The sequence below is a fragment of the Dipteris shenzhenensis genome, chromosome 10, assembly GCF_047967505.1.
Source record: "Dipteris shenzhenensis isolate YYH24624 ecotype China chromosome 10, Dip_SZ_1.0, whole genome shotgun sequence".
Classification (NCBI taxonomy): domain Eukaryota; kingdom Viridiplantae; phylum Streptophyta; class Polypodiopsida; order Gleicheniales; family Dipteridaceae; genus Dipteris; species Dipteris shenzhenensis.
Window position 1 is genome coordinate 55,139,372 of NC_141605.1, and position 72,089 is coordinate 55,211,460.

Here is a 72,089-nt window from a genome sequence, read left to right on the forward strand (position 1 = left end):
CAAGTAATCCTGAATGGACTAGGAGAAGGAAATGAGAATCTAGTCAAGAGTATTGCCATCCAACAACAAATTCCAACACTGGAAGAACTTTAGTCAGTTCTACTTGGTGAAGAACTCAGGACTCAGGCCATTCAAGCACGTAAAGGTCATTCTAATGATTAGGCATTCACAGCTTCAGACAGAAGCAGAGGCAAAGGCAGAAACAGAGGTAGATCATATCAGAAAAGTGGTCATCATCAACAAAATCAAAGTCAAAATCAGCATTAGCAACATCCTCAGCAACATCAAAATCAGCAAAGAGGAAATCATTCCAATCGAGGAAGATTCCAAGGACGAGGGAATGCATCCACCAATGTGTCAAACATTCAGTGCAACTATTGTCACAAGTTTGGACACTATGAAAGAGATTGCCGCAAGAAGCAATACGACCAAGGCGATCAATCCAGCAGTAATCGAGGGAATTCCTGAGGAAGAGGAAATCATCGTGGTAGACATTCTAGTCACAGTCATTTTGCAAATGAACATGGAAATATGTTTCTTGCAAGCGAGGAATTGCATCAGACTGATATAATGCACCTAGACACTAATTTCAATCCCAAAGAGGATTTCAGCTATCAAGTCGACAAGTGGAACAGGATCCTTGGTACATCGACAGTGGTGCATCATCTCATATGACAAATCATCAAGAATGGTTCACAGAAATGAAGCCATTAGAAGGACAGAAAAATGTCATCTACACAGCAGATAATACACCGAATCCAGTTCAAGGGACAGGTGTTATCCCTATGAACAACTTCACAAGTACAAAAGGATTAGTCAAAGATGTGCTCTATGTTCCAAAGCTCAGCAATAACCTTTTGTCAGTAGGACAAATGATGGAACACAATTACAAAGTCATCTTCGACGGTGATGAATGCACTATCAGAGACAAATCTAAAAGATGTCAGCTAGTAGCAAAAGGTGTCAAGGAAGGACGCTTATACAGGATGCTAGCTATAGTACCAGATAAGCATGCCATGTCAGCTCAAATGCAATAGATGCCACTATCTACAAAATGGCACAAGAGATATGGTCATGTCAACTTCAAGTACTTGTTAGATATCAGGAATCAGAATATGGCAATTGGGATTCCGAAGCTACAGTTTCTTGGAAAAGTTTGCGAAGCATGCTGTTTCGGCAAACAAAAGCGAACCAATTTTGTTAGAAGTACCTCTCGTGCACGAGGTATTCTTGATTTGATTCATACAGATGTATGGGGTTATGCCCAGACCCGCAGCATCAATGGTTCACTTTACTACTTGACCTTCATCGACGACTACAATAGATATTGTTGGGTCTACTTTCTGAAAGAGAAATCTGAAGTGTTTTCTAGATTTCAAGAATTCAAAGCCATGGTAGAAAACCAGACAGGCAGAAAGATCAAGGTCATGAGATCAGACAGAGGAGGTGAATACATGTCTTCAGCATTCATGAACTTTTGCAAAAATCACGGCATTCGAAGACAATTCACGTGTGCAGATACTCCTTAGCAGAATGCAAGAGCTGAAAGGAAGAATGGGACTTTAGCAGACAGTACTAGAGCAATGCTTAGTTGAAAGCATCTTCCGAATCAGTATTGGGCAGAAGCAATAGCTACAGCTAACTATTTGCTTAATCGGCTTCCTACCGAACCGATACAAGGTATGACTCCTTATGAAGCATTCACTAGACACAAGCCATGCATTGGGCATCTCCGCATATTTGGTTGCATAGCATATGCCCACATACATGATGATCATCGCAGAAAATTGGATGCGAAGTCACGCAAATGCATCATGGTTGGCTACAATGAAGAAAGCAAAGCATACAAATTGTATGATCCCATCAACCACAAAGTCATTATCTCTAGAGATGTAATCTTTGATGAGGAATTAGAATGGAAAACCTCACCTACACAGGAGATAGAAGCATCGACTTCACAGTCATCTACAGAACAGGTTGATGAAGAAGAGCAAGAATTGCCAGCAACACCCCAAGCAGCGCCACAGCAGCTCAGACGGTCTACTAGGGGAAGCAGACCACCAGCCATATTGACATATGCTCAGAAAGGCAAAGCAATTCAGGTGGAAACCACCAACTATGCTCTTATGACTACCATCATGGCTACAGAAGAGCCAGTGTACTTCGAAGATGTAGTAGACAAGCCAGAATGGCAAACTGCTATGAATGAAGAAATGGATGCTTTGTATAAAAATAACACTTGGGATTTATGCGACCTTCCACTAGGAAAGAAGGCCATAGCAAACAAATGGGTATACAAAGTGAAGTACAATCCAGATGGCAGTATTCAAAGATACAAAGCCAGATTAGTTGCAAAAGGATTTGCACAACAATATGGTCAAGACTATGATGAGACTTATGCTCTAGTAGCAAAGATTGATTCCATACGGTTCTTGATATCAATAGCGACACTCAGTAAAGGGAATGTGTAGTAAATGGAATGTGTATCAGCTTGATGTCAAGAATGCATTTCTCAATGGTTATCTAGACGAGGAAGTCTACATGCAACAACCGGCAGGTTATGTTAAACCAGGAAAGGAGAACAAGGTTTGCCATCTCAAGAAAAGTCTCTACGGCTTAAAGCAAGCACCCAGAAGTTGGTACATCAGAATTGACAAGTATTTTGCTGATCTGGGATACATGAAGTCCAATGCAGATCATACTCTCTACTACAAAGTTCAAGGGGAAGACATTACTATTGCACTTTTGTATGTAGATGATCTGATTGTGACAGGAAGCAAGGATAGCTTCATCAAAAAATTGAAACAAGACTTATCTGTAGAGTTCGACATGAAAGATCTTGGACTTATGCACTATTGTCTTGGAATTGAGTTCTGGAGAGATTCAGATAGCACATTCATGAGTCAGCTCAAGTATGTTGATAGTCTCCTGAAGAAGTTTCATATGGCAGATTGCAAGATTGCAGCCACTCCCATGGAACAGAGTTTGAAACTTACTAAAGATTCAAAAAAGCCTATAGTCAATGACAGATACTACAGGCAGCTCATTGGATCTCTTATATATCTGACAATCACACGGCCAGATATTTGTTATGCAGTAAGCTCACTAGCACAGTTTATGGCAAATCCAAAACAGTCTCACTGGAATGCAGCCAAAAGAGTCTTGAGATACATCAGAGGTACAAGACAGTTTGGGATAGAATACAGAGGAAGTCATCCACGGTTGCATGGATACTGTGACAGTGACTATGCCGGAGATCATGAGACCAGGAGATCGACACACGGATATGCATTTTTCCTTGGTCAAGGTGCTATATCATGGTTGTCAAACAAACAGCCAACTGTTTCTTTCTTCGACTGAAGCAGAATATAGAGCACTCACTACAGGTGCATGTGAGGCTATATGGCTCAGAAGACTATTGTCAGAAACAGATTACTTTGATGAGTCAAAGCCAACAACAATATACTGTGATAATCAATCGGCTCAAGCATTGGCCAAAAATCCAGTATATCACTCCAGGACAAAGCACATTGATGTCAGAGAGCACTTCATCAGAGAAAGAGTGTTACTTGGTGACATCACACTGCAGCATTGTGATAGCAAAGAAAATGTTGCAGACATCTTTACCAAACCACTCGGTAAAGAGCTATTCGAGAAACACCGACTAGCTCTTGGTTTGACGCAGAGGAAGGACATTCCCATTAAAGGGGTGTGATGGAATGTAATGCTCAGTCCTTCTTCGATTCCCCAGAATCATCATCTTGAGGGAAGGCCTACTTCATGATGTTGATCTTGAGGGAAGGTGTTGAGAGTTCACGCTCAACATCATGTGATCATGTGTGCATAGCACCATCACGTGATCATATGTGCATAGCACTAACCTTATAGAGTGCTATAAAGGAAAGGGTTAGATCCCCTAACCCTAACCCTAAAAGGGTTTGTATATATTCTATTTTTTCAACTAAATCTAGTGTACAGTTAGTCATTTGTGGTGTGCTCTCTAGCTGTGCCCTCTCTCCTCATCTCCACTCTTCTCCTCTCCCCTCTTCATATTTTGTCACGTCTGGGAGAGCTTTAGGTTAAGGAAATGTTCTCTCCCATTTCCTGCCCCCTTTCGCTCCCTCTCCCTCCCTTCTCTCCCTCCACCTCAGGGCCCTCTCCCTTCAACTCCCTCTCTGCCCTCTCCCTCCCTCCCGCTTAGCCCCCTCCTTTCCTCCCTTTTGCCTCATCTCCCTCCACTCTGTCTCTTGCTCTCCACCTTACCCTCCCCCTCTCCCTCTGCTCATGGGCTCTCCTCTCTCTCTCTCTCGTCTCCCTCTCCCTCCTCCTCAAATGCTACATTTGGGTGGCATGAAGGTTCTGGAGTGCAAAGGTTCTTGAATTCTTAATTAACCCCTTTTGACCTTACGCTAATTTTATCCTCCGCGTGACTACTAATACAAAAAATGATTTTTTGTATCATAGGGCACCTATACAGGGGGGTGTGTGTGTGTGTGTGTGAACAACTTTGCTTCCTCTTCCAACCAACACTAGGATTAACCACTTCAACACATTCAACTCCTTAACACTAGTTTGGAAAAATGTCCTAGGACACTTTTATGTCTTGTCAATTTAGCAACCTCCTAGAATTCTTCAAAAGCATCGATAAGGTTTTTTGGGGTTTTGCTTATTTTCCATAATAACTTATATGCTAAAAAAAACTTGGAATTATTATGGAGTGGAACTTGCACCTATTACTTTTGGTTCTACCTAAAGTTTTAAGTCAACCTAACACCAAGATTTCAAGCAGTTTTCTCCAGTTTTAGATAAAATGGCTACACTTCTTACTTAGAATGAGTTTTCTTAGAGTTTGAAGTCCTAGAGTCTAAGGATAATTATTACACATATGTTTATATTTCCTTGGAGCTAGATAATTATATTCATTATGATCTATGGCCTTAAATGTAATTTCAGTGAATGCTGATGGAAAGGAAAAATTGATCTTTTACAAATTCTTTGACATGTTTAACAAGTTCCAAACTCACCCATACTTAGTATATGTCTTCAATATGATATTATGGAGTAGCATGAGGTTTTGGGGGACCTAATGTCATGAAGAACACCAAATTCAAATCGTATATTGATTTTTCTTGTGCTGTAATTCACACTAAATTCAAGATATAAGGGTTAAGGATATCATAAGAACCTTCATATATTTAAAATTATACTTATAGAGTTCCTCTAATCATGAATGAGTGACACCAATTAAAAAAATTCATATGCTGAACACTTATATATGTGATAATTCAAAACTATAAAAGTGAGATTCAATGCAAAACTTGTTTGGTAGTTGATATTAGAAGCACTTAATCTCTTTTTGTTTTAGACTTTATTGTGATGTGGTGACTTTCCCTTATGAGATAATATTGTTATAGTTAAGATATGATGCTTTGTGGCTATTATGTGTAGTATAAAAAGATGTTTATTTATGAAATGCGACTTATAATGCAACCTGCTAAGCTAACCACTCTTGTTAATTGATAAATTAATCTTGCCAAAATGATTTTTAAACAAAGTTTTGTCACTCTTAGGCATTTGATATACTTATAAACACTTTGTAAATAATGCTAGCTGCTTGAAATCAATGTTATTTTTAGGCATACTAGATAAATTTTCAAATCTAAGTGCTATTTGGGTGAAAGACTGTTACCAGATATTTGTGAGAATTTTGTAATCACATGTAATAGTTTTTTGTGCTCTTTATATTTTTAGATACTAGTCCTATGAATCTACCTTAAGCTCAAGAGAGGAAATCACCAAAAAACACATCTACAACAAGTTGTGATTTTTTTGCCAAAACCTCAAAAGGACACTTTTATGTCCTGTTATGCTACCAAACTAGTGACCACTCAAACCCCTCCATCTAATACACACCTTCAATGCCCTACATGAATAGTTTCATCGTCACATGTCACATCCATTCTCATTCTCTCACTTCCAATAGCCATAACATATTTCTTTTTTAACTATTCTCCTCATCTATGGAATGATGGTGGTGTTGTCAAACTCCTTCTTTGCCATCTCTCAAAGTCAAAGGGATTAGATGCTATTAATATAATCTAAAAGCCATAAATAATGGTTTTTTACTCTACTTTGGGTCTATGGAATGGTGGTGATGTTCAACTATTTATCTATCTATCTACCTATTGATTTATTGATCTATCCATCCATCCATCCATCTATTCATCCTTCTATCTATCTATCTATCCATCTAATTAATGATCCATCTATCAATTTACCTATCGATCAATCGACCCCATCCAACCCATTTCTCTCAATCCATTGTCATTCTCTCAACCATCCTAGATACAAATCTATTTGCCAAAAAATAATTGCCTTTTTTACAATTCTACTTATCATAAAATAATTGCTTTTTAAAACCATGCTTGGTGTCTATGGAATGGTGATGGTGTGCATTTAGTGAGATATGGCGCAAGGACCATGGGAGAAGTAATATAAAATAAGTGGAGATGGATATTATATTGGATTATTCCCTCCATGTAGGATAGGCCCATGTGGGGGGGGGGGTATAAAAAGTCCAAGAATGCAAGTTAAATAATGGGAAAGTAGGATGAGGTGGCAAGATTCCTTGTGCCAGTCCTCTTAGATGTTTGAACATATTATAAAATTGGGAAGAGACCAAGGGAGTATCTTAGACTTGGGATATGGGTGTTGATATATGTGGAAAAATGAGGCCAAGGGTTGTCGCACACAATTGAGAGTGTGTAACCGCCTAGCCCACATGGGAGACTTTTCCACGCACACCATGCATGTGGGAGGATGCATTTATTGGGAGAGACCCCCTCTCTTGGCTATAAAAGGAGGGGGCTATTTCTTGATGGAGCACGCTCATTCTTGTATAGCCACCTAGCTAGTACTTTGATTTCTTCCCCCCATCTTTCCTTTCAAATAAAGCATGACCCTCCTCCCTTGATGTCTCTATCTCTACATTCCACCTCCCATCATGTACATGCTCCTCTTCCCCCTCTCCCTTCCCCCTTGTGGCATAGTCCCTCTCTTCATTCCCACCCCTCTTAATCCTTTTTCTCAACCCATGTTAATGCTTCTCCTCTCACGTTCCCTTTTCCTATATGGCCCTCAAGCGTTGCCATGCCTAGCGTCTAGCCTCTTGTCTCGAATTTTTTTCTAGTTAATAGAACTGGTGTGGCTGCTGTTGGGATCGAAATCTCCACGGCTAGTGGTGTAAAATTCGTTACTCCTATGGTTGGGTGTAGTTTTGTAGCACCTTCCATGTGCAGTCCTTTGCTTCTACGCCTCCAATTTGCGTATCTCCTGCTCGCAGTTCTCCATCTCTGTGGCTACAGAACTTCTCAGTTTCTGTGCCTTTAGCCTGCGGTTCCTGCGCATCTTTTGGGTTCTTGCACCTTTAGCCTACGGTTCCTGCGCATCTTTTGGGTTCGTGCGCCTTCAGCCTGCAGTTCCTGCGCATCTTCTGGGTTCCTGCATAGCGCCACACGTCTTTTGGTCGATCATGCCTGCAAAACAACTCCTGTGCATTTGCAACACCCGCACGCCCCCTGGTTGCAGATAGCGCATCTGCGCATCGCGGACAGATTGCGAATTGGGATTGTTTTCTGAGTTCTTGTATCTTCTGGTGCATCTGTGCATCGCAGACAGGATCGCGACTGTTTTCCTGGGTTCCTGCGTCTTCTGGCGAACCTGCGCATCACAGACAGACTTTTCGGGCTCCTGCAAAAGATCTCGCACCCCTATCCTCTTCTTCTTCTTCTCTTTCTCTTCTCCTCTCCTCTCCTCTCTTTTTATTAAGGAGTGGGAATTGAACCCAAGACCTCCCCATTCACAAAAGAAAGACTTACCAATGGGCCAGCAAATAGGAAGTGATGAAAGTGTAATGATATTGCTTATATGGTGAAATCTCATGAACTGTAACTCTCTAACCGTAGGGAGTTTCCTCTTGTTGTAAAAAGCAAAAGTACTTCATTTCATGTGCTCTATTCATATATGATACTAGATTGTAGATTTTGAACTTTTTCAAGTTCACTCCTTGGACGCATGCCACATGAGGAGGGTGGATATTTATGTCACTTCTCGACGAGTTCAAGGATTTGCTGCTTGGTCCTCCGCTCATTATGGCTACCAATTGGTGAGATCTCTTTCTTGATCTTCATGTCGATCTTTAATAACTGATTGTACAATGCATTGTTTAAGGAGACGATGGGTGGGATGATACACCATGGATGATTCAAGGTGAAGAACTAGTGATACACTGGGAGGACTTTGATTTCAATTCTACTCATTGTGCGGTGATCGAGCTACTTGCTGCATTGGAGGTAATTAAAAGGGTGACATTCTTTGAAGGGTGGGATGCTCCCCAAGCTTGGGGGGAGATTTGGCGCATCTGCTTATTAATTCCTATGGATAAGCTCATCTTGAATGATTTCTTCTCAATCTCATTACAAAGGTTTCTAGGGCTCGTTGGTAATGTTTCGACCAAGGAATCCCTTTGTACCTAATCAACCTTTTGTGCCTCATTTTGAGCTTCAAGTTGTAATTCTTTTTGGTCTAAAGATAAACTATCAACAAAGGATTGCAAGTTTATTTGGTGCTGAACGTCTTGCTCAAGTATTGAATTCTCCCCACCCTCTCCTTCTACCTATCTTGGACTAGCGAGAAACTTGGGATGTCTAGATTTTAGTCTTGGTGTGATGACATCTTGGCTCCTCCAATTTGATGGTGCATACAAACCTTCGACCAAGGCTGCTGGAGTGGGTGTGAAGCTCACTTCACTAGGAGGTGAGGTGTATTGTTATAGCAATTCTGCACCAACAAGTACTTGCAACCAAGCTGAGTACTCGGCACTCATTTTTGGGCTACAAAAGGTGCAAGAACATTGCATCAAGTAACTTGAGGTGCAAGGAGATTCTCAACTCGTGTGTGAACAAGTTAGTGGAAGGTGCGGAGCAAAGGCTTGGTTACACGACATCAAAAAGCATTGGAACTTTGCCAACAATTTGAAGAGGTAAAAATTCAGCATATCCTTTGAGCTCAAAATCTAGTTGCTGATTTCTTGGCATGTGAAGCTTGTACTTCAATCACGCATGAAACGAGCGGAAGCATTGCCCCAACAAAGGCGCAAGCCACGAATGAGTGTTATCATTTGTAAGGAATGCAAAGGTTGTGGTCATCATGAAACTAAGTGTTGGGCATATTTGATACGAGTTTACCAACTTCGGAAGATCATCAGAAAGGTCCTCAAGGACATTGCTCAAAAGAAGGATGCCAGACCGCACACCCCTTGAAGAAATAGCATGGTGACTACAAGAATTGGAAGAAGCTGAAGGTGATGTGCAAGCTCTCCAACTGTTGACATTTGTCATGGCATTCTTGTTTGCCTTGATGAACAACCTCATGCAGCACCGTGTCTCTAAACCTCGCTTGTAAAGATGGATGCGATATCATGAGGGTTAGACGTTTTAAGATTGTCTACGAGCTATTCTATGTTGAAGATTCTTCTCGTGTAGTATTTCACAATACACCAGTCACACCCTACCCTGCCTATGTGTGCTTTGTGGATGTATCTTCACCTGATTTTCAGTTCAAGCTACCTCTTTCCATTGTTTGCCCATAGATAAGCCTCATTTCATCTCTCTCTTTTCCATTTTCCAAGCATGGCTTGTTGAGAGTTATGGTGCCATGAGCACATAATTAAAGGCTAAGGTATGGTATAGGAAAGAATTAAAGTGGCCACCCTAGGATCTGGACTACATGATGTGGAGATGTGGATTGAGGATATCCACAAGGAGAGATGTGGATGAGAAGATCCCACAAGTGTTGACTATTCAAAGGGCACTCTCTATATAAGATGCCTATCATGTATTGTTGATATAACACATTTGAATAGATTGAGAGTTTCATACTTCTTGTCTCTCTCCCCATGGCTTTCCGTATTTGGTTTGATCCTCCGTGATCTTTATGCTCATTAAGTGATAGATTAGGCTAGTACAATCCGCACTTTGTCATGGTATCAGAGCAGGTTTAGCTATGTCTAAGTCTAGATTAGTTTTAGTTCTTCAAAGTCTTGAGAGATTTTCGTTAAAAGATTTGTCTTCTCCTTAGAAAGAGGTTTAGGTCCATTTTTGTTTGAGTGTCTATTTGGTGAGAGTATTCTAGTCGGAGAAGAGACATTGTACTCCCAAGATGCAACTTCCACAACCAAGTAATACATGATCTCTACAACAACTTGTTGCTGTGAGAAGCAAAGCTCGTTCACGAACGTTCATGCAAGCGACCTCGAGGCATCACCTTCGATGATGTCTTTGGTCTCCGTTGCCATCTCTGTCCCGAATTGATCCATGGCTTCTCCAAGGTTTCTAAACCTTAGAAAAAGCCACGTGGGAGGATAAGACTATACCATGGTTCATTACTATGATTAGCCCATGTAACTCAGGTTAAGTCCAATCGCCATAGCTTAACCAAGGTCAGCTTCATCCAACCATGAGTTAGGAAGGTAAATCAAGAAACAAACACGTGGCACGTAAGACCCAAGTCTAGTCAACTCAACCTACCATGGTTAGGGTTAAGGTTAGCTAAATGCCACATAAGCATGCACAGTCCGCAGTGCCACCCAAGCACAAAAGCCCTGCCAAGCACAGTTTGTAAGCAGCATATGAACTCTTGTGCCACATCATCAAGGCCCCCTCTTCACAAAAACTTCGACAAGGCGTAACTTGCAATCCGGGAGGAATTTGCACACGCTCCAAAAAGGAAAAGTGATTGTCTTTTCAAGCTCTACACGCCTATTAGATCAGAATCATTGTATGCAATTAGACACTACCATTGAAGCAAAACGAAGCTCGTGGTAAGACCTTTGCAACAAATGGAAAAGCGATGCATGAATGCAAAAGGCATGCCAAAAGCACAAGTGCATGAGATGACCATAGCACAAAACATGGCATCCACACATAAAGCATCAAGGCACATGGAAGAACAAAACATCATGCATCAAGCTATGTCAAGCAAAGAAGTGAACGCCATTGACATGAAGCATTGAAAAGTAAAATCCTTTCCACCTTTAGCCCATATGTTTGTAAATAAAGCCTGACCACCTGAGAGTAGCTATGAAAGCACCCAGGGGAGGTATTGACATGTAAAAGCCACACTTGACCACCTTAAGTAGCAATGCAAGCACTAAGGGGAGGTGATGGAATGTAACTCACATCTGACCACCTTGCAGTATCCAAAGGATCATGGCACCAAGGGGAGGTGTTGAGAGTTGTGGTGCCATGAGCACATAATTAAAGGCTAAGGTATGGTATAAGAAAGAATTAAAGTAGCCACCCTAGGATGTGGACTACATGATGTGGAGATGTGGATTGAGGATATCCATAAGGAGAGATGTGGATGAGAAGATCCCACAAGTGTTGACTATTCAAAGGGCACTCTCTATATAAGATGCCTATCATGTATTGTTGATATAACACATTTGAATAGATTGAGTGTTTCATACTTCTTGTCTCTCTCCCCATGGCTTTCCATATTTGGTTTGACCCTCCGTGATCTTTATGCTCATTAAGTGATAGATTAGGCTAGTACAATCCGCACTTTGTCATAGCTGACATTCCCGTGTTTTGTGGATGGGTTGAAGAAAATCCAAATGAGTATCTTGTGGCCTTCAAGTGCCGTTGTGTTTCTCTCAACTTTCTTACTGAAGATAGATGGCTGTTGGTTCTTCCCACATTTCCAGAGGGTTTGGCTCAAGTGTGGTATGAGAAGCAGGCTGAAGACGTTCACCAAAGCTGGCCAAGGTTGATAGTAGCGATGATTGAGTATTTTGGCAAAGAAGAGGAGTTGGAGAATGTGTACTTGCAGGTGGCAAACTTGAAGCAGTCAGAAGGTGAGACGGCGCATTGATATGTGGATCGAGCGGCCGTGCTCCTGGACTGTTTAATTGCCACGCAGGAGGACAATGCCGGATTTCGAGTTGGAATGACTCAGCATGTGCTGGCTACCTTGTAGCAGGAGCAAGTGATGAATTCTGCCTCAAGCTTAAATGGGAGAATCCAGAAACTATGGTGCTAGCATGAGATTGCTCAAAAGTTTGATAAAGTTCAGTCTGACCCCGCTTCAAAGAAGACGATTGTCCCTCCGCAACCCCCTCAATTCTTGCAACAACAACCTGGGGGGTTCAACTCAGGGGTATACGCCCACCCCTCATCAGGGATGTATCCACTGCCTCCACCTCAAATGTATGGTCCTCCCTTAGATGCTTACCCTCAACAAGGAGTATATCCTCAACCTCCTCCTAGAAGATTTTCCCAGCCTCGCCCATGAGCCCCCCTCCTTCCTACTCCCCCGGCCCCTCTTGCTAAAGAACTCGGAGTCAATGACCTAGCCAAGGCCCTGAATGATCTTCGGCTTGAGATGGTGGGCATCAGAAATCAAGCCGATCGCCCTCCAAGAGAACGTGCCAATGTTGTGTGCTATGAGTGCGGTACCACCTTGGACCCCTCTCTAAACCGTGGACCGCAAACCGTGGACCGGGCCGCCCTAGGAAGAAGGTGTCCTTCTTAGAGCCCTCAGATGCTAAGATGGTAGACCCACCAATAGAGAAGACTAAAAGATCTCACAGGAGTAAGTGGTTGCCCTCGGATTTTCCTATTGGCTCAGGGCAAGAGGAGTATTCGGTCGTTCAGGACCTTGCTCATCGGTCTTTGAGCATCACGCTCCCTCAACTAATAGCATTAAGCCCTAAGGTGAGACGTGAGCTACAGCAAGGGCTCTCAACAAGGAGGAGCAAGAAAAAGGGAAAGGTATGAGAGGTCTCTTCTATCTTTGAAGAAATTGATCGGCACCCACATACAATAGATGTCATCATAGATAATTGCTGTGTCAAAAGTGTGTGTGTCGATGGGGGAGCTGCATGTAATATCATGGTGCCCCGAATCATGAAGAAATTGAATTTGAAATGCACAAGGCGTTCCTCCACTCGAATCAAGGTAGCAGATGGTTAACGACTCGCCACCTTAAGAGTCATTGAGGATTTTCCCATCACTGTCAATGGGTTGACCACCACTGTCAATTTCTATGTGGTGGATATCGAAGATATAGGCAGGAGTTACCCAGCCATACTCGGGAGACCATGGTTGAGAAAGAGTGATGCAGTCAGCTATTGGAAGACAGGACACATGTCATTGGGTGCTTCTAAGGAGAAGATCCCACTGCAACCAGGTGCCATTGAACCAGAAGAAGAAGAGAAGTAAGACAGTGATACTCTCTCATCCTTGGTGTTTGAATCAATGGAAGAATCAGACGGGGGGGAGGAGTTCTCAGAGGAGGAAGTTTACATGATGGGGGTGTCTCTGACCCTGCCACCTACAGAAAAGGTAATAGCTAGTCCTCAACAGCTTGAATCTATGCTTTCACCAGACCTCATGCCAAGTGAGAAAGATGAGTTCCTAGAAATGTTCAAAGATTTCCCTGACCTCTTCGTAACTAGCTATTGCCACCTTCGCCATGTGACTGCCATAGAGCACAAGATAGAGCTGAAGCCTGATGCAAAGCCTGTGGCTCAGAAGTATCGGAGATTAGGGCCCCTACAGATCGATGCTTTGTGCTCAGAGTTGCAAAAACTTATAGAAGCTGGGTTTATTGTTTCGGTTCACAATACTAAATGGGTTTCACCAATGGTAGTCACCCCAAAGAAAAACAACAAGTGGTGGGTCTACATCGACTATAAGAAACTCAATGCGGCCACCAAAAGGGACCATCCTCCTCTTCCCTTTTAAGACCTCATTCTTGAGAAGGTAAGTGGTCATGAGATGTATACTTTTTGTGATGGTTACTCCAGGTTTTATCAAATCAAAATTGCTGAGGAGGATGTGCTTAAAACCACATTTGCCACACCTTGGGGGACGTTTGCATTCAAAGTAATGCCATTTGGCCTCACCAATGCTCCTGCTACCTTTCAAAGATTTATGCAGATGGTGTTTGCTCCATATTTGGGGGCTTTCTTGGAGGTGTTTTTAGATGACTTTTGTATATTCTTGGCACGAAAGGAGCACGTCATGAAGGTTAGGTTGGCCTTCCAAAGGGTCAATGATGCGAATGGCAGCCTCAACCCTGATAAATGCACCATTGGAGCCACTCAAGGGAGGTTATTGGGACATATTGTCTCATTCGAGGGTGTCAAGCTTGACCTCGAGAAGGTAGAAGCTATCCTCAAGCTCTCCCTACCAACAACCAAACGTCAGGTACGCTCATTTGTTAATCTAGCAGGATACTATCGCCGCTTCATTGATCAATATGCTGATTTGATGCGACCCATGACTATGCTATTAAAAGATGGAGTTGATTTCTCTTGGGATGAGGATTGTGATCATGGGTTTGTACAAAATCAAGCGTGCTCTGGCTTCAGAACCCATTCTATGCAATCCTGATTGGTCAAAGAGTTTCTATATCAATCTTGGGTTTGGTGAGCATACTCTGGCAGGTATTCTTCTCCAACAAGGGGAGGATTGGTTCATGTATCCCGTTCAATTTGCTTCTCGACAATTGCTCAAAACTGAATGACGCTACTCTGAGGCTGACAAGCATGCTTTGTCTTTGGTATTCTGCATTGAGAAATTTAAGCATTATGTTGCTGGAAAGTCCTTCATTATAATCTGTAGCAATGGTCGTGCAAAGTAGGTTCTTCAATCACCAAATCCCATGGGCCGGTTGGCCAAATGATTGGCAGTTTTACAAGAATATGATTTTTCTTTCAAAATTGTAAAAGGGGGTTGTTCCAACTTGAAGAATGCTTTGATTGATTTAGAGGAGTGCCTCAATGTAACCCTTGTAGCGGCCATAGAAGTTGGGGATCCATGGTATGGTGGAATCTATAGGTTTCTGACCGCTTTCTCCTTTCCTCTAGAAAGTACTAGCTATGAGAGAAAGAAAATCCGTAGAGATAGTAGGCGCTACACTCTCTTTGATGGGGTGTTATACCGTCAAGGCCTGGATGGGGTACTAAGATGGGCCATTGATGCAAATGAAGTACCTAAGGTATTGAAGCATTATCATGATGGATTTGTGGAGGCCACTATGCCGATGACTATACAGCTAAGAAGATTTTACATGCTAGGTACTATTGGCCAACCTTGTTCAAGGATGTCACTATGTATTGCAAAACTTGTGAACCATGCCAATTCTTTGGTAGGAAGGATTTGCATCCTGGGCAACATCACCCAGTGATGCCCATCCATGATGCCCATCCATCCGTTTCAGAAGTGGGGAATAGATTTTGCTAGGCCCCTACCCATGACTGCTCACAAAAAGAAGTATCTTTTGGTAGCCACTCAGTATGTTACTAAGTGGGCTGAAGCTATCGCCCTCCCCACTGCAAATGGTAAGGCAGTTTCAAATTTCATATTTGAACGTATCTGCACAAGGTTTGGGACACCCATGGAAATAGTATCTGACCATGGGAGTCCATTCTTAAATGAAGCAGTGGAGTTGCTCATGGATCGCATGGGTATTGATCATCACACTTCTAGCATCTATTATCCAGCATCCATGGGACAAACGGAGAGGACCAATGGCCTCCTTTGTAAATCCATGGGAAAAATGGCCACAGGGAATAGGAGCTAGTGGGATCAGAAGGTCATTGAAGCTGTGTGGGTTTACAACATCACTCATAAAACATCTACAGGTCACACTCCTTTTGAGTTGGTGTATGGTACTGAGGTAGTTTTACCACTAGAGATAGAGATTTCGGCCTTGAGATTAGCACGAGAACAGAGGATGACAGAAGATGAACATGTAGAGGCCAGGTTGGTACAACTTGAGAAGCTAGATGAAACCCAACGCCTTGCACTCCATCAAACAGAGATCCAAAAGAACCGACAAAAGGCCCGCATGGATGCTAAGATTCACAAGGGATGGGAAAGACACTTTGCTGAGGGGGATGTTGTGCTATGCTTTGATAATAGATTGGACCACCAGATGGATAAAAAGTTCCTTCCACTGTGGATCGGTCCATACACAGTCATCAAGGAACGTAGCAATGGGTCTGTACAAGTACAGGAGCTGCATGAGCCAAATGGCAAGAAGGTGATCAACAAGCATTATCTCAAGCCCTTCTTTGTGCGTGATGGTCCCAGGCATGGAAATGCTGTGCATTCCCTGCCTGGGGGGGAGCTGTTATGGATAAATTTGACCAAAGTAAAAGGCATAAATATGTGTGTGTGCTTGTATGTGTGGCAATAGTATAATAAAATATGGTGTGCATAAGGCCCAAGGTTGAGGTGGCAGGGCACATAATTTGGAAATGTGAAATTTTTATGAAGGTGTCCCATAAAGTTTTTACATTGGTGTTGGCATTGGGACCTTGGGGAATAGAGGGAATCAGAGGTGTTGCATTAGGATCTTGGGGAATGGAATTGATGCAAGGAACCATGAGGAGAGACTTCCTTTATTTCACTACATAATTAGCAATGCCAAGATAATATACCTTAGTCCTAGTGTCTAGAATCCCAGCGGAGCTCTTTATTGGGAGAGCTTTCATATTTCTGTAGTCTTGCAAAATTTTTCTGGAGAAGGCTCTAAAAATCCCTCAGCGATAGAAAAATCACTATTTTCTTCTATCTTTTATTCATGGAGGGATCATAATAAATCTATGGAGATCCAAATTTGGATCATCCCCTACTTGCCCTCTCTACCATTCTACCAAGGAGTCTATTTGACATTGTTTATGGTATTGTAGATAGGCAAAGTTTTTGGAAGGGGATTGCTAAACTTTAGAGTACTTTTGTTCCCTCTCCCTTCTTCATGACCTAGGGCTCAATGGCTTGGCTCTTTCTTTCAAAGCCTTAGATCTTTTATAAGATGTATGGCACCTCTAGAAATCTTTTAGTTCAATGTAATTTAGTTGGGTCTTGATCTTTGGATGATATTCCCCCTTCTCCTTATAGAGTTACACAAGTCTTGGTGGATACTTTTTGGGAGACCTTAGTGAGCATTTTAGCACATTGGCATATATGGAGAGCTAGATGCAAAGAGTCACTTGATGGCTCCTAGGTCCCCCCATTTCACACTTTGACAAGTATTAGACACACATTGTACACACTTTTATGGCCATTTGGTTGAGCATGTAGGGGTCTACTTGGTTAGGCTCGTACTATGGTCTTTTTTCCTAATTAATAGAAGCCTTTTTCATTTCAAAAAAAGATCCATCTCCTTGAATTTTTATCTTTTTATCATTTTCCATCATTAGAACTAGAATTTGTGGAGGGTGTTCTATGCACTACACATTTTTGCAAACTGTTGTAAAATGTTGATTGCATCATAGGAAGATTTTGGTGTGATTAGTGAAGGGGTTGTTCATAGATGGGGGGTATATCTACCACTCCTCTAGTGTTTGACAAAGCACATGATGAATTATGAATTCAACAATGCAAGATATATTTTGTTATGTAACATGGGTACTGGTTTGAAGGCTACATAAAAATTTTCGTAAGGTAACATCTTTTTTAAAAAGAAAAAAGGGTTTATTTGTGTAATTAAAAAAAAATCATGGATTTTTCATAATTCATGTGTGTGAAGTAATAAGGGCCTCCCCTACATTAGATATTTTACAATATAGGAGAGATATTTATTACTTCGTAGGAGTAAATTATGAAAATGCATGAATTTTGCATGTTTTTCTCTTTGGACTATAAATAAAAGCCTTTTTTTAGAAAAGTTGTTATTTTAAGTAATTTTTTGTGGAACCTTCAAATACGTACCAATATTACATACCAAAATATTTTTTGCATTATTAAACTCATCACGTTCTTTATTAGATGCTAGAGGAGTTGTACAAAAACCCCTCATCTATGAACATGCTATGAACAATCCCTTAATCAATCACACCAAGGCCTTCCTGTGATGTAATCAATATCTTTCACTAGCTCACCAAAATGTGTGGGCTTAGAGCACCTTCCTCAAATTCTAGTTTTGAGATTGCAAAATGGCAAAAACATGAAAAGTCATGAAACAATCCTCACAAATTGAGACTTAGTTCAAGTTATAAACAAAACAAAACCATACTCCAAGCTTTATTGTTTAGATTATAGAGCTCTCCAAAACAAATAATTTTTACTACAAGATTTACATAAAGAATTCAAGTTGCAAACATCTATATCCTCATATAGCATTAAGAATTTAACATAGAGAATTCAAGTTGGCAACATCTATAGCCTTAGAGTCTCTTTCCTCTCACAAAAGATTACATAGGCAAATACAACCTTAGATACAAATTATCACTCAAATAGTTCTCTACAGTAGTACATTCTCATGCACAAGCACTGTGGTACAACAATTGTAATGTACTTGGTATGGGCTTCAAATTTCAATGGTTCTCCTTCCAGCTAACAACTTGGACTATTTGCATCCATTAACTCATAAATGCATGAATATTTGGGATTTTAGTACCAACTCCATCCTCTAAATTACCCATAAGCTTCTCTTAAGTGCTCAAGATGCAAAACCTGGTGGCTATAAACCAATATAATTTTAACAAGAACAATAATCACACTGGACTCTTTCTCCACATTGCTATCACTCAAAATCACTGCTAGAGGGGGTTTCCCATGTAGATAATCATGGACATGAAGTGGTACAATAGCCTACATTTCCTCAAATCCACTATTCTAACATTTTCCTAAGCTGCCATCGAGAGCTTTAAGCACAAGAGCTCATTGTATTAAGGAGATATGCTTTCAATTGCCACCTCGCAATGATTACTATCCATGTCCTTGTGCTGGACCCATGCAAGAACAAGCAGGTGCATATTGAGTGGATATAATACCATGAGTAAGTTGCTGGGTAAGCCTTCATAATTATAATTTGTAGTGCACCATTTTTGGGGGTGGACTTTTTCTCCACTCCAGACCACCTCATGATTCTCTCTCCTATTGATGCAACTAAAGATAACCAAAAATCTACTAAGTAATAATATGTATGCAAGGAACAAGACATTGATGCACCAAAAAATGATGAAAAGGAGAGAATAAGTGATGGTAGCAAGCAACAAGTGAGAGATCAGCAACACATATTGTTATAAGGGATTTGGAATATCATCCATTGATACAAGGATGAATTAAAGATCTCGATCATAATAAAGCTTGTACAATGGAAGATGATCCATTGATACAAGGATGAATTGAAGATCTTGATCATAATAAGCCAGTATAAGGGATGAACTAAGGATAAGAGATGAACGTGACCTATAGTGCAAGGATAACTTTAGCAACTTTTCTACTTGTTCAAGTAGCCATGTGCTCATGAAGATAGTTAACGATGATGACATCACAAGATTTCTAGTTCCAACATTAGGGGAGACTTGGACTTAAAATGGGCCTCTTATATTGGAAATGTAAGCATGGGTCTGACCCTTTGTTTTGGCTCTAGACTAATGAGGAGGTTCACATATTCATAATTTGTCACAAACCATCCTCCTCGTTAGTGAAAAAATGCACCACTTGCATTTTGACCCTCTTTGATGAATTAACCAACATAAATGGGAACTCAACCCCTCACAAAGAAATTATGGGCATTGGATGATCCAAAATATCAAGGGTCATAATTAACGGCCACCAAAATAATTGATAGAAGTCCATGTGGTGTTCTCCAATTTGATCATATAGAGGTTGTGATTGAGATGTTGGGTCTATGCATGATCCAATGGATTTTATGAATTGTGAAAAATCAAATAGATGAAGGTAATCATCAATTCTAGTTGGCTTTTGATTCTCTTGAGGCCATGAGCATAGTGCTCAAGGCTAACTCCTTAGCGCTTAACTTGAGGAGAATATTTCTTTCACCCTTCATGCTGGGTTTTAACCCTATAGAGGAGGACAAATGGGTCACTTCTTTGTTTTTCAAATTCCTCAATCTTCAATAGGTCTATCATCAACTTCTTGCCATGATTGGAGACACTTTTGGTTTGGTCACACGGATCCCCTCCTCCCTGGTTTTCCTTCTTCCACAGCAAAGGCAATCAAGTTTGATGGGTTTTCTAGAGTAAGGGTCATCATGTCAGACCCTAACATTATAGATGACCATAGTATGCTTCAACATCTAGATGGATCTCTTTTTCAGTAGAGAGTCGAGATTACAAGCAGGCAAGACTAGTGTAGGATTTGCAAGACATTTGAGAATTTTGTGAGAGATTGTCTAAAGAGGAGAAAAGAGCCAAGAATTCTTTTGGTACATACCCTCCTTGAAGTGCTCCTTTGGCACCTCCTACACATCCAACACCAACATCATGTCCCATTCATTTGGTATCATTGGCATGTCCATCATACTACCCATCGAGTTGTAGTTAGATTTTTCGTTCCTCCACCACCTTTAGATTAGGAGGGCCCTTCTCTTGTGGTGGATCCCACTATAGTTAGTGTTATTGATATTCCAATTTTGGTTGTAGCTAGTGATGCCTCTTGCCTTATTCAAGCCATGGCCAATGATGCCTTAAGCTTGGCCTTAGATGCAACAGGGATGCAACTAGTGAGGATATCCTTCACATTCTATTCTAGGCCTTGGTCTTCCATCTCTCTAGCCTCCTTCCATTTTAGCTCTTCAATATCCCATCTTGGATAGAGGGAAGGATGTGGATCCTTCCTCTTAGCTCCTTTGTAGGTAGGGATCTTACACACTCCTATGCCATGTTTGTCTAAGAGGAACTCTTTCTCTCGATTGGTTAATTTTGGAGAGATAGAGTTTGTCCCCTCTACCTTTGGTGACACAGGTATTTGTTTCTCTATGGATAGGCCATCATCTTCCACAAGAGCAAGTGTTCTTTCCCACATGGATTTTCCTCCTCTACACTATTCTAGGAGATCTACCCACAAGAGCGAGTTTTTTTAGCCACCAATTCGAGTAAGATTTTTCAATCTAATTCCTCTCATATATGGGGATTGCTAGCTAGAATATCTAGGGGTTGTGTGGTGAACCACATCATTACTGTAGGTAGCTAATTCATAATAAGCTTCATCCAAGTGTTACTGGGGGATCCATTGACATTCTTTTTATTTAGGAACACAAATTGGATTCTAGAGATTGCACAACGTCAGGTATACTACTTTCAAGTCATACTTTTTGGTCTCCTTCGTTGGGCACTAGGGAGGGATATGCATATCAAAATTTTCTTCCCCTTGTGGTTGGAGAATAGATGGTATCATAATATTCTCTAGAGCATAGGATCATTATTTATGATTTGGGGGATGTAAGGTTCATCTCCTCAACCTATATGCCCCCAACAATAGAGGGATCGTGTCCTTTTCTAGAAGGAACTTTTGTCTTGGGCCCCAATTGTAGACTCATATTTATGTGTGCACACATGAAGCTATGTAAGGGGTGTGCTTGTGCAGCACTAGAATATGTGGCATTGTGCTACATAAAGAAATGTGCTTGTAGAGCATTGTGCATCTATTAATGATTGGCATTGATGCTGTGGCAATAGTTGATGATGTGGTAGTCCAAATGATGCCATAATCTATATGACATGACAATCCAAAGGATGTGGTAGCATGTGATGATGTGGTACTTTGGAAGACATGGAAATTCATGATGATGTGGCATAATGTGATGATGTAGTAGTCTAAATGGAATAGCAATTATGTGAAATTATTAATGATGTGGTTGTAGCTAACATGGTATGTGCTCGGTATGTGATGTGGCAATGTGTAGACTGTAGTGTGATATGGTAGTATTTATGGACTGCAATTGAATATTTGACTACAGTCTGCACTGACTGTCTCTTGACTACAGCAGGCTGGACTAACTATCTACTAACTATAGTAGGCTATAAGTGCAGAGGTCAAAGTGGGATTGCAACTAGTAAAGAGTTGTCACAATGACTATGGAATGATTAATTGGTCGTCCCATAAGTGCTTCCTTGATAGACAAAATGGATTTCCTCTTTACATCTTGTCAAAACTGAGACATTCATAGACCCTTTACATATTCTTTGTGAGCACTGAGAAAGATGCCCTAACTTTTAGAATTTAAGAAAGAGAGGATTTGCACATGCTTATGCATGGACCACGTACTTGATGGCTGATGGTCCCCTCTCAAACTTTTAGGCATGATGTTTGAAGAAATGACCAATTCATTCTCTTGGTCAGGGAGTTATGGGACATGGAAATGAGTACTCCAGCTTTGATGTCCATTATGACTCTCTATTAAAGGAGTGTGAGAGACATCCCAAGGTTAGAAAAGAGGTTCCACTACTTGTTCAAGATACATCCATTGTAGCAATAGATGGGCACCAAAACTATGAGAATAAGAAATTGAGATAGAGGTAGTGAGCTCCAGAGGAGGCAAAGGAATAAATAACGCCATACAACAAGTACAGTTCAAAATTATATGCTTCATCAATAGAAGAACATGGTTAAAGTTAGGGTTGTGATTATGGTTAGGATCTAGGAAAACTTGCCTAAAATATAAATATTTTCTTGTAAATATGGAACTCCTACAAGGAATTCTCATTACGTGGAGAAGTTATTCAAGAGTTCAAGAAGTCCCTCAATTTGTAGTCTTTTCTTCTACTTTCAAGTTGGTAATTTCATTTCATTTCATGCTTATTTTCTATTTTACATATTTTTGAGATTTTTTTCTCAAAAAATTTTCAAATTTCCAATTTTGTTAATTAATACTGAAGTAAGTAGATAAAATCATGGCATGTTAATAAAATTGTGCCAAAAATTTATAGGCATGTAAAATTACCTTATAGATATATTTCAGTGAGCATGATTGGTATTGACCTATTTCTAACTTTGGGCATAGCCACAACATGTGCTTTGAGAAAGGGTTGAAATGCAATTATAGTAGATAAAGGTGAAGTCCAATGTGACTATATAAAGAAAGAGAGTGAACACCTTTCATCACTTCCAAGGTGAGCACCAAGAGATTGGATTGAAAGATGGAGTGTTTCATGTAGAATCAATGATACCTACCTCAAGTGAGTTCTAATAAATTTAAAACAAGAACTGTGGAGGTAGACAAGCTAGCTAACACTTTGGAAAGGAGGTGGAGAAAGAGGAAGCAATTGTAACACCATGGAAGAAGTCCAAGACTTTCTTAAAATCTCACACAAAGGACTTAGATGATGCATATGGTAAAATAGTGTAATTTGAACTTTTTGGATTTCTTCAATGTGGTTGGTCAATATGTTTGCTTTGAATAAGGGCTTTTGAGACATTGTACTTGGCCAATAGTTTTAAACAAGCAATGAGTATTTGAGACATTGTACATGGCCAATAGTTTTAAACAAGCATTGATTTTATTTTATTATTTTGAAAAAAAATAATCTATTCTTCCTTTTTTGGTGGACAAAGGTGTGTAATATTAATGTTTTATGTGCAAGTAGGGTGTACCATGTAACTTAATTTCAATGATAGTGCAAAAGTTCCTTTTAGACAATGAGAAGAAGATCCTATTAGATATAATAATTAAAGATAATGAAAGTAACATATGAGAGCAAAATCTATGGACTGGGTGGGTCAATTCTCGTTAGTTTAAACCAACTTAGTGGTCCTCCTTGTGCACTTCCATTGCACTACTTTGATGCATAGGGTGGTCGAAGGTCTAGCCAAGTGGATTTTGGTCAAATCACCCATTAGGCGAGTTTTAGGCTCAAAAATGGCCGCATAATGAAAAATTATGAAGTGGATTATTTTTCTTAATTTTGAATTACAAGGTCATTGTAATTTGATACTTTGATAACTCATAAAGGAGGGGTGGGCTACATTAAATATTTTTTTGGCAAATGTTGTATTTTATGAGCCATTTCTTTCATTTTGAAAGGCATAAATGAAAGCTCAATTGATCTAATGATGCAAAAATGAATGGCAAAAATGAAAGCTCAATTTTTCCTATGATGCAAAAAGTAGTATGCCTCTAGTCACAAACACTCTATCAAACACATTATTTTTTGCAATCTAAAGCAAGTTCCATCTTGCTTTAATATCTACACTCATATCCTTGGAAGTTGAAGTTGGAAAATCATAGCTTGATTGAAGTAGTTGAACACCAAAGAGGCGAGGAGTGAGTTCTTTAGCCACACATTCCATCCTTGGTTGTGATGTAGAAGGGTGGGACCCATGGCTTAAAGTAGTACTATTTCGAATAATTCACTCTTATTAGAGATCTTTTTTTTTTCTTTTGGTGCATCAAAGCTGAGTTGTGACCCCTCCATCTTTATTTCTTCCTTTAAAAAAATAATAGAGAGTGGCATATTTAGGTAGATTATCAATCAACATATTATGAAAGAGGAAGGAAAGGCTCTCAAGAACCACCCCTTCATGATGATGTCATTAAGGTCAAGGCTCTCAAGAATTTCCTCTTCATGACAATATCATTAGGGGGTGATGATATCTTAGCAGAGCTAAACCTTCAAATTCGGTGTGCAAAGTGGAGATGCTCTCTCTTAGTTCATCATGGTGGTAGACAACCCTTGCACAATCATATGCTCAAACCTCTTCAAAACCTAAAAATTTCCTCCTTTAAATCAAACCACTTTTGGAAATGTTCAAGAGAGAACTACTATATTAGGCTCTACATGCTCTGCATGCCTCCAAGGATGAAGTGAAGGCATGTAAAGCATAATCTCCCATCTTGTAAAAAAATTGTGTGAGAGTTTAAAAATTGGATACATCTAGAAAATCTACATGTGGTACATAAGATATAGTGCATGAGATAGAACACATGAGAAAAAACACGACATTAAGTGACAGGCAAAGAAGATAGAGGCAGCATGGAGAGGCAGCTCCAAGAGAATGACGGGCAAAATGCAGGCACGAACTTGCGGGCAGCAGCTCCAAGAGAATGTCGAGCAGAAGGAGCAAATGGCGGGCTGGAGCAGAGGTCAATGATGAAGAGGATGGATAGCTCCACGTTGAGCTGGTTGCATCATGCTTGGGCTGTCAAATCATTGAGCTCCAGAACAAAATTAGTGCGCAGAAACAAATCTTGTAAGGGTTGTAACCTTTCACAAAAAACTCGGATTGCAATGATGTAAAAACAAAATTTGTAGTCCTCAAAGTCCTCTACAACTTTGCTGAAGACACAAAGCCGTGATTCTACTTCTAGCTCCGGATAGAAACGTCACATCATCCGCAGGTCACAGAAAGATGTAGTTGAAGGAAGGAGAAGAGAGGTGGCAAATCATGGCGTGGAGAAGAGAGCTCAAGGAAGGAGAGAAGAGGGCAGCTTTCCAAGGAGGAGGAGTTAGAGTAGCTTCATTGACCTCCCTCACCTCAACCTCTTGGAAGGGAAAGGGAAAGAGAGAGCAGGGCTAGGAACATGGCTTTGATACCATATGAAGAGATCTAGTGGCTAGCTAGGAACGGAATGGAAATGTGGAAAGCATAATGAAAAGAAAAATGGAAAGAAAAATGAAAGAACAAGTGCTAGGCAATGATAACCAAAATACTCACATGTAGATAGCTTGACGTTGACTGATATCAAAAGACTCAAGACAAGTACAACACTATATAGTGTGACACTAGACTTAGAAAGCCATAGTGTATATGGGATAACTCCCAATATGACACTTGGCATGTCTAGGACTCACTAGACTATAAAACACCCCCTAGACACCTAGTACACTCATTTTTGACTCACTTTGGCGTCATATTCCAACAAGGACAAGGGCAAAGGACTACTCTCTGCATGCCAAGCCCTGGCATGGGGCTAATGATAGGAGAGGAGAATTGCCTCTCAAATTGAAAGCAATTGAATATAAAGCGGTGAGGTCTTTATATAGAAGTGATACTACCACTACTACTGTTGCTGCTACTACTACTACTATCGACAATAGTGCAATTAAGCCATTTTCCATTTTTAAAACGGTAAGGTTTTGTAGTCATTGTGTACATGATTTTGTGAAAAGGATGTCCACAAATGCAAATCACACAAAAAATTGCATGATTATGTAACAATGTAATCCATTGTCCTTCTTGTTTTGAGAAACTCCGGTGTTTTTGTGCCAAAACAATGTCACTATAGAGATGACTTCCTCACTTAGGCTATCACTATAGAGATGACTTCCTCACTTAGGTTGTCTCTACTTTACTTACGTTGTGTTGATGCCCACATCCTTCTCATGTTGAGGTGCATCACTTCCACTAGATGGTCAATTGCTAGAATCATGTTGGTGCTTCCAATGGATAACATATTTGTATAGCTAATATTTCTTACTTTGCACCTAGTTGATCTAATCTATGCATGCCTTTCACTTTGTTGAGGCCATAGTTTAAGTTAGAGAGTGTGGTGTCATGGGTGTGCAACTCTCAAGGCATTGGAAGAGTGGACACTCGATGAATCCTTGGGTGCAAGGTACATGTTTTTAGGACATGAGCTTGGTAGTCCTCGATGTTGCTACCTTGAATTCTCACACCATTTTTGCGACCAATATTCATTCAGATGTCATTGCTTGAATGGCCGACCTCTAAGGCTAATTGCTCTATAAGGAAGCGTTTTTCTTGGCCCTATGCATTCATTGCAAAAGTGTCTTCCATGGTCATTTGGATATTTTATCATTGGATTCCATGGCCTTCAACCTCCTCCTTGTGCCTTGATCAGGTATATCTACTTTCCTATATCGTAGCCTTTCTGTAGTTGTCTATGATGCACTACATTGCACCATGGGGTATCTTATTATAAGTTTAAAAAAGGAACCGAAGAAACGAGGAACATTTTGTGTTAGACTAGCTAGCTTGCGAAGAGAAACAAGGACTTTTCTACAGCTTCATGATCGGAATCAGTACTTGTGCACATTCCAAGATAGACTAATGAGCATGGAAAGCATGAAAGGAAGAAGCCAAGATTGATACATGAGGAAAACAACTTTTGGAAAGATTATGAAGCAAAAAGTCGAGATAGGTCACAGATGGGACAAGTTAATAGAATTAGAGCATGGTCGGATAGGTGCACAGGTCATAGCCTACAAGCTATAGAACATGACACGGGTGTTTACTTTATTTGGGATTTACTGGTGCAGGAGAAGTGAAATTTTGAATGCAATTTTGCCCCCTAAATGATTGCAAAGAGGCCCAAAATGGAAGAAAAAAGCAAAAGGCAAAATGGCTTGCTAGTGGATTTGATGCTATGGATGAAGAATTTTAACATACTTATGGGCCTCATTGCAAGGAAGTGAGTGGAAAAAGAACCAATGCAAAATTATAAATAATGTCAAATTATTCAAAGAGCGTTATGTTGGGATAACTATGGTTAAGGGCTTGCTCTATGGTGCATGTGTGCATCTAGGGGAGTCACATGTGTGTGTGTGTTGTAGAGGCACATCTAGTGCTATGATGTGTCTAGTGTGTGACCTAAGTGATGATGTAAGCCAAAGGCCTCCACATGGGAGATTCCTTTGATTTAGGCTAGTCCCACTGATGTAGGGGCTGATTGCCACTGATGTAGGGAAGGTGCCTTTGATCTAGGCCACCTTCTCCCCATTTCTATAAGAGAGAGTCACCTCTCTCACAATAGATAGAGAACAACATTTTTGGTTACATATTGTGCTCTCACTCCTCTTCCAAGATGCATCTATCCTATCCCACGTGTTTCTACACTTGGTATCAGAGCCTTAGGTTCTAGATCTAGCCTAGCCTAGCATTAGATGCTCTCTCTAGCATGAACTACTAGTTTTTTTTCAAGTTTCTTCATCATCTCCATTTCTTCCCCTCTTCTTCCCCAAATTTGTGAGAGATTGTTCTCTGTACTCAGCTCGCCATTTGCAAAATCCTTTGAACTGAGGCTTCTACAGGCTGGGGCGCACCTCAGTCTAGGAGCATTCTTCAAGTTGTGATCTCTGTTGCCAGTGCCGACTCAAACTGTGTGCGCCTACTGATAAGCGAATTCCGCCCAATGTTACAACTATTTGTTAATTCCTTCTAGCCATGGGTGGGCGACGTTATGAGAAATCCTCTGATGAAATTTGATGATAAATGGTCCACAGAATCAGCCGGAATCGTTGAAGAGTTTCTCTATGGCGACCTGGCGCAACATTATACTCTTCTTTGGTTGAGGACCTTCTTTGGTATAAGATCTTTATTTCTGCATAAAAATCCCATTGAATAGAGCTACGAGCCGTGTGAATTGTGGCCTCCAACTTCCATGTTTACTGTTTGAAGAAATTTGGCAATTTTGGTTGAAGAATCCATTGTATTGACTTTGAGCAAGTGGAGGAAGTTCAAGATCTTTATTCATCTGCAAGTATTTGATTAGTTTGAATTGATAGTAGAAGGGAATATGCTCAATTCTTGTTGTTATTGAATGAGACTCTAACTACTTCAAGAAGAAGAAAATAGTTTTTGAGAGGCTTCATGTTTGAAAATAAGTACAAATGTGTGTTGAGGTTAATGCATTGATAGGAGACTTTAGTTCTAAAAGCATTGAGGCATAACATGGTGGATGAGCAAGTATGATATGCATACGGTGAGACAAACTCTATTGACTTCTTCTCTACAATCATGAAGTCTATGATCACTCATAGTGGTGAAGAAATGGATGCCAATATTGATGACTATGTTTCAAAGTATGCTTCCTTTTGGAAATACTTTGTACTTCTCAAGTACAACATTCTTGATGAGGAGGTATTCTTGGTGCTATCAAAGAAAAAGGGAGATCTACTCTCTCCACATTTGAATTTCATGCCAAACCCTTTGGCAAATGACAAAATGTATATGGATGTCAAGATCAACATAGAAGGCTTCCTCAAAGTTTTCAAGATGAAGAATGATACTCATATTACTTGTCAGTCTTTTCAACAAGAGGCATCACTTTTAGACACTGGAAATCTTGAAGATGATCAAACATTTACAAAGAATGCCAAGGCAAATGTGATTGATAAAACTCCATCAACAAATGAAGCATTCAACTTTGTGGTAGAAGACAAGGACTTTGCCTTTTCAACAACTTGTCTTTGAATTTTTGTTTATCATCACTTGGTCAAATTTTGAGGTTCTCTGCCTGGAGTAGTACTCCAAAAAGAATGCTATATGTTTTGTCTTTTGTAAATCACCTCTGGTCACCATATGATGTAGGCCATGTGATATATGTTTGCTCTATCCCATTTTTGTAAACCTTAACCCTTGGGCACCTTTGCAAGCATGAGATCCTAGACATAGATTTATCCTTGACCACCATGAGATGGCATGAGAAACTATGAGTCTAGATGTATCCTTGACATTGCAAGAGGCAAACCGTTGAGGGGGGGTATGTTGGGATAACTATGGTTAAGGGCTTGCTCTATGGTGCATGTGTGCATCTAGGGGAGTCACATGTGTGTGTGTGTGTTGTAGAGGCACATCTAGTGCTATGATGTGTCTAGTGTGTGACCTAAGTGATGATGTAAGCCAAAGGCCCCCACATGGGAGATTCCTTTGATTTAGGCCAGTCCCACTGATGTAGGGGCTGATTGCCACTAATGTAGGGAAGGTGCCTTTGATCTAGGCGACCTTCTCCCCATTTCTATAAGAGAGAGTCACCTCTCTCACTATAGATAGAGAACAACATTTTTGGTTACATCTTGTGCTCTCACTCCTCTTCCAAGATGCATCTATTCTATCCCACATGTTTCTACACATTACACATGTATGAATTGAATTTTTTCAATCCATTTATGGGTGAATTAAGCTACAACTATCACCAAAGATCAAAATTTAAGACCACCATGAAGTAGCTCCATAAGTCTAGAGTGCATTTTAAAAAAGTTTTCCCCATGAGATTTGCTGGACTTCGGCCTCTCGACACCCACCATGTCATTTTGCCATCAGGTGCCTGCACCTCCACGGCACGGGTCCGTTGGCCCTTAGCAAGCACAACAAAAAGGGGGAGCTCACTTTGAGAAGTGAGCAATAGCTAGAAAAATGGAAACGTGAAAAATGGCAAATGAGTGGAAGATATGTTGAGTCGGAACTTGCGCAACAAGGAAAGCAATGTGTGTCACGTACGTGGGGAGTGGGAGGACAGCCTTGACTTTGAACGGAGTACGAACAGATGTTCATGGGAATCAGATTATCATCAGAAGCAGCAGACGGAGAAGACGACGGAAGCAGGCGATGGCTGGCGGTGCAGCTGCAACAACAACTACAACTTCTTCTCCTCCTCCAGCTGCTCCCTCGGCCTTGACAGTATGCATCGTGGGTGCCGGCATGAGTGGCCTCCTCGCTTGCCACCACCTCCTCCTCCATGGCCTTCACCCCCTCGTGCTCGACGCTTCCCCCCACCTCGGTGGCCTCTGGCAGCACACCTTCTCCTCCACCAAGCTCCAAACCCCCTCCCCCGCCTTCCAGTTCTCTGACTTCCCTTGGCCCCCTTCCACTCCCCTCTACCCTCACCACTCCCTCGTCCTTCGTTACTTCCACGACTACGCCCAGCAGTTCAACCTCCTCCCCCATATCCGCTTCCATTCCAAAGTCGTCCGCATCCTTCGCCTCGCTCCCGACCGCTCTGCAGAGCGTGGAGTTTGGGGTCACCGTGGTGCCCCCTCCGCATTTTGTGGCTCTCCCGATCCGGATCCTGTCTGGGAAGTGCATGTTCACAGCACCCACAGCGATCCTTCTTCTGCCACCCCGGAAATCCAGGTGTGATTCTTGTTCTCTCTTGCTCGCCAGTTTGTAGAAAGCGTATGCATATTCGTAATGGAAGGGCAGCATCGAAAACGTTTCTTGTACAAGTGTACGACACCAGCTCTGATTCTTAGCTTCAGGGTCTCATTTCTTGCTCGTCAGTGAATAGGAGATGTTTCCTGAGGTTCTGTGACAGAATTGAAGCATTCTATTACCAGAAATCGCCTTCCATTACTTGTCCGTCGCCCAAAAGCTCAGGTTCTGGTTTTTGTTTCCGGTACTGTTGCTGTAGAAGCTCCGATTCCACTTCGTTGTGTTGTGCGTCGGGCGATTCGGAGATGTGCCTCTCCTGCCGTCCCTGCCGCCAGGCAAAGGGTCCGAGGTTTTCCGAGGAAAAGTGCTGCATTCCATGGACTATGCCAAGTTGGGCGACGAAGAGGCGTTCCGATTGCTTCAAGATAAACGTGTGGTAGTCGTGGGTTTTGCGAAGTCTGCTCTGGATGCTGCTGCAGAGGCGGCCAAAGCAAACGAAGGTACGAAAACGATTCCGGCATTGTTTGCGCGCATTCTCAATCGAATCCTTCATCATTCTATGAATGCATATAGTCGCGATCTGGAGAGGTGAGATCTTGAATCTTGGCTATGGCGACAGGGAATGGCGGTAAGCCTTGCACATTAGTGTACCGGACGGCGCATTGGCTCGTTGCTAACTATGAACCATGGGGTGTGTCTTTGGGATTGCTCTACGTGAATCGATTATCAGAGTTGCTCTTTCCCAAGCCCAATCAAGGATTCTGGCTGAGCATCCTCTCCACGCTCCTCTCTCCTGCGGTAGTTCTCGCAAATTGAAGCAGATGGTTTCCACTCTCTTTTCCCATCCACCTTGCGTTTCTTGCGGCTTCGACTATCAATCTGACGCTGGGTTTTGTCATGATCCGTTCCATGATTCCAGCGATGGGCGATTTCCAAATTCGTGGAATCTTATCTGCTGTGGAGCCAACCGATGCGGAAATACGGGGTGGTGCCTCAACATTCGTTTTACGAGCAGATCTCCTCCTGCACTTTGTCCACGCTACCAGGCAATTTCTACGAGCAAGTGGATAAAGGTCTGATCAGGATGGAGAAATCGCCCAACTGGTGCTTCTCCGAGAAAGGGCTGATCCTGGACAACGGTTCGGAAGTGGAGGCTGATGTGGTGATTTTGGCTACAGGCTACAGAGGCGAGGCCAAATTGGATGCTCTTTTGCCCTCGCCATACAAAGAAAACCTGCTTGGCGATGGTAAAGTGGTTCCTCTCTACAGGTAATGACAGATCTATCTTACATTGTTGCAAAGCCGTCTCTTCCTCAGCAAAATATCGCTACCACATTCCATGACTTGGTTATTCCTCTTTTGGGCTCACATCTTGTAGACTGATCCATGTTTTCATTCTACCCGAGTAGTTGCAAACTATCCGGTGGCTTAGCATGGCTCTTTCAAATCTTCAATGCTTTTATTTTTCTGATGAATTAACAACTGTTCTTTTGATTGCAATCCGGCTCATGTATTCCTACGGATTTGAGAACCCAATTCCTCGGAAGGCTTGAGGTGCTTTGTTAACTCTTCTGCTGATAGATCTATTTCGTCAAACTCCCGCAAGCCAAGCACATCCATTTCTCCCACATTCTCCAAATAGAAACATTCTACAGACGTTCAATTGACATATGCATTATTCTTTAGGTCGTATTGATGTTTGGATTACAGTCCCCAATCATCTAAGCTCTGAGTGTTTCATCCACTCTTACCGAATCAGAGATTAGGGACACATCGGCCCTCTCATCAACCTTTTTGTTCTTGCAATTCTTTTGATGCAGGGGTATAATTCATCCCAGAGTGCCGGACCTGGCGATTGTGGGCTATCAAGAGAGCCTGACGAACCTGCGATCCGCCGAGATGGGGGCTCGCTGGATTGCAAATTTCTTGAGTGGGCGATTCCAGCTACCTGATATTGAAACAATGGAGGAAGAAACCAAAAGTTGGATCCGGTACATGAAAAACTCTACCCCATTCTATCACAGGGCTTGCATTGGCATTGCGCATATCTGGCACTCGGATCAACTTTGCAAGGATATCGGATGGAAACCTCAAAGGAAGTCCAACTGGCTTAAGGACTGGCTAGAGCCCTATACTAACGCTGATTATGTAGATTAATCAATCTTGTTAGAGTTATTGCTTTGATAAAGGCAACGAGACAGACCTTATCTTACTTCATCAGCGAGCAAACTTACCAAGTATGAACATAGGAAGGCATCAAGATGACGAAAAGGAATGCAATAGAAGGGATTGAGGAGATTTCATAAAATGTAGTTCTTATTCTACTACATACATATTAGAGTTCCACAACTATTTGTAACGTTTTTTTGAAATACTTTGTTTGTTTTTTGCAAAATGGAATCATTTTATAGTAAGAGAGAGACCACATCACAAAAAGCATTACACCTCTTGATGGAGTTTCTAAATCTACAGCAAAAAACGGGTTCTTTGTCTTACAAGGATGTAGCTTTTGACTTGATCGGTCCAAAGGGACTCCCTTAGTGCTTGTATGAAGAAAGATGACATTATTTTGGTGTAGCCAAATATGTTTTATAGTAATGGCTCTAAGTATTTGCAATAGACCATAGAGTGCTTCATTTAGTTTTATAGTAATGGCTCTAAGTATTTGCCATAGATCATACAGCACTTCACTTAGTCCCTTTCGAATGCCTCTAAGAGGCAATTCTTCCAACCCACTTTAGCATCTATTGAGCAAATGTCCAATATCTATTTGAGTTTCTATCAAACTTGAAAGATTGCTAGGGCGGGTCGTGGAGCATTTATGACATATCTAGCACATTGGGGATAAATTATCCCATCTAGTGAGTTTTTTTTGAATAGGCAACACACACTACACTAGCTTTCATAAAAGCACTTTTAGGTTGGTCGATGGAGTTGTGGTCCATACTCTAGTCAGTCGAGTGTTCCCAAACATGAATGTTGTTACGAGCAGTTGTCTCCTCCACTTTTTATGACATTTGCCCATTCTTTTTTAGGTTGTTTAGCCCACTCCTTCATATCACATTTGTGGATCAGTTTACTTGTAGCACGACATTTGCCCATTCTTTTTTAGGTTGTTTAGCCCACTCCTTCATATCACATTTGTGCATCAGTTTACTTGTAGCATCAAGCCATCCTTTGAAATCATTAAGGTTGACTTTGTTGTAGACGTTGGCCATCTCTAACCCAATTTGCCCAAGGTTTCACCAAGAGAGGTCCTCTCTCTCAGAGTCAACCCGAATCTTCTTCTTAGCTTGTGAAGACTTTTGCTATGTTTCTATGAACTACTTTGGGGTTAATTGGAATCGAAGGGGGGCCTCCACATTAAGTGTTGATGAGGTTGCAATGGAAATATAGAATCCTATTTGCTTAAATATTTGCATTGATTGTTCAATGTTGCAGAGTGCAAAGGCTAGATGAGCAGTAATTTGGATCTCTAGACTGTCATGGGATTCCCTCACCTACATTGAAAAGGCACAATGTAAAAACAAATAGATCATAACTCAAATGTAAGTTCTACATTATATATCCCAACAAAACATCAAGATGCCTCTTAAGTACTTGGAGGATGATGCACAAGGATGGATTTAGAATTGACCTTGGTAGCACATCAAATTCTAGAAGGGGAGGCCTCATGCAAAGTCTAGGATACCAAAGGTCAATTCTAAAACCGATTATGGTAGCAGCTCTCCTTCTTGCAAGGCCAAAGGGCCCTTACTAATGGAGGATGATACCCAAGGTTAGTTCTTGGTGGGACTTCTTCTTTTGGAAGGGGAGGGCCTTCTAAGGAAAGGATGATAGCTAAGGTCGGTTTTAAAGCCTCTCCTTTTGGAAGCGGAGGGATTGAGGGAAGATGGATGATTCCCATGGTTGGTTTTTAAACCAACTTTGGTAGCACCTTTACTTCTTGGAAGGGAAAGCCTTGTTGATGGATGAGGATAGCCAAGGTTTGTTTTTAAATTGTCCCTAGTGGCACTCTTCTTCTGGAAGGGGAGGGCTTAAGGCAAGGTGCAAGAGTGCCAAGCTCAATTTTAAAACCAACATTGGTGGCAGCTTTCCTTCTAGAGGCTTGGTGATGGAGCATGATAGCTAAGGTTAGTTTTAAAACCAACCTTGGTGGCCCCTCTCCTTCTTGCTAGGTAGAGCCTTCATGAAGAAGGATGATAGCCAAGCTTGGTTTTAAAACTAACCTTATTAGCACCCCTTTAGGGTGGCCTAAGGAAAGATGGATGATTCCCAAGTTCGGTTTTTAAACTGACCTTGATAGCACCTCTACTTCTTGCAAGGGCAAGTCTTGTTGATAGAGGAGGACAATGAATGTTGGTTTTAAAACCATTCTCACTGGCACCTCTCATTTTGGGTGTGGGGCTTAAGACAATATGCAATATTGCCAAGGTTAGTTTTAAAATTGACTTTGGTGGTACCTCTTGTGTGGCTGTCTCCATCGTTGCTACGGCAATGCCATGGCCTCTTTTACTCGTGTCCTACCACTATTTCGATTGTTTGACTATTAGTTGGAATATTCGCTTATTACTATGGCCATCCAACTACTACTCTTACTATATAACTACTACTCCAACTCTCATCTTATGTTCGACTACCACTTTGACTGTCCCTTGTGAGATTTTTTGGGTAGCCACACACACCATGGATGCATGTGATACAATGGTTGGCATGCTCCTAGCTAGCCGCGATGCTGTTGGACACATCAATAATAGCCACGCAGGAGTGGGCATGCCATCCTTTCTGACCCCATGTCGGATTTTTGGAAGACAAGATGGAGAGTATCATATCTTGGGTGTGTTGAGATATCGAGCTCCACTCGTGATATGCCAGGGTGACTGTTGTGCATATATGTCACCGACTTGTTAGCTGCAGTTGCGGTTGGTACACCGCCCATGAATAATAGCTGGATGACAGCTATCCTTATGTACTCTAGTTCGTGGCTCAGTTAGTATGCCACCGTAGTTAACTAAGTTTGGTTTGAGACCCACATATAGGGTTCTTCTATTTCTTTGTACTGGAGTTCTTTTGGCTTTCACAACTAAAAAGAGAAAAACTGTTTTCAGCCTCCACCTTTGTGTGTATTCCCCCATTATGTATGTGAGAAAGCCGCAAGTGAGACTCCTTCCTTCTCTCCCACTATCTTCACAGGGTGTATGAGTATTGCTCTGGCTATCTCATACTACTCTAACTATCCAAGCACCTGATTTCCAACACCTTTAGGACCATAGATGCATGCCGATACCATGGTCAAAGCTGGCTCTCAGAGTCATATTGCGCATATTGCATTATGCAAAGGTACAGTAAAGAGGAACATTGATGATAGAATAGATGAAAGCATTTGAAAAGATAGAGATATATAATACATGCAGATGCAATATAAAATTGTACTTCTTTGCTTTGCTCAGATGATAAAAGAACACTACTTTCATTCATCCTGCTTGTCTAACAATGCCGACAACTAATCGTATATAGATGGTTGCCAATGTTACCTCTACAATGAGATGTGAAGAGTCATAATATAAGGATTTCAAGTGTTCAATGCTTCCTATAACAAGATAGAGTCCTAAAGGTGTTGGAAGTCGGATAGTCAAATGTTCAGATGGTTGGAGTGGTGGTCAGACATCGGGGTGGACACTGCTTCTTTCTTTGGGTCATATGACAAAAGAACCCTACTTTAATTCATCTTGCTTGTCTAACAATGCCAACAACTAACCAACCTCTACAATGAGATATGGAGAGTCAAAACACAAGGATTTTGAGTGTTCAATGCTTGCTATAACAAGATAGAGTCCTAAAGGTGTTGGAAGAAAGATAATTGGATGGTTGGATTGTTGGAGTGGTGGTCAAACATCAAAGTGGACACTAGGAGTAGTATTTGGAGATAGTTCAACAAAATGATGACTGAAGGGTTCTAGCTTGATCTTGAATTTGACTACCCCACATCACTAAAGTCATCATCACCAACTCCATCATCTTGAGTGCACACAACCATAGCACCAGCTCTACCATGCATAGTAATAAAAATAGAATAGGAGATGGAGCTAGAGGGATGGGAATAGGAAGAGAAGGAGGAGGAGGTCAGAGAGGAGGTAATGGCACCAAAATTGTCGTATGTTGCATGATAAAATGTCCTATCTAACCATACCAAATGCGTTCAACTAGCTTGGCACCCGATGCCATCAGTGCAATACTTTGAATTTTTATGAAGAGGCCTACCATATCAATTAAACTTGCCCAATTTCTCTTTCCATATATTGGCATAGTAAGCCCCTATTCTATGTTTGTAGATCATCCATTTGCACCTTCAGTTTGTATGTCTGTAACTTTAATTTGGCTTTATTTGACAGAGACACTATTGCCTTCCATGTTGGAGTCTACCTCCTAGGCTCTTTCTTGTCTTTGGCAAAGCTAATTGGATCTTGAGCTTCTTTTCTACTACTATACTCTTCGCCTAAATGATTCTTTAGAGTTTGAATCTCTTTGATGAGCCGCTTCTTCACCTCAGCCCTAGTAGCCTGTTGCCCCTCCTTGTAGGTGATCATAGCCATTAATTCATATTTAACAACATTGTAGCTCTACTACAGAGATAAAGAGTGCTCACATGATGTAGAGCTAATCATCCTAAGTGCACACATGATGAGGAACTAAACTACGAAGCATAGAATTAAGTTCAATTAGGTTACAAGATTGAGACTTATATTCATAAAGATACTTGAGAGCTTGGTTGATGATATTTCTTGAAATGAACCTCCCTTTTATGGGAGTGGATACATATTTGCATATGCTTGCTCACATGTGGGATAACATGTGGCCACATGCCCTTGCTTCATACCTTGACTCATACCTTTGCCTCTACTTATGTGCTCATGGCACCACAACTCTCCATACCTCCACTTGGTGCCATGATGCATTGGCTACTATAAGGTGGTTAGATGTGAACTTATAAAGTCCATTATCTCCCCTTAATGCATAGTTGCTACTTAAGGTGGTCAAGTGTGATATTACAACATGATCAATACCACCCTCGGTGCTTTACATAGCTACTCTCAAATGATCAAGTTTGATAAATGAAAACGAAGGTCTACTCATTTGGAGACTTTTAAAAACATGGCCTAAAGGTGGTACGGTTTACCTTTAGTACATTTGTCCATGGAATTATCCTCTTTGCTTGATAGTTACAACTCTATGTAGTTGACCTATTGGTTCTTCAATCTGTAATCTTCTTCTTTGTGTTCTGATTTCTTGCAATGGTTGCATTTTGGCTTGTTCTTTAGTCTGCAATCATTTTGATAGTGACCCATCCTTCCTCAATGGTAACACTTCTTTGTTTCTTACTAAAGAGTTCTTGTTCTTCATGCTTGTTGCTGCAAGTTGATGTAGATTCCTTTGATTAGAACTCTTTCTTTGTCAAGTAGCGATGATACACATCCCTCAAATTTTGGATCTATGAAGATATTTAATTGTTAATGTATTGTATTCTTCAGGCATACTTTTGAGCAGAATATCAAGACTTGCCTCCTTTTCTCCTACCTTGTACTATGCTTTTCAACTGGGTCATGATGCTTTTTGATTATGTTGATGAATTGTGCTATGGATTCATTAAAGCTCATGTGGAATCCATAGAATTCAATCTTAACATGAATATCTTGGCTCTTTTTGTTTGCTCCAAACATATTGTTCAATCCATCCCGTGCATCTTTGGATTCTATGTGATGGATTTTATTAGGACCAAGTTCAAACCAATGAGTTATAATGCTACTTCAACTTTTCCTTCCAAGCTTCACTTTTGCCTTAGGCATGTCTTCTTCAATAATTTTCCCGTGCTTTTGGTGCATTAAGAGATACATCATTTGTGTAGCCCAGGTGTGGAACCCTTCCTTGATGAACTCAAGAGTTGGGGTGTGTAATACCATTGCAAAAGTGTTACCAATTGAAAATACTTTTAACCTTGGCACCATCTGATTGCATACAATCACATGACAAACACGTAGAGCTAAAACAATTGGTTGTTTTTTTATTTTCAAGCATGTACAAATTCTTTTATGATTTAAAATCATGGCTTGTTAAAATTTTGATCAAGAAGAGGTTGAATTTCGGATCTATGAAGATATTTAATTGTCATTGTTAATGTATTGTATTCTTCAGGCATACTTTTGAGAAGAATGAGAGAAGAATTGCAAGTGCATCCTTTTCTCCTACCTTGTACTATGCTTTTCAATTGGGTCATGATGCTTTTTTATTATGTTTAGGAATTGTGCTATGGATTCATTAAAGCTCATGTGAAATCCATAGAATTCAATCTTAACATGAATATCTTGGCTCTTTTTGTTTGCTCCAAACATATTGTCCAATCCATCCCGTGCATCTTTGGATTCTATGTGATGGATTTTATTAGGACCCAAGTTCAAACCAATGAATTATAATGCCACTTTAGCTTTTCCTTCCAAGTTTCACTTTTGCCTTAGGTATGTCTTCTTTAATAATTTTCCAATGCTTTTGATGCATTAAGAGATACATCATTTGTGTAGCCCAGGTGTGGAACCCTTCCTCAATGAACTCAATAGTTGGGGTATGTAATACCATTGCAAAAGTGTTACCAATTGAAAATACTTTTAACCTTGGCACCATCTGATTGCATACAATGACATGACAAGCACGTAGAGCTAAAACAGTTGGTTATTTTTTCATTTTGAAGCACGTACAAATTCTATTATGATTGAAAATCATGGCTTGTTAAAATTTTGATCAAGAAGAGGTTGAATTAATGATGTGGTAGTGGGAACTCACATGCAGAATACAAAACTATGCTTAGCAAGGGGTAGTGTGCTTAGGTGTGGTGCTATTGACACGTGTGAGATGATGTGCTTGCATATTCCTCTCATAATCTTTCTCCCTAAACCTATCTCTCATACCCCTTAATCCTTCATGTATCCATCCCCTAAACATATCCCGCCTCAAAAAAATTCTTTTAATAGAGCATACTAAGGTTTCAAGAAAATGTCATCAGATGCATGCATATCATTAACATTATTTTTGTTTCCAAAATCACTTTTTATGAATAAATTTAATAATCCTTGGTGATGGATTCAACTCCCAAGGTCAATTTTAAAATCAACCTTGGGTATCCATTTTTTTAAGTGCCACTTTTAAATTTAATAATCATTGGTGATGGAGCTCGATGCCCAAGGTTTTTAAAACCAATCTTGGGTATTTATTTTTTTTAAATGCCATTCTTAACTATATTTTTTTAGAATGGAGCTTGAAATTTTGCCTCATAAAAAGGTCTTAAATTTGAAATTCCAAAAATACTTTTCACACAAAATTTTTAATTTCATGTTTTTCATCAAATTTTAAAATTCAAACTTCTCTTAATTCCCATCCTTGCAACCTGTCTACTTGTAGCTGGAAGTCAAAAGAGCTACTCCCCTAACTCAAAGGAAAAAGCGACAAAGAAATAGATGGGGGGTAGGAAAGAATGCTGCTCGTTGATACCTCGTTGAGTGTGGACCAAGCTCAAATTAGCAGACACTAGTTACATACAAGAATTGGTGGATTTGTTTGCATTCATCTATTCACTATCTTGTATCCAAATATGCATTGCCTTCTAATGCACATCCAACTAGTCGATATTGTGGTGCTCCTTCTGGCCTTCCTTGTAGGGTCTTTTTTGCTTTCCTTTGCTTATGAAAACCAAATGTCCTGAGGTGTGATACTTTTTTTTTTCTTGACTTCATAAAAAAGTATTTTGGTTGAAGTTAATGAGCTAATGTTTGTTTGTTTTTTTTGCAGTATGATTATATCTCGATTATATCACAGTTTCCCAATGATGTGCAAAACCATGTATATATTGTTGATTCCATTGTTTCTACAATGATGTGTCAAAGTGCATTATATTTTTTGGGATCAAATGCTATTCTTTTATGTGGTTAGGCCTTGAACTCTATGGCCAATTGAACCCACTATAAGCTAAAGAAGAAACTACTTTGGATAAAGAAAAGTGATGCAACTTTTCCACTTTTGCAACTTGAAAAATTAGTATCACTCCAAACATTCATGGCCCTCTTAGCATACATCAAATACTCCAAAGACATTAGTGCCATAGAGACACACAAATTCACATGAGATAAACATCTTTGTTCTGGTACTCCTATAATTGTAACATAGGAAATAGTACTAATCTTAAACTAATGTTAATCTTGAAATGGTACTCCTATGATTACAACATAGGAAATAGTGCCAATCTTGAAATAATACTAATCTTGGAGGCATCTCAAGGTCTTAGCAACAACCAATCCAATAACATCACCAAGTCTCAACCATTGCAGTTAGATAAGAACAATCATCACACTAACACACATATAAACTTAGAACATGAAAGAAAAGCTCAAATAAACCATGACACTAGGGAAAATGATTTGTTTAAGCTAACCCAAACATCCACAATCAAGGTCTCAACACTTCTCTCTTTGTTTTCAAATGAATGTTTTGTAGATATCTTTCTACAAGCCATACTACATATCCTTTACTAGTCAAGATTGACACATGACATATAAATGACAACATGATAGCACTCGTGTAGTCTTGATAGGACAATGAAAATGAAATTTTAAAGTGCAGATGCTTATTTCATGAATGTTCTATCTCCCTCAATGATTGAACCATTTTTAAAAAGAAGTGTAGCATTATCTTATGCCAGGTGCTAGTCTAAGATTGATGTTAACATGTAGACGTTACATTTTGCATTGCATCATACCTGCCCACCACAAGTAGGATCTATCCTCATCTATTGCCGTGTAAGTCAAAGTTCGACTATGCCCTATAAAGAGCAGCAATCAAGTTGTTAAAATCAAGCCATTAAAGAGCCCTATTTGCATGCCCACTATATAGTCTAAGGCAACAGGTCATGCTAATAGGGCAACTATTTAGAACCCTCTTTTTTTTTCTATACATGAGTGTGTCAAGGGGGGGGGGGAGAGAGAGAGAGAGAGAGAGAGAGAGAGAGCACTGTAGCACTTCAAAATGTCATTTTGCATGTGTGTGTTGGGGGGGTGCGAGGAAGGGGGGTTTAGTTGATGCCTTCATGTTCTTTCTTGACCAATAGGGTAGACATGGAGCACTAGCAAGTGGTGATTGTAGAGGATGAAGCCATTCCAACCAAATTTCTCACTACCACTTGGTCCATTTGGTTGCACATGTGGGCTCTACTCACATTCATGGACCTATTGGAGGAGAAGGATAAGATCAAATAGACAATGTTGTATATGACCAACTCTAATAGTCAAGGCTAGGCTTCTAACACAATCGGTACTAGCTATTTAAGTGGACTCTGCATGCCTTTTTCTACCACCCTAATCTTCAAACTCATTGACTTAAGGTTCTCATCCTCCTACTCTGCCCTCATCTTTAAGCTTCATCGACTTAAGTTCTAACCCAAGTTCTAGCCTCATCAACTTCAAGTTCTTATCCTCTTGCACCCTCATCTTTGAGCTCTATCAATGGCAACTATGCCTCAAATCTAGATCCAAGTGATTCCCTTGTTGTCCTTGGCTTCTCTCAATGTAGTCGCCATGTTTTCCCACCATTGGATGTTGTCCAAATTCATAATAGACGTCACATGAGGCTCACATGGTAGGGCGGTAATGCTTAGGGAATGGAGATTTGCTAAGTTTTTAATCCCTCTTAGAGGGGATTTTTTTGACATTTCAATTGGGACGATGTGTACTCTGTGCAGTCGAAAATTCCTTTGACACAAGCTATTTCCTCTTGGAGGATTTCTATCTTGTTGGCCACTTGGTTTGTTATTTCCTCTTGAAGGATTGTTGTCCCTCATGTTTTGCAAATGACAGTCATGATGAAGTGTTTAGCAACATTTGATTCTTCCTTCTATGCCTATTGTGATTAGATAAATGCTTTTTGGGAAACGAGAGTGCAAGCTACTTCAATCTGTGTGTTGCACCTCCCCCCCAACCCCCCCCCCCCCCCCCCCCCGCACTTGATCCTCTCCTCCGCCTCTAGCTCCCATCCCCTAGCAGGGGTACCATGTGGCACCGTGACTCAAGCAACGGGGCGCGTTGTCGTGTGATCCCCCTCCAACCTTTTCATAGCTCACAAAACCCCTCACCCTTGGTTCGGACCTACGACCCCCAGCCCATATAGCCCATGTACCATCCCATTTACTCAGGCACGAACTCTAGCGCCCAGCCCACCATGCAAGCAAGGTGAACTTTGATGACAGTAAGGTGAGGGGTCGCCACTCGACGACCCACCCTTCTCCTCATTTGATGTTCCTTTAGCAACTTGACAGCCTCTACCCTTGTGAGATCCCCACCTCCTGCTTCAAGTAAGTATGCTTAGACAACTCATTGGGCATCAAGTCAATTTCACATAGCCAACCCTCGGTCTTTTGGGCTGGCATTGAGTGACCAGCCAACCTAGACATCTGGTTTGGTGGTCTCACAAGGTCCCCTCAAGGGCTGGCGACAATGTTGGAAGTACTTTGAGGCTGCTCCTTCACTTCAGCATATCCATTCCCCAGTGAATCATGGATAAGTCATCACATCTCACAAAGATTGAGCAAGTACATCACGTTCAACATCGATGAGTGGGCTCTTGGTGGTTCTCCTCTCTCATGGGAGCTTCTCTCTTCCTCTTTCTAGGAATGTGCACTAGCGGATCCTATATAGAGCCCTTTCTTTTCTCTCCTCCTAGTTTCCCACTTTTTCTCTTAGTGGACGGTGCTATTTTTTTGTTTTTATCTGGTGATTGGGACTCTTGGTGGCGACCCTTGGTTTGGCTAAAGGGGCTCTATGGTGGCACCCTCAACTCCCCTAGCTATCAAAGTTCTCATATTGCTGGCTAATAAGCTAGAAGGTACAACAAGCAATGAATTTACTACAAGATAGGGTAGTTGTTAGCAGGATAGTCGGCCTAACTCCCTCGAGGAGATAGATTAGGGACTGGACCTAGGCTACCTTGGCATTAGATGGTGACCACATCCAAGAGGTCATCATCTACGAACAAGGCATGTTTCTCCTCTAGCTTGGCTCCTCGAATATTGATCTGGCTCTCATGGAGAGGAACCCTATTCTCCTAGGCCCACATTTGGTGTACCTTATCCCTTGGTATCATAGATTTATAGTGGAGGACATGGACTCTCGACACCATGTTCCCTATTTTCTAGTGACGCTCCGCTTTTTGGGGCTCCCAAGAGAGTATAGGGCCATCCTTCCTTCTATCGAATGGGCATTCGGCACAGTTCTGGAGTACCCTTTCGAGTTGGCAAATCTATTGAGGCAAATGATGCGGTTCCTCATCTCCAGTTGGTCGTAGAGGGCCCGGAAGCCCTCCCAAAGGTGATTCTCTTGGAAACTCTTGAGGGAGGTACACTTTGTCAGAGACTGGAGGTCTCCTGTTACTAGGCCAGTGTTTGAGGTGTAGAAAGTAGCCCGTGATTGTACAAGAGGCTTGAGCAAGGCCCCTCCTCCCTGCATGAGACACAAGGGTAGCATAGAGACGCACGGGAGGATGGTTCCCAATGGCCACCTAGGCAGACACAGCAGCAGTCTCAGCGACAACAACAAGAGTCCCAAACCCCCTTGATGGAGCCTTTTGAGGGAAGGGTGGACCAGGGAGTGGGCTAGAAAAAACCAACAACAACGTGCCAATCATAAGAGGTGGGCACAGGCAGTCACACAGTCACTAGGAGATTAGGTTGGTAGTCCCCAGGTAGGTGGACCACGAGCTCTAGAGAGAGGGACCTCGACTTTACGCCATTCCGTAGGCCTCCCAAAAGTGAGGCTTCATGCCCATAGGAACCTCCGCAGCAGTAGGAGCAAGTTTTTAGAGCATTAGTGACCTCAACACCTCTGATTTGTTCTCTCCAGAGTGAGATTTTGGGGACCCTAAATGAAGGTGAGATCTTGAATCTTTAGAGCTACCCCAAGCACAGACTCGAAGAACGAGAAACTCTACAAGAGAAATGACAATGGAGGGAGTTAATGCCCTTGAAAGCATTACACAAAAGGAAACATTCAAAACAAGGTGAATGATATTTAATCATTCATAAGGCCTGTCCAAGATCAAAAAAGCAAACAAAAAGGAAATGGTGTGGAGGAAGACTACACGAGATAAAGGGGGAGGGAGAGAAGATAGAGAGAGAGAGGGGAGGGGGGGAGGCAGAAAAGGTGGAGATGGTGTGTAAGAAGAAGACTTGACGAGATAAAGATAGGGAGGGGGAGAGAGAGAGAGAGAGAGAGAGAGAGAGAGAGAGAGAGAGAGAGAGAGAAATTCAACCACTTTAAAGTCTGCATTCAAGTCTAATGAAATATTGTCCAATAGCAAAAATGTACTTCCAAAATTTTTAAAAATACCTAATTTTTGCTTTCCCAAATTTGAAGCTTTGCTAAGGCTACCCTGAGGCCTGCCAAAAGTTAAACAAAAAGGAATCCACTGGAAATGGTGTGGAGGAAGACTGGAGGAGATAAAGGGGAGAGAGAGAGAGAGAGAGAGAGAGAGAAGGGAGGGTGTGCGAGAAAAGGTGGAGATCCTCTCTAAGAAGACTTGAGGAGATAAAGAAGGGGAGAGAGAGAGAGAGAGAGAGAGAGAGAGAGAGAGAGAGAGACAGAGACAGAGAGTCAACCACTTTAAGTCTGCATTGAAGTCCAATGAAGAAGGGCCAATAGGAAAAATGCACTTCCAAAAGATTCAAGAAATGTCTAATTTCAAAATTGCATAGTTGCTAATGCTAGGCCAAAAATATGTACTCATAAGTGTTGATTTGTAGGATGAGAGGCACTTATGATTTTGTGTAGGATGAGAGGTAAGACAGAAACAAATTTACATCGCTGTCAAACCTTGGAAAGTACGCCAGAGGACTAGACAAGCTTAATTGGAACGGTCATATCCCAGATTCTGTGATAGAACGGTAGCCTATGAAATCAAAGTAAGAGATGCGGTTGATATGATTATATTGGAGGTTGGTGAGAATGGTCGTCGTCGTCGTCTTGGAAGAGTTGGGAGGAGGAGGTGGTGGCTATGGCTTCTTCGGCCATATTCAGTTGATCGTAGTACACAGTTTGCTTGGGCATCAGCGACTTCCTCCACCCCTGCTGCGATTTCCTCCACCCCTTCCCGGCCTCATGATCTCCTTCCTTTATTGCCACCTCTGACTTCCTCATCGATGCCGCCCTCGACGTCTCCAGCTTCACCAACCCCGCCATCTCCGTCCCCCCCGTCGCCTCCATCATAATCGACTTCTTCGACACCTCCCTCTGCAGTACCTGTGATTGCTTCCTCGACGAGAAAATCGAGTTCCTCCAGCTTCTCCACGGTAGCTCCTGCTCCATATCATCTGGCAACAATATCGCCGATCAGCAACCAAATTTAACACCAAAAAGATAAGTATCAGCTTCCTCAGAGTGGACTTCGCTTGACTACTAATTAACATCGACCATGCAGTTTCTCCTGATCGACTTCGTACCTGTTCCAGTAGTGGCCTCTCCAGTATCAACCATCAGTATAGTTGTTTCATCCGTCCGCTGCCTTATAACCACGTAAATCAGCACTATCGTCAAGGCAAGCAGAATCGTCCCCACGACCGTGGCAACCACAGCGGCCACGCTTTTCTTGACGTGGATTTCGCTTTGTCCGGTATCGGAAGCAGACATGCTTTGCATTCCTTGGTCGTAAAAGATCTTGGAGATTTCAAACATCTCGGCATTTTCTGGGATTTTCTTACAACTTCCATCCGGCTTAGCTATCCAACCGAATGTGCAATTAGAGCAGTCGTTACCCGTGTACCCTGGAATTGTTCACGTATTGTGGTGGATCAGCTTTTTTCCTACAAAAGCTGGCTTGGAGCAATTTTGCGTTGAATTTTAGCCATGAACGCAATTCGCTAAAGATCATGAGCTGGATGATTAATGTTTGGCTTCGCAATTTTATTCTCGTTCAATACAAAGCGCTGTCGATCGGAAAATCTTAGCAGCCTAACGTTGTAAGAAAAGGCACCTTTAAAGCAATCGCACACTCCTGTTGAATCGAGGCACAGGCCATTTCCTGCACAGATAATCTTTGCTTTCGGACCGTGGAGGGGAATCGGGCAAGACAGAGGGACGAATGGACAATCTTGCAGGCAACAAAGTGGGTCGTCTGTAGTAGCGCTAGTCCCTTTTGAATTACATCTCTCCCCTCTTTCGCACAATCCATTTCCGCAGATCCCAGCTCTTCGTATATTTGTGACCGCATCTATGCGTAAGGATGTCGTTGATACTGTCTGCAAGAGATCAATGCACCGTTCCTTAAACCCATCGCTACTTTTTCTAGCTCATGTAGAACTTGCAACACAAAAAGCCTTTGTCTATTAGGCAGCAGTTTCTGGCTGGATCCTGGTTTTCTAGATGAAAGACAATTATCATAGATACCTGAATGGTGGTAGAACTCGGCACAGTTATGGGAGATCCTGATGACAGAGCCAACTGGACATCAGCCTTTGTAATTTTCATGGTAGATAAAGTTTTCTGGAAGTCCGTAAAACAGCAGCACAGTGTAATTAGTCTAAAAGGATGAAACGAAAACAAGCGATCCCATTGCAGAACGTCTTCTTTATCGTGTTGAATGTGCTGCAACTAAGCTTGGGAGTTGGGTAATGGTTGAGGCAAGTATGTTCCAGGAAAAAATCAAGCTCAGGAAAATGCTTACCAGAGGAGTGGGAAGCACTGTGACATTCAAGATTCCGTGGACTTGCGGAGATCCAGACTGAAGGCATCCATGCTGAGGATCTGGATCACCATAGCAATCACCTACCAGGCTTGAAGTAAGCTTGACTCCGTCTAATATCAAAGCATCCGTGGTGACATCCAGTGCTTGTCCGATCTGTGTTCAGAACAGTCACCGCTTGATTAGTAGTAAAAAGGATACACGTTCTGATCATCATTAACATGCTTTTTTCTCTGGACGACGATGCGCCCTTGTGAGATTATTAGCCTCTGCATTTAAACGATAAAATGGAAACCGGGTTTCTTCATGTGGCAATGCTTACCGATCCCATCAAAGGCATTAAAATATCTAGCCATGCCAAGGAAGTATTCTCAGAGACCTCAAACTTTGGATCTAAAGCTATGATAACAGTGAAGTTTGTGGCACAACTAATCCCATCTCCATCACAGGTATGGCACTCGTCCAGGTTTCCACTCAAACAGCATACTCCCTTTTCATCTCGGATAGAGGAGCAGCATTGATTTATCGAGTCCAAAAATCTGTAAATTTCAACATTTCTTCTTTTGGACCATGGAACCAACAGACTACATCAAGTAATTGCATCAAATAGCCATCTATAATAGTGACAGTAAAAGGCATAGTAATAATCTTGACATATGTCTACTTGAAAATAAATATGAACATGCATAGCGTGAAAAGGTTTTTCATATCCCTCACGCACTGCATAAAGGCATCTGTTTCATTGTAAAAATTGTGAGGTCCTGCATTCGCTGATTTATCCGTCCCATGAAGAAATACTTGTTGAATGAAACTAGAGTATGGTGTGCGAAATTACAGTGATGTCCCATCGCAAACGCCACAAGCATCGACGTTGCCACTTTCACAGCATCTTCCATCCTGTGAATGCTTTCTAAGAAAGTAAGACTAATGGGCTCAATCATTAATCACGATTTGGGTCTCTTTACATTTCACCATGAGAAGATGTTTTAAATTAGTCTTTTAAAGTAATATCGAAGGACAATGCCATTGTAGTACGTTTCAGCATTAGAAAAAGCCATAAAATGCATTTGACTACTTTGCAAAGATTTTTATCACAATGGCATATTCTTATTGTACAAATATGATCTTCAACAACAATTCATTTAGATACTACATGTTGCAAACAAAAGCAGTGATATCTCAGGGTGCTTGATGAGGTCATGTTCTTTCATCCTTCTCCCCTTCCAATTAGGAAAAAAGGGAGCTCATTTTGGAGTCCAACCTGTCAAATCGCTTTCATTTGTACAGGTTGCCATTTTGGCCTTTTCCGAGCCTCCGAGGGTCGGTTTTCAGCATTTCAAAAGCATTTTTGGGGGTTTTGGTCTGTTCCGAACGCGCCAAATATGTTAGAAATACCAAATTCTGCACCGTACATCAGATATAATAAAGTAGCTTAAGTATCCTCATTGAATGCAAACTCAACCGCATTTCTTTTGTTTTCCTTTTTCTTTTTTTTTCAATGTTACATTGGCCCTCCTTTGATTGGTGAAGGGCTATTTTCTTTCTTGGCTAAAAGGCCCCAAAATGAGCTCCCTTTTTTCCTAATAGCATGCCTCTCATCCTTGATGGCTGTCATCCTCGCTTCCTCCTTGCGCCTAATGGCCTTTGTGCTTACTTTCTCCTTGCCCTTTATCATGTGCCTAGTTGCTAATCCTCAGATTAGTAGACTTAATTCAACAAGATTAAGGGACTGTGGGAATAAGGGAAGCAAGCTAACATGGGCTAGAGAACTTAGAACAATAGCAAGGGATCAATTGGCTATATTTAGCCAAGATGCTTTCTAAAAAGTGGGATGCTCTTCCATATAAAATGGCCAAGGCTATTAGGATGGCATTCAATATGTTGACACCCCTGATTGGTCTAGTCTAGATCACGAGCCTAGACTCCTGCCATCACGAGATACTATGCTAAAGGTTCCTAGTGGATAGGTCCTGGTGAAATGGGATGTCAAAGCTATGGGCATAGAGTTGTGGGAGTCTGACATCTAGCCCGCTTGCTTGGGGGTGGTAGAGGTTCTTTATTTTGGTTTGCTAATCATGTTTTGGATTGTGTTTTGGGTTAGATCCGAGCAGGGGTGTTTTACCCTCTGTCCCACACTTCCTCTAGGTTTATAGCTCCCTTCCTTGCCCCCCCCCCAACCTTGCCTGTTCTAACTTTCTCTCTCAAATCTAGGTTTCGAGGGTGTTGGTCACCTACAGTCGTGTCATTGCTTGTTGTAGCATAGGTGTTCGCAAGTGTAGTATAGATCCTCGAGTTGTATTCTAATGAGAGGTGTAGGCTAAAGCATGGAAAGCAGCTCTCGTGCGCACTTAGGTGAAAAAGAGGGATTGATCACAAGGACTGGTGGAGGTTCTCACCTCCATAGGGGTTTGAGGGTTTACAAGGGGGTTGCAGGGTTTACAAGGGGGACCAGGTTGAGAAAGCTAATTAGGTTTAGAGAGGGTTGCAAGGTTTACGAGCAATTCAAATTTGAGGAGTGGAGAGCTAGTCTCCTTCACAACTTCAAGGGGTAAAGGGTTGAGAAGGACGATCAAAGAAGAAAGGGGGAGGAGGACGGAGGAGATGGGAGGATGGAGTGCAAGGATAAGGACATGCTAGAACACGATTGTGTATAGGAGCATGGACGTAAGGGAGATCAATCACATGAACACAAGTGAACTTGAGCACTGAACCCCAAAGAGTGGGAGCTTCTTTGCATTGAGAGATATAAATATACACGTTCCCGAGTTTTCACCCTTACATAAAAGTATAAGCCAAAAGTGTCCTAAACCAAAGTGTAAGGCAAGTGTAAGGCAAAAGTGTCCTACACAAGTGACAAAAGTCTAAGGCAAGTGGCCTACACAAAAGTTAAGGCATTCTCTTTCTAGATCATGATTTTTCAAGTATGACCAACTCTATTGTAGAGAGAATTTTAGCTATCCTTACCCTCCAGATCCATCAAGCTATCTTTCAAGATATTACAAGTGGAACTTCGTCTCGCTACCCCAACACACAATGATCTCACCTTCATTGCTCTAGATTGTGCTTCTAGCTCTTCTTGCAAGGATAACACTCTCACTGATGCTTACATTCCTCCAGTCCTCCTAGTCTCCTCCCAGTAGTCTAACACTTAGCCACCTCAACCCGCTAGCTGCCTATTCTACATGCCTCTAACCCATGCATGCCACAGCTTGCACTGAGTCACCTCATGCCCAACGACAACCATAACAACAGACTAACTCAATCCATCATGTGGCATTGGCATGTGGCACAATAATACAAACATAGTGCATACTCATCAGTTGACACGTGGACATGCCACACCATCAAGTGGTATATCTCTAGTTAGTGGATACCTTCACGCTTTGGTGACATAAGAACATGTGTCACCATCAATTGTCCTTTTAGGCTATGTTTGACAGATGCTCCATCATAAGATTCTCATGACTCTTTTTCAAAGTAAGAAAATTCAAGAGTCGTCTCACATGGATCCCATAGCAACCCTCTCTATTCCACATGTGAATATCCTCCGTATTCCGCATAGGAATTCTAGAAGGATTCCTCACTCCTCCACATGCCCGAACTCCTTAGGTCTTGTCATAGGATGAATTCTATGCCTCATAACGTAATAGATTAAAATTAAAATTGCGAGTATCCACTGATGATAGTACTAGTCAAATTTTGTATCCATGGGGTATCCATGCACTAGGCATGTGGCCTTCATATTATTTCAGTACATGATTGAGTCTATGTAGATATTTGATATAGGTGTAGGAGGAGATGAGTGCAACCCGTACCATTAGGGGAGAAATGGGGTCTCAAAAGTGCCTCCAATTAGTGTTTCCTAATTTCAAGGGATTAGAGAGGGATTTGAGGTGTCCCAATGAGATTGCTCCTTTGAGTTGGGCAATGGTATGTTGAGGTGGAGTCTTGCATTTACTATGCCTAGGTCATAGGTGGTTTCAATTCAAAAAAGGTGGTTTTTGTTTGAAAAAGGGGGAGAGAAAACCATGGATTGTGGGAAGAAAACCACTAGAAGTGAGGGAGCACCATGTGTTGCCATGTGTCCCAAGATTCAAAAAGTGGGGAGGGGTTGCATTGAAGGCAAATGCAAAGTGGGCTGGAAATGGCGGCGTATTGGGCGTGGAAAGAGGTACAGAGCAGGCTGCGGGTCGTGTGAGATGCCACATGTCTAGGAGCTCCCACTTGCACCCTCCAAAAAGTAAATGCAGTTTGCAAGCGCTAGGAATGGAACCCACAACCTCAAGTCCCCCACCCTTGGGCTTTTACCACTAGGACAATAATCCAATCATGTAACATAATAATTGACAGCTTGGTTATATGTAGACGTTACTCATAGATTTTTTGACTCTCCCCCCTTAATAAGTGCTTACAAAGCCATCTCTAGCCTACCAAAATCACCTAAGCCATGCCTCCACATAGGATTGGATTAAGGTTTTAATCCCTCTCCTAATCCATTCCTTACAAGGCCCTTTTGAGAGCCCATTTCTCCCCTAATGGTAGGAGAGCAATGAACTTACCTAGTTAGAAATGAAAGTACTGAGCAATTTATACCAAGGCACTAGTATATAGAAAAATAATAAAAACTATTCTATGACCTACATATCCATGTCATTGTAAAATGTCCTACAAAACCCCCATCAACAAGTCTCATTTATCTATGCTCTAATAGGCCTGATGTTGCATTTGCCATCAGGTTTCTTTCTCGGTTCACGCATTGCCCACTATTACACATTGGAATGCGACTAAGAGAGTTCTCATATACGTGCATGGCACTTTATCTTTTGGTTTACATTATACCAAAGGGAATCTTGTGGAACTTCATGGGTTTACAAATTCTAATTGGGCAGGGGACATTGACGACCGCGTATCTAAATCTGAGTAGAGTTTCTTTTTGGAAACTTCCTGCATTGCATGGCTCACTAAGAATGTGTCTCTTTCATCTAGGGAAGAAGAATACAAGGCACCAAGCACAGACACAACTGAATGATGTTGTTAAGGAAGCTTTTCTATGATTTTCAGAAAGAGGTTAGTTACTCTTATACAATGTGATAGCCAGTCACGCATCACCATAGCACACAACCCAGAGTTCCATGCTTGCATAAGCATATTGAAAATCACACTCACTTCATTCAGGGCTGTGTTGATGATGGCTTCATTCAGTTTGTTTATTGTCCCATAGCGGATATTGTTAGAATATGAAGTCAAGTTGAGTGTGTTTTAGTGTGTTCTAATGGAGTTCTAGTAGAGTCTTATGTATGAGTGCCACATGTCATTTTGGGGGACTTTTGGGAGATATCCCATATACACTTCAGTATTCTAGTGTGTGTCTATCCTACATATGATTGTACTTGTGTCACACATCAACACACATCAAGGAGTCTACATCAAGCTTATCAATGTGAGTCTTTTCATTTTGGTTTATTGCTCATTTCCATTTCCTTTCACTTTCATTATGTTTCCATTTGAATATTATCTTGTCTCTCCCTAGCCTACCCTCTCTCTCTCTCCCTCTGCCTCTCCACCATGTTCCTTCATGTGGTATCAGAGCCATCCTTACTCCTCCCTTTCTTTCTTCATCCATCCTTCCTTATCCTAGTCCTTTTCCTCTTGCTCCTTGATCTTCCAAGGGATTGAGATGAGGGAGGCAAGGAAAGAGGAGCTACTCTCCCTCTTTACCCTTGGAAGGCATCCCTTCTTCCTTCACTCTTAGCCTCTCCATAAGCTGCGGATTTTGCTGGACATTGGAGTTGATTTGTGGAGTTGGACCTGCTAAGTGATTTGCTGTAGATTTTGCTGCGCCATCAGCCTCAAGTTTGCTACAGATTTGTGCTTGGATTTCGAGCAACTTGATCACCACATTAGTGGGCATCTTCGTAGAGAAAAAGACATCTCGTTTTTTGCTCAACAGTAGCCCGTTTTTTCCTCAAAGACAGCTCGTTTTTGTTGTTTTGATTACTGTTGTGGAGACGTTTCTACTATTGGTTGCCCTAAAAACCACCTCATTTGGAGCCCATTTTTGAAGAAATGGCCTACTTGAAGAGTGATGTTGCGGCTGCTATTCACGCCTCAAGAATGCTGCCATCTGCCTCGACTATAACATGAGTTGTTGCCTACGCTATTCCCGCTCGTCCGATGCCTTTTCTTGGCCATTTCTGTCCCAACTGCAAGCTAATCTGCTGCTACAGCACATACTATTCTAGCCTTTTCTCCAAGCTTGCACTTCAACCCGTATTGCTATAGCATTTGAAGCAGACATGGAGTATTCCAAAGCGGGAATTGTCATCGAAAAGTTTTCTGTAAGAACTTTCCAACTTGGCAAACCAAGCTGAGGCTTTTGCTTATGAAGGATGGTGTGTGGAAGGCGGTTAGTGGCAAAGACAAGAAACCTGAATCTGATGAAAAGAAAATTCTAGCGTGAGAAACTCTCAATGACTAAGGTCTTTCTATCATTGGTTTGGGTTTGTTTGATGACGTTATTCATCACTAGGATTTTGATGACACTGCACATGAATTGTGGGACAAGCTAGAGCGCTTATTTGGCAACAAAAATATCAATTCCAAAGGATGTCTCAGACATGAATTCTTTAAGCTCCATATGAAACATGAAGATTCTCTTAATGCTCATTTGAACCATATGGAATCCCTCATCACCCGACTTGCTGCTTTGAAGGCCCCTGTTGGGGAAGATGATCAGGTGGCTGTCCTCCTTTCCAGCATTGAGGATATTCCTTAGTATCGTGATATCATACCAGCGCTTCGTGTAGCACGAGATATGTCCTATGATGAAATGGTTACAATGCTTCTCGATCATAAACAAAGGCACAAGGATATCCATGAGGAGCAGGCATTATATTCCAAGGGTAAGAAGCCATTCAAACCTTTCTAATGTATGTATTGTAAGAAGCTTGGCCATACAGAGGACCGTTGTTTTTAGAAGCTTGCCAAACAACAAATCCAAGGAGCATGCTAACTTGACTGCAGCTGCAGCTAGTGAAGAAGAAGAAGCTGACACTCCGATACCAACTTTTATTCTCACTGCTCATCTCTGAAATCTATCCTTCCCTCAGGAGGTAGATGAGGATGATGAATATTTCTTCTAAAATATGTCCATGAGCTTGATGTATATGGGTACTCCACCCTGGGTAGTTTCCCAAAAATTGAATGTGATAATCTCTTTGAGTCAATAAAAGTTCTCAGCCTTGGATAGTCCTCTTAAAATGATGTTTTGCTATCTATGGTATGTAGCTCCATGTCACCCTATTTTGGAGCCAAGAGGGGGATGTATTGTGGGAGCCATGTATTGGCTTTGATAGGGTCTCTTTATTAGGCATGGCCGAGTTCCAGGATGTTGGTGTATTTCTAAACCTATGAGGCTTGAGCTGGTCATGTAGCCATGCTAAGACATGAGCCTCTGAGTCGTGTTGAGTCTCAAGCCATGAGAGTTCTTGGATCAACCTCTGAAAATGCTCAGACTTTAGCCTCTGAGTTACTGGGTTATTAGAGGCCAGTAACTTGGATAAATAATCAAATCTTTCATGTGATTTTCTAGGCTTACGAATAACAACATCCATCCGACCAATCTCCCTTCTTCATGACTTGAGGCTCAGTTTCTTGGCTCTCTCTTTCTTCGAGGCCTCAGGTCTTTTATGAGAGACATGACTCCTCTTGGGCTTTATCAATTTGATGCCACTTAGTGGAGTTATGCACTTTCGATGATGTTCCTACCTCACCATTTAGAGAGGTGCATGCCTCTGTGGACTCTTCGTGAGAGATACTGGCCAGAATTGCATCATGGCATATCTAGAGAGCCAGATGTACAGAGGTATTGGATGGGTCCTAGGTTTACCCTAGTCACACTTTGTCCAGCATATGGACTGACGCCATACATACGTTGATGGCCATTTGGCAAGCATGTAGGGGTCCTTTGGAGTAGCTTCTGCAAAGAGGGTTGTGTTCTTTAGAGAATGGAGAGGTTCTCTGAGTCTACTACAAGGTTGAGATGGCATTTTCAGCCTCAACCTTGGTTTTTTTTCACCTCTTTATGAGGAGCTTTTCCTCGTGCATTGCATGATGTAATTCCGCTTTGAGCTTGCTCTCACGGGGTTTGTTCATACTTAATTTTAGTCTTTTTTTTCCAAAGAAAAAAGGGGGGGTTTCTTCATGACCTAGGGCTCAGTTGCTTAGCTCTCTCTTTCGGGACCTCGGGCCTTTTATGAGAGAAATGACTCCTCTTGGCCTTTAGCAATTCGACACCACTTAGTGGAGTTATGCTCTTGGCGATGTTCCTTCCTCACCATTTAGAGTTGTGAATGCCTCTATGGGCACTTCATGGGAGATACTGGCGAGTATTGCAGCGTGGCATATTCGGAGAGCTAGATGTACAAAGGCATTGGATGGATCCCAGGTTCTCACCCTTCTCACACATTGGCCAGTATATGGACTGACACTATACATACACTGATGGCCATCTGGGCAAGTATATAGGGGTCCTCTCGCTCAACCTCTGCAAAGAGGGCTGCCTTCTTTCACCCTTCTTCTCAGAGTATACCACAGGTCTGAGATGGCATTTTCAACCTCAACCTTGGTTGTTTTTCACCTATTTATGAGGAGTTTTTATCATGCATTGCATGATATACTTCCACTTTGAGCTTGCTCTCGTGGGTTTCGTTCATATTTCATGGAAGTATCTTTTTTGCAAAAAAAAAAGGAGAGGGGGGGTGCTTCTATCCCTGCCCCCTTCTTCATAACCTGGGGCTCAGTTGCTTGGCTCTCTCTTTTGGGCCTCAGGTCTTTCATGAGAGATATGAGTCCTCTTGGGCTTTATCGATTTGATGCCACTTAGTGGAGTTATGCTCTATGGGTGATGTTCCTCCCTCACCATTTAGGGTTGTGCATGTATATGTGGACAATTCATGGGAGATACTGGCAAGTATTGCAGCATGGCATATCTCGAGAGCCAGATGTATAGAGGAATTGGATGGATCCTAGGTTTACCCTTCTTACACTGTCCAATATATGGGCTGACACTATACATACACTAACAGCCATTTCGCCGAGCCCTCTCACACAGCTCTACAAAGAGGGCTGCATTCTTTAGACAATGGAGGGGTTCACCCTCCTTCTATGAGTCTACCATAGGGTTGAAATGGCATTTTTAGCTCAACCTTGGTTGTTTTCCACCTCTTCTTGTGCATTGCATGATGTTTTTCTGCTTTGAGCTTGCTCTCACAGGTTTTATGCATACTTAATGATGGAAGGCTCTTAAATGCAAAGAAAAGGGGGTGTTTCTTTCAAATACTTGGGTTGCCAGGTCAGTGTGGGCATCTCTCCTTCGCAGCAAATACTACAGCAGTGCGTTGGGCTTTTTGGGGTAGATATTTCTTTCATGTTGCAGTGGGCACAAAAGGTTGGCATAGAGCCAGTCTTGCGATCGCACAGACACAGATTACTCCCCCTCCAAACGCACAGAGATTTGACTCTCGGGAGCAGGCTCTCAGTCCCACAGATGAGCCTTGTTCTCTATCACCCCCTCCTCATGAGTTTGAACTATGGTCAGTTATAGCATTCATGGTCTCCACAACCGTGCATGTAGTCAATCTCGCAGTTTTTGATACCGCGGCGGCAGGAGTTGTAGAAAGTAGTGGTTGGATAGGCAGTGGATTTTCTTCTGATTCAAGGATATATGTTCTCAGCAGCAGACATTGGACATCGCCATCAGCTCCTCCCAAGAGGCACCTAGAGGTTTGGTCTCTAGCGGTAAGTAGAAGTGGTGGGGTCTGCATTTTAATCTCTCAGGCAATAGCCCCGGAGGTCCACAATCAGGGCAAGCTCATCGCCCGCCAGGTAGTTTGGATGGGCCTTTGGGTGGTTGAGTCCAAGATCGGGATCTTGAACTTGTATGCTCCCACTTGTAGGCAACACCACCCTATTTGTTGGAGATGGCTGACGGATTGTCTTCCAGATGTTGACTCCTGGATTGTTAGAGGTGACTTCAGCAATCTAGAGTTCGTGTAGGGAGGCTCCTTTGCTGAGATATAAGTAGCAGGGAGGAGCACTTGGGAGCAATTTATTTTTGCGGTCATCAGTGGTGCAGAGACCCCTAGAGGGAAGCATAGTTTACTAGGCTTCTTGGCAGCCTTCATTTTTATTTTGGACAGAGGAGACATGATGGCTTGTTGGAGCGCCTCGACAGATTTAATGTTGGGGACTGGGCGTTGGAAGGCTCCACGAGCATCTTAGCAGGTACTAATATGTCAGATCACTCTCCTCCATCTCGAGCAGCCCCACCAGGGACTCCCTAAAAGGCAATAGTCAAGATTTGGAGGCAACCAGAGGAGCAAGTTAAGTGTCATGGGTAGCCGATACGATCTAGTGTAGTAGCCAAGAGTTGTAGTCCTAGGCCCTTTGGCAGTGGAGGCTTGCTCTCCAGCAAAGGGAGAGAGCATTGCAACGGGATCTAGCACCCATTGAGAGGCTTAAAGACTAGGACCCAAGTTCCCAATGCCTCAGTGATAGGGACAACAGCATGAGGCTTGGTATGCAAACCATGGAGACTCATCGGACTGAGTTCTCATACCACTCCTCCAGGGCCAAATGGGTACAATAGCAGGATAGGATGACCAGATAATAATTCTAGAACACTATGGCCCGGTCATCGGCTTCAAAGACTAAGGGATGAGCAGGGATAGATGCACACAGATCCTCAGGAGATCCTTTAGCTGACCATGGCTTTTTATCATCAGTTGTTTCAGTCAGAGGAGTCGTCACATGTGACTCTGATAGCTCGAGAGGCAATTTGGATGCAAGTTTTGGCGTTTGTCCTGCAGACCTTGAGCAGACGATTGGAGACCCCATTCACAAGATGAGGAGCTTTGGGAGGTCCTCAAAGCTCTTCCTCATCAAAAGTTCCCAGGGGAGGTGGCTTGACCCTAACCTTTTTCCGTTGTCTTTGGGAGCACATTTGCACTCCGCTTTGCCTAGCTCGCTGGGAGAATTTTGACTCATGCTCCCTCCCACAGTCCTTGAGCCAAGGCTGGATATGATGACTAATTCCGAAGGGGAAGATAGATCTGATATTAGGTAGTGGAGACCGATCACCTTACTGGATACCGTTTACAAGATCTTGGCCAAAGTCTTGAGCTTGCAGTTGAGACCCCACCTGCCGGACATCATTCATGACATGCAGACAGGTTTTGTTCAGGAATTCTGTATCCTAGACAACATCTTTACTTTCTAGGAGGCACTGCATTTGGACCAGGGAATAGTCACAACCTCTCACCATCCTTCTCTTGGATTTTGAGAAGGCATATGATAGAGTGGGTTGGTCTTTTTTGGAGGGTACCATGCGTGGGTTTCTCAAAGAGGTGGATTAGAGGGTCTATACGCAGGGAGCTTCAGCGAGGTGATCATTAGGGGACACATGGGTGAGGCCTTCTCTCTTTCTCGCTCAGCTTAGCAGGGCTGCCCCAATCGCTCCCTTCCTCTTTCTTTTCGTAGCAGGGGCGTTGGCTATTTCTATGCTCTCGGGCAATTGGTCTCACAAGGATGAGGTTGTCGATCTGACAAGAGGAGCTGCTAGATTCAGAGTTTACAGATGACATAGCCCTGTATGTGGAGGGCTCAGTAGCAAGCCTTGAGGCAGCAGTCAAGGAGGCCTTGGCTATGTATTATGGGACCTTTGCAGCCTGCATTAACTGGACCAAATCTATTGGCTTCTTCACAGACGTAGAGGAGGTTCAGGAGGTCACAAAACTAGGGGACTGGTTTTGGTTTTCGTTGGATTCTACCGGGACCAAAAGCGAGGTACCTTGGCTACCAAGTGGGCATGGACATCCTAGCAGAGCAGCAGATTGCCCCAGTTCTAGAGAGCATTCGGTGCAAGCTCTTATATTGAAGCTCGCCAACTCTCCTAAGCAAGTTGAGAATTGGTAGTCAATCAAGTTCTTCCTGCCACGGCCTAGTACATAGCCTGTTTCCACCAGGGATGCATGGGGAAGTTGAGACAATTGGTGCGTAATTTCCTTTGGGCAGGTTTGCATGGCACATGGAATACTAAAGTCCGAGTGGCATGGCAAACTGTGATTATTCCACAGACACGAGGAGTTGGGCATCATTGAATTGGAGATGCATATCAGAGCCCTCTTGGGCAAGCTGGTGGTACGTGGTCTCACCCTAGCTGCCAGAGCCCTTGGAGCTTCTTCTTCAATAGGGCTCCTAGGGAACACTCCTCTCACTGGTGGACAATGGCAGCAGTCCCACAAGTGGATCTTTTTAGCAGATCCCCTCACAAGGAAGGGTTCCCCCCTTATGAGGATCCTTTTTAGGGTCTGGTAGCGGTTGGTTGGGGGTCTCATCAGGGCCAACAGCCCCTCCTATAGGAAGGAGTTCGAGAGACAGCCGACCATTTGGCACCCAAAGGTCCGAGACACAGAGGGGCATATGCTAGGCCAACTGACGCATATTGGATGGGCACAGAGGGAAAGTGACCCGTCCAGATCTTTCAGAGTTTGGAGTCATCTTCCTAGGGATGCACAGACTAGAGGACATACCCTTTCGCATTCGAGGGGGGCAAGTACATAGATAGCAGCGATTGACCCAGCAATCCCCACCTCCTGGTGGGAAGGGCTATGCAGTCCTTGGACCCCTCACAGCTGGTCTGGGAAATCTCATGGACAGGGGTGCCTCTCAAGGTTTGGTTTTTTGGGAGACCCTTTTTTCCTTTCATCGCCCCAGGTTTTACAAGGTGGGGCCTGGACGCCTGTTGCAAGTTGAGACAAGTATGGATGGTTTAGATGATGCGTCCCTGGATGGTAGTGGGCTGCTTAGGCAAGGGATGGCACATTGATCCGGACTCAGTCCTGTTAGTCCTAGAGGGAGCAATTTGGCTCTGTGGCCTGGGAGGGCAGGCCTCTCGGTGATATTCAATGGGACCCAAGGGAGTGGTTCTAGCCAGCCAGACTAGGGCACTCGATCAAGGTAGAGGAGGTGCCCTTCTTCTCGTACACGACTCGCATCGATCGTCGTCTTTAGCTGGAGGCAGCTGCTTAGACACCCTTGAGGGGGCACTACTGAGTTGAGTTGCAAGTTCCTTGGGAGGTCCTCTCTCGATTCTAGCCTCCTCTCTAGACTAGCATGAGACCACAAAAGATCTCCTATTTCTTCTGGTTGTTGGCCCATGGGAAATTGCCTATCGGCCCGTGGCTAGAGCAGAGGCATGTAGATGGCAGATGCTTTTGCTACACAGAGAGTTCTGGAGATCATACCCCATAGCCTATGGGGATGTCCTATAGGTCAGAGGACATGCCTTTAGGATTGTGGCCCACACGCAGCAGATACAGCAAGACTTCACTTGGGGAATGGTTGATGGCTCACAAAAGGCAAGCATGCCTTCTTGGTTGATCAAGTCTCGCCTACGTATAGCCAGCAGGTCTTTAGGATAGAGACTGAGGACACTGCCGCCCTCTCGTGTACTCTCACTACCATAGTTACCAGCCGAAACGGAAACGGAAGAAACGGAAACGGAAGAAACGGAAGAAACGGAGTTTCCAGGCCCCGCCGAAACGGAAACGGAAGAAACGGCAATATGATACAATTTATGTATAGAATTTTATTTTTATACATAATATAATTATCAATAGAGTGCAATTTGCAAATCATACATAATACAATTCTCTAGACTTGAAGCTTCAGCCTTCAAGCATCAATGCATCATTCATACTTCTTGGAGCCAGTGCCTCCTTTATAACTATCTAGGAGGGAGACATGGACCCAATAAGCATCTCTCGGCATTGAGGAGGATGGAGAGGTGAGAAGGAGGATGGAGAGGTCACAAGTGAGAAAGGATGGAGAGGTAGAAGGAGGATGGAGAGCTCAGAGGTAAAAGAGGATGGAGAGGTGGAAGGAGCCTGGAGGATCAGAGCCTAGAGGTAGAAGTGAAGGAGGATGGAGAGGTTACAGGTAAGATTAAAGAGAGGATGGAGAGAAGAAGGATGGAGGGATGGAGAGCAGGCTGCCAAGCTGCAGCTTTTGCAGGATGGAGAAGATGGAGCAAAGGATGAAGAGGATGGAGAGAGAAGGATGGAGGTCCGAGGAAAACGGGATGGAGAGTCCAAGAGCAAAGGATGGAGGGATGGAGAGAGCTTAGAGAAGGTGGAGAGAGCAGCAAGGATGCACAGGAGGAGTGCGATCGGCGGGAGGCGGCGAAAAATGGAGCCAGGCAGCGAAATCACAACTTTTGGGATTTAGGGCAAAAACAGGTTTTACGAAACGGCGTTTCTTCAAGAAACGCCGTTTCCGTTTCGCCGTTTCCGTTTCCAGCCAAGAAACGGCCGTTTCGTGCAACTATGCTCACTACCCTCACCATAGTAAAGTGTTTGGGAGACGGTATCCAACATCACTACCTAGAACATATGGGTCATGTGGGTGATGGGAGGTCAGCAAATTAATCCATTGGTGGTGGCTACCCTTGCCATTTAGCAAGACATTGTCTTTACCTTGCATGCCCATTTGGGAGCGTGGTACGCCAGGATTGAGAGCGACTGTCGAAAGACGGTAGCGGTTCTGCAAGGCTTGGGATGCATGATGACCACCCTGGATACCCTTTCCGAATATCCGTTGGATGCAGAGACCACCAACCTAGTTGTTAGCCCCTGCTCCAAAGACTCCCTGGGTAGTGTGTTGGGTTCTCTAGGAAATAGGCTGGTTATTCTTTGACAGCCGGTTGTTTCTCTTGTACTTTCCTTCCTTAGCTTATTTTGGCAGCTGGATTGTATGGTGTTTTCTCAAGCATTAATTGAAGTTTCCTTTTTCGAAAAAAGAGAGAAATTGTACATACCCCCAAATAGCTTCTACCAGAAGGATTGTTTTCCTCGGAGTGTGGAATAGCTCCCCGTTCTTCTCCGAGTCATCCGCATGATTGAGATGGCACTTTCAGCCTCAAGCTTGGGTTCTTTTAGCTCTCTTACATGAGCTTAATTTTGCCCTTTTTGGGGGGTTTATTTTCTACGCCTGCATGATACACTTCTTCCTTCAGCTTTGCTCTTGGAGTTTCTTTCATACTTAATCAAAGTCTTTTCTTTGGGGCAAAGAGAAGTACATCCATTGGTATCTCTCCCCATGCACCTAGTACATAGAAAAATAATGAAATTTGATCTTATGCGTCCAACGAATCCGTGTCATTGTAAACTGTCCTACATTTGGCTCATCTATCTACAGGACTCATTTCTATTTCCCTATACAATCCACTAATATTGCACTCCCAAATCACTCTATTCCCTTACCAATGTATTTATAATTCATACACATGGTATTTACAATTGTTCACTCCACTCATACTCACATCCATAATCATAACACTAAGACATGGTAGAGCGGGGAAGGATGGATGCTTTTACTAATGTTCCCTTCAAGTCATCAGAAGAAAGTTATCGAGCCTCTGTCCAAATAAACGGCTATCAAAGCAGCTCTATGAGTGCCACAAGTACATCAACAAAGAAACGATTGAATTGTTGATAAAATCTGACGTGTCCTATGAGATTCTAGCAAATTGAGTGAACCTTGTACTTAGGATGGGTGCTTTTGATCTTCCCTCATCAGTCAAAAGGTTGCCTTGATTGGAGCCATCTACCCTTAACAGTCGAAGGAGTGCCTTGATGCCCTAAGACTTTTGAGGAGGCAAGACAACTGGTTGAGAAGATTGAGGGCAGCCTTTTTAGAATCTTGGAGAGAGGGCTTGAGATATATGGATGAGGACAACCCACATATTGAGGAGGCAAGACAACTGGTTGAGAAGATTGAGGGCAGCCTTTCTAGAAGCTTGGAGAGAGGGCCTGAGATATGTGGATGAGGAAAGTCCAACAAAGGTATTGTGGATGGGATAGTTCTCGAGGACCAGAGTTCCACTTAGGGCCCGCTACCATGCCTAGTACTACAAGTGGGGAGAGGATGGGGTGTCATGGTAAGATCCCTCACCACTCTTTTGCAGCATAGGTACTAACAGGCCCTCTAGTTAGATCCTTCTACCGCACTTAGGCCCCCAAATGACCACACATTTCCTCCCTTATACTGGCATAGGATTACAATGGTGGGGACTTTTGGCAAGTATTGGGCCATCGAGCCTCAGCCTCTCAGAGAGATGAGCATGCGTTGTAGAGCTCTAGGGTATTGTGGGATCCACCTTCTACCCACATTGATTGATGATTGCAGCTAGCTGCATCCCCCTGATTGGACCCTCTCTCATGAGAGGCTCTTTCTCATCAGATTTTGATTACTGCTTTGGACAAGCTTCAGGCCACACGAGATTTCCAGCGGTGCATAGCGCTCTTCCCACTGGACCTAGGCTTAATCAAATAAGGAGAGAGGTGGTACCTGCCAATGTTGAATGACAGCTGTTCAAGAGATGATAGCCCATTGTTTGTGTATTTGTCCTTCAACACAGGGGATCCAGCAGTGCTCGCTCAAGATCATCTCGTGGATGAGGCACATCAGTCATGTGCTAGAAGGGGATCATAACCTGGCTGACAGAGGGAGACACACCTTCTCAATGGAGATGGCATCCCTTGCTCATTGGTGAGTGGAGAGAGAGTCGCCTGCTAGGAGATTTATGGGACTACTCCTTATTGGTATTTGACCCAGAAGTTTCCAAGAGGACAATGTTTGGGGGACCATTGGCAGCATTATAGCCTAGAACATCTGGGTAACATAGTGCCGTTTGGTGGTGGGGTAGCAAATCTGACCTGCTTTCACTCTCATCAACTTTTCGTTGGGTATCATATACAGCTTGTGCTCAATCCTAAGAAAGGTACAAAGGGTTCCAAGAAGATCAACGAGGGGCATCAATGTTTCTAGAAGGCTTGGCTTGCACCTATTTTCTAAACTCTCACACATCGAAGAATCTGCTGGTTGTATAGTTGTCTGCCTGCTAGTACTTTCTCCTGAGTTACCAAAGCCAGTACGATAGATGATTTCCATCCTTTTCAAAGCAATCAGTAGAAGCTACATTTGAAAGAAAAAGTGTGACACGAACTCCTAGCTATTGTTAATAGCTATGAGCTACAATTTGCCAACTTTAACCAGCTGCCAAGGGAATTTAGGGCAACTTAAAGAGCTCAAAGCATAAGGCAGCATAGCATCTTATGGAGGTGACAAAGCATTTACAAGTAGTATCAAGAGCATTATGGAACATCCATGAGGAGTATGAAAAAGTATTCATGGAGCATTTGGCAGGAACTTCAAGGTTAGCTCTGAGTTGTAGCCATGGAATCAAAAGCTACCCCCAAGCAATGCATAGGCATAAAGCAAGGGAAAACTTCAGCCGCTCTATCAATGGGAAGGAGAGTGTGTTAGAAATCGACCAATAGAGGGTACGCACAGCGGAAGACTGATAGAATAGCCCAAGAGCTCACACAGTGTGGTGTGGGGTGTGGAATCATAAACTTCTTGCATAGGATAGATGTGCAGACTTATCAATAGACAATGAACCAGCCAAACATAGAAGACACCAAAATAATATATTTATGTCCAAAGCTATGGACACAATACAAAAGAGAGAGATCCAGAGTCCCACCAATGGTGTGGTCCTCTGATCTTACCACAAGGTCCTTCTCCTATCTGCCTGTTATCTCTAGACTCGAGCCCGCGTGCTCCACCTCGAGCTTCTGTAGACTTTCCGTCCGAATCACAACACCTTGCTGCCCTGAGAGACAGCCAAGGCTCAGCCCTTGAGAGCTCAGTCTGCAGCACACCTTCTACTCTCCTTCACCTCCAGGATGAGGCCCAAGGAATTGTCTTCTAGCTGCTCCTGTCTGCTGCCTTTCTACTGAACTGTTGGATGATGAATGAGGGCTGGAGGCCCTCCTTTTATAAGCCCTTCAAGGGCTGCAAAAACCGACCAGGCAGGCTGCCTATGGCCAACCAATCAGACCGACCGAATCAGGCCCTGCCCTGGTCTGCTATAAATGCCCCTTTGAGGCTCACTTTTCCAGGGCCTTTGGCCCACACTTCAAGGCAGGGGCACAGCTCCTATGAAGGCCGACTTGTGCCCTGCCTCCCCACTGCCCTGTGGGCTATAAAACCAGGGCCAAGCCCTTAAACCTTGTGGGGTCCAGCCCCCCATAGTCTGCCCTTGTTCTAGGCCTGGTAGGCTGGTTGTGACCAGCCCTACCAGCCTCCAAACAGGCCGCTGGCTGCTGGCTCCCCCGCCATCTTGCGCCATGTGCCATCCATGATGCAGGCCGTGTACTTGCCTCCAGCCTCCTACCATGCTGCACCATCTATCCGGGATACCTCTCTCTCTTTGATTCTTGCCCACATGGCAGCCATGCTGCTGCTCATGTGTCAGTCTCTTAAACTCTATTTTCACCCCCCCCATGCTCTACTCATATGGGGGCTTACAGATGGGGAGGTGACCTTTCCAACAGAGTGCTCCAGCAGTGAGGAGGGATACCTAGAGATAAAGGGTTGGAAGAAAGGGGACTATTCTTCATAATTGACAAACTCGCAACGAGCTGGAGCTGGAGAGTGAGACATGGAGGAATAAAAAGAAAGGAGAATTGTGGGAGCAGCCTTGAGCTACAAGCTTGCCATTGTAATAGAAGAGGATTCATGTCTCAAGCCTTGGGTCTCCTTGTTGCCTCTACTAGCTCTCTTGTGATTTCTCATTGCAACCCTCACTTGTCTTTGTGTCTATGCCCAGAATTTTTCTTGCCTTTCTGATTTATATCATTCAGTGTGATTGTGGGTTGTCTTTTCATTGTTGGAAAAATGCATGTTATCTCATTTGGAATGTTATTTTATACGCAGGTTTTCTATTTATCTGAGTGTATCCAAGTTATGAAAAAGTATGGAAATGTTAACACAATGAAGAAAGGGGATGATCTAAGACATGAATATTAACAAAAATGGGAAGGATGCAATTAAAAGTCACGGTGCTAAAGACAAAATGATAAGAGGAAAATATGCATGAGGAAGAAAGCAAATAAGTCTATTAATATCCAAGGGAGACCCACAGCTCTATGGGACAGCAAAAAACCCAGTTAATACATTTGTTCACGGAGGGCACAAGGCAGCTCCCAAGGAGTGCATAAAGAGAGAGAGAGAGAGAGAGAGAGAGAGAGAAGGGGGGGGCGGGGGTACCTTGTCCAGCCTTGCTATTGAACTTTCACAACAGCGTTGGTGGATATCAATGGAACCACTTGGACAACATCCAATTGCACCTTTACCCACATACCCAAAAGGCATTCCTTGACAAAGCTTTGGTGTTTCACAAAACCTCCCTTCCCATTCTTGTGAGCATTGACATGTGTGATTCTGTAAATTATAATTGGAAATTTTAGCAAAATATTGTTTTGAATTTGTAACATCATTGTGTGTGTGTGTGTACATATATATATATATATATGTATATATATATACATGTATATATACATGTATATATATATATACATGTATATATACATGTATATATATATATACATGTATATATATACATATATATATACATGTGTATATACATGTATATATATATTATACATATATATACATATACATATATATATGTATATACATATACATATATATATATATACATATATATACATATACATATATATATGTATACATATATATACATATACATATATATATATATACATATATACACACACACACTTTTTTTTTTAAAGTGAAAACTCTGAATTGCATAATAGGATGATACTACTAAGTGAGGAAGTGCACAAAGTGAGCAAGTACAAAATCATTCATCATGGAGCCAAGCGGAAAATGTACGAAGTAGCCAAGGAGGTGAGCCCCTACTAAAGCATTGTGGGTATGCAACCTCTTGCAACCTCGTCTCCTGTCTCATTCGTCTCATCTGAGCCCTCTCCTATTGGCTTTTGCAACTGCCTCCTTCATCTTCTTGTTAGAACATGAAGTCAAGTTGAGTGTGTTTTAGTGTGTTCTACTAGGAGTTCTAGTAGAGTCTTATGGGTGAGTGACACGTTTCGTATTGGGAGATATCCCATATACACTTTGGTATTCTAGTGTGTGTGCGTATCCTATATATGATTGTACTTGTGTATCACATCAATACACATCAAGGAGTCTACATCAAGCTTATCAATGTGAGTCTTTCCATTTTGGTCTATTGTTCATTTCCATTTCCTTTCACTTTCATTATGTATCCATTTGAGTATTATCTTCTCTCTCCCTATCCTACCCTCTCTCGCAGACCGAGTTAGCACGCCAGAGCCCAGCACCCCCCTAGACAAGAGTAGCAGGAGTCTCAGACCCCTTGGGTGACCCCCTCAGAAGGAGACTGGACTCAGATTTAAAAAAAAAAGAAACCAAGCAAACAAACCCGCAAGCGTCGTAGGCAGAGGGCTAGACACAGAGAGAGACAGAGACAAGGTTTTTCAAGAGACACCTGAGGAGGAGCAGCAGCAGCAGCAGCCCTTATGTGGAGATCCACCTCCCCCAGCAAAAGAGGGCACTGCAGATCCTCCCGTGACGGAGGTTCAGCATCAGTACTCACCCTTGCATCAGCAGTGAGCCCGAGGAGCCCCTGACATTGCGCGATGGTAGAAGCTATGGACGTAAGCCCAACAGCAGATCCCCTCCCTCTTGGATTCCCCCCGCCCCCTCCCCCCTCCTCACCCCTCCTGCTATGGTCACCCTCACCACCCACTCCCCTCCCTCTGCCTCCCTCCCTCCCTCTTCCCCCTCCGCCCCCCTCTCCACCTCCTCAGTAGGTTCTTTAGCCTCCCACCCCCCCCCCCCCCCGACCTTGCAACCCCTGCTAGCAAGCAAGGGTAAGACGATGTCCCCTTCTGCTTCCTCACCGCAGCATCCGATCCAGTCGAGGAGGGAGCCAAAGGGAAGGGGCTCGTCCTCCCGGTCAGCAACTCCCCATCTCCAGCTTGGATGTCCCTTACCGTGGGACTTCTGGAGATTGGGACCCTATAACTATCTGGAGATTCCGAACTCTTACACTCTACCCTTGGAGGAAACGCTTGTGGTCCTTTAGCCCGGGAAAGGGGGTTCAGTCAGCGTAGTGGGCTCCCTGACACACCCAGTCTAGAGATTCAAGTTCGCATCCACAAGGTTGGAGAAGTGGTCCCCTGTGGTGTTGTGACAACAAAAAATGATATTTTGTTTTGAAACCTGTGGGAGGATTTGTGGGGCCCGCAAGGTGACAAAAGCTAGCCATGGAGACAAAGAACCAAGAAGCGTGATGGAGAAGTTGGTGGCGGGACATGGCTCTTTGCGGCTACTCTCATTGCGGCTTGTCAATCTTTTGATGTCAACTACTTTATTTCATGTAATCATTAATGTGGATTTGACACTAATTAGACTAATTAGTGAAAATGATTGCAAATGTGATTATGATTGTAAATACCACGGGTATGAATTATAAATACCTTGGTATAGGGATAGAATGGTTTGGGAGATATATTATTTGCTTTGTAATTGGGAAAATAGAAATGAGTCACGTATTTTGAGTAGGCCAGATGACTGCATGGTCTCCATAATGTACTAAAATAATATGGAGATCACATGCCAAGCACATGGAGGGCATGTGGAGGAGTGTGGAAGAGTGTAAAGTCAAGAGGAATCCTTCTAGAATTCCAAGGTGGTCTATGGAGGATGTTGACATATGGAACAGAGAGGGTCCCTATGGGCTCCAAGGGGAAAGACTCTTGACTTTCTCAATTTTTAAAGAGTCATGAGGATCTTGTGATGGGACACTTGTCAAAATGTACCCAAAAGGACATTTGATGGTGACCCATGTCCTTATGTCACCAGGGGGTGAAGGAATCTACTTGCTGAAAAATGTAACAAGGTGAAGGAGGGTGAGAATTGCTCTATAAAAGAGACCTCTCTCCTCCCTCTCCAGCATCTGGTTCTTCTCATTGTAGTTATGCCATCTAGCTTTTCCTATCTCTTCCCTTCTCGCTAGAGCATTAGGCTCTCACTTTGTATCCCTCTTATGCTTCTGATGTTTTGAATAAAGTTCGTGCTTCTTTTTCCTCATCCTTCTTCCATCTCCTCTCTCCTCGCTCTAAAGCTTAGTGTACCCACATGAGTGAGTCATTTCTAGATCTGTTTTAAGGGTATTCTCTACTCCCCTGGGCGACCTCAATTTGCCATGTATCTTGAAAGCTACTTCTCTGCTGAAGGAGATCGTTGCCCTTTCCATAACTGCAGTCGGGTATGGACAGTTTTGACAGTCTTCCGTAAAATGGTCATAACTTTCTACTCTGAGCTCCGTTTTGAATGAAACTTATATCAAAATCTTCAACTTTTCAAGATCTATCTACTGATTATTCAGATGTTTGTTCTATTTAGTAGAATAAAAGTTATTGTTGTCTGAGTGGTCGGGTCTGTTGTTTGGAGCAGTTTTGAGAACCTTTCGTAAACCCGTCATAACTTTCTGTTCCAAGCTCCGTTTTGAATGAAATTGATATCACAATCTTCGTCTTTTCGAGATCTATGTTTCATCCCAACTGTCCCATTCAACCAAATCAGCCCTATCAATTCACGCCTTTCACATCAGTTCACATTGTGTTGAATCAAAAGATGTTCTTCCAACAACGGCTCGCTCTTACTTTTGGGGCTGACCGATTAGCTCAAATCAATGCTTCTCCTTAACCTTTCTTATTTCCAATGCTAGAGTACAACCTCACCTTTGACGTCTATATCTTTGTTTTGATCTGAGAAGATAGAGAGTGAGTGTCTCTTTAAGCTTCATCTAATGCCCAAATCTCTTCTCTCTTCTTCAATTTGTGGGTTGAGACGTGACCAAAACCAAACCCCCAGTTTTGTGTCACATCTTTTGGTGGAGACGCCCGGTAGGTTTTGCTTAGGATTTGGCTATCATAACCTCACGATCTCAGCTTGTTTACAAGCAAGGACTTTCTTTTTTGTGCTCATTTTTTGTACAAGATGTACAACATTCCAGTGTTCCGTGGATCAGAAGGAGAAGACCCGAGGAGTTACCTTCGGGAATTCAATCGAGCATGCCGCTTGACTGGTTAGTCTATGAAGGAACGTGCTGAGATACTTCCAGATTTCTTGGAGGGTGTAGCCTTAACTTGGTACGAGGCCTTGCCAAAAGATACCAAGGATGATTGGGAAAGCTTGGTCGAGGCAATGAAGGAGAGATTTGGGACATTGGAGTCACCAAATTCCTTGTTATTGCAGCTGGAGAAGATTTCCCAAAAGGAAGGAGAGTCAGTTTCGACCTTCGCTATGAGATATGAGGATTTATTCATCAAGTACCAACAAGCTGCTTTGCATGTGGTTGAGTCTTCTTCATCTTCTACGGGAGATTCTAAAGGTTCATTGGCAATGGAACATCTCAAGATGAGCAAATTTGTTTATGGTTTGGATTCTACCTTGCGTGGAAAGGTTCTAAGCAAAAATCCCAGTAATTTCAAAGAGGCTCTTCGCATTGCTTTGAAGAAGGACGCGGCCCATTAAATTGAGTCCGTATTTCAGCCATCTACAAGTGTCATGACTCCGGCACATTGGGTAGAGGTAGCCTCAACATCCCAGGTATCTGCTCCCTTACTGGATCATAATATTGCACAATTGAAGGCAGAATTTGCTGATTTGAAGTTGCACTTAGTGAATGCCAAGCCACCTAGGGCTCCACGAACTGAGGATAAGCCTAGGGATAAAAGCAATGTTACCTGTTATGAATGTCGAGAGAAGGAACACTATCATCCCGAATGTCCAAAATTGAAAAAAAGAGAAGGCAAGAGTGTAGTACTCTTAGAAAGAACATGTTCAGAGGAGGAAGATGAGGAAGAAACTTTGATGCCATTGATGACAAGAAGTCGTAAAACTAGGAGTGACGAGGAAGAGGAGAAAGAGAAAGAATGGAAACATAAGAAGAAAAAATCATCCCGAAGAAAGATTGGACAATCTGATTTTCCTCTTGGACAAGGGACTCTTAGTTATGATCTATTGACAGCAGACCTTAGAGAGAAGACTGCACAAATCACATTTGGGCAGCTTTTTGGCACTCTCTCCAAAACTTAGGAAGGAATGGAGTAAATTGGCCAGCACTAGGGGTTCTAAGAAAAAGAAAAAAAAGGATAATGGGACACCTATGGCACAAAAGGTAGACATAGATGTGGGAGATGATGTACCTCTTGTTGATGTCATCATAGATGGCCAGACTATTTCTAAAGCATACATTGATGGGGGTGCATGGATAAATGTCATGAGTGAAAAGACAATGAAAGATGCTGATTTGAAGTTATCTTCTCTTAACTCTCCTTATCGCATTAAGTTGGCTGATAATCCTAGAGTGAAAACTCTAGGAGTTGTGAAGAATTTGGCAGTGGATGTGTGTGGAATTTCAATACCTACAACATTTCAGGTTATTCCTACAAAACCAGATGCTAGGGCTTACCCATTGATCTTGGGAAGGCCTTGGCTCCGTCAAGTGAAGGCAGTACAGAAGTGGGAGACAGATGATCTTATTCTCCAAGGAGGGAATAGGAAGGTCCGCTACAACATCAAGAGTCGCCACAAGAAGGTGATAAAGGAGGAAACTTCAACTTCTAGGAGCTCAAAGCCCGAGTCATCCGATCACAACACAAGTGGCACCTCCGAGGAGTCTATCTCAGAAGG

At 42.5% G+C, this 72,089-nt stretch overlaps 3 protein-coding genes across 3 annotated transcripts; 1 reads left to right on the plus strand and 2 right to left on the minus strand.

The window, feature by feature from the left end:
- Positions 1 to 30,082: 30,082 nt before the first annotated feature.
- Positions 30,083 to 32,989, plus strand: LOC147897995 (putative flavin-containing monooxygenase 1). Its single transcript, XM_087380582.1, has 5 exons — positions 30,083 to 30,632; positions 30,910 to 31,150; positions 31,270 to 31,448; positions 31,570 to 31,919; positions 32,471 to 32,989. The coding sequence occupies exons 1-5, from the start codon at positions 30,108 to 30,110 to the stop codon at positions 32,805 to 32,807; spliced, it is 1,632 nt and encodes a 543-aa protein (XP_087236708.1). The 5' UTR covers positions 30,083 to 30,107; the 3' UTR covers positions 32,808 to 32,989.
- A 12,669-nt stretch (positions 32,990 to 45,658) lies between these two features.
- Positions 45,659 to 46,457, minus strand: LOC147897996 (uncharacterized). The gene is made up of 2 exons (XM_087380163.1): positions 46,174 to 46,457; positions 45,659 to 46,044 (listed from the first exon to the last, which is right to left on the minus strand). The coding sequence occupies exons 1-2, from the start codon at positions 46,403 to 46,405 to the stop codon at positions 45,659 to 45,661; spliced, it is 618 nt and encodes a 205-aa protein (XP_087236289.1). The 5' UTR covers positions 46,406 to 46,457.
- Positions 46,458 to 46,590: 133 nt separating this feature from the next.
- On the minus strand, positions 46,591 to 48,304 carry LOC147897997 (uncharacterized). Its single transcript, XM_087380164.1, has 5 exons — positions 48,247 to 48,304; positions 47,734 to 47,950; positions 47,394 to 47,567; positions 47,117 to 47,212; positions 46,591 to 46,968 (listed from the first exon to the last, which is right to left on the minus strand). The coding sequence occupies exons 2-5, from the start codon at positions 47,749 to 47,751 to the stop codon at positions 46,591 to 46,593; spliced, it is 666 nt and encodes a 221-aa protein (XP_087236290.1). The 5' UTR covers positions 47,752 to 47,950; positions 48,247 to 48,304.
- Between the last annotated feature and the right edge of the window lie 23,785 nt (positions 48,305 to 72,089).

What these genes read in the sequence shown, in the direction of transcription:
- LOC147897995 (XM_087380582.1), top strand. Translation starts at nt 30,108, where the DNA reads ATGGCTGGCGGTGCAGCTGCAACAACAACTACAACTTCTTCTCCTCCT. An exon ending in GGCGGCCAAAGCAAACGAAG is followed by an intron (nt 31,151 to 31,269) that starts GTACGAAAACGA and finishes CTATGGCGACAG; the next exon opens with GGAATGGCGGTAAGCCTTGC. An exon ending in AAAGTGGTTCCTCTCTACAG is followed by an intron (nt 31,920 to 32,470) that starts GTAATGACAGAT and finishes CTTTTGATGCAG; the next exon opens with GGGTATAATTCATCCCAGAG.
- LOC147897996 (XM_087380163.1), bottom strand. Translation starts at nt 46,405, where the DNA reads ATGTTTGAAATCTCCAAGATCTTTTACGACCAAGGAATGCAAAGCATG. An exon ending in AGAGGCCACTACTGGAACAG is followed by an intron (nt 46,045 to 46,173) that starts GTACGAAGTCGA and finishes TATTGTTGCCAG; the next exon opens with ATGATATGGAGCAGGAGCTA.
- LOC147897997 (XM_087380164.1), bottom strand. An exon ending in CAGTGCTTCCCACTCCTCTG is followed by an intron (nt 47,213 to 47,393) that starts GTAAGCATTTTC and finishes ACGGACTTCCAG; the next exon opens with AAAACTTTATCTACCATGAA. An exon ending in CGAGTTCTACCACCATTCAG is followed by an intron (nt 46,969 to 47,116) that starts GTATCTATGATA and finishes GATCTCTTGCAG; the next exon opens with ACAGTATCAACGACATCCTT.